Raw genomic sequence first — 72,089 nt, forward strand, 5'->3', positions numbered from 1 at the left:
TCCCTTCAAAATGCACAACAATCAAACCCTACTAGCGCAGCTACTGTTCACGGGTCTGGTACAGCAACTGTTCCGGGTACAGTAAATTCCCCCAGCACTGTTACTGTTCACGGCACTGCTGCCGCCGCTACTGTTCACGGAACAGTATCCCCCTCAGGTATGGGTTATAACCCTAATGTTAATACTAGATTACCCCCATCTTTTTCTCATATTTAATCACCTACAAACACACCCACTAGACTTTCTGCCCACTTTTCTACCACACATTCTCAACCCACACCTATGAGACACACCAGCACCAACATCCCCCCTCCATTCCCATTTTACCCCCCAATCCCATCCATTCTTACACCCTCCCAACCATTCAGCATGCCCTTTACTCATTACCAATCTCCCAAATTCCTTTGGCCACACCGTTATCTGGGTCATATGTGATCGTCTGTCTAAGTTTGTTCATTTTATTGCTCTTTCTACTCATTTCACTGCAAAAGATTTGGCCCTGCGTTTCTCTGTGGATATAACACGTCTCCATGGTATCCCAAAGTCTATCATTTCTGATCGAGACTCACTTTTTCTCAGCAAATTCTGGAAACAGTTTTTTAAAGCACAAGGCACCACATTAAAGTATAGCACAGCTTACCATCCTGAGACGGATGGCCAAACAGAAGTTGTAAATCAGTCATTAGAAACGTACCTAAGGTGCTTCGTTGGTGATTACCCTCGCCACTGGTACAAGTTTTTACACCTTGCAGAGTTTTGGTTCAACACTTCTTTCCACACAGCTATTCAGATGACGCCCTTCAAAGCCCTATATGGTCGCGACCCTCCAAATCTTTCCTCCTATCTGTCAGATCCCAGCTTGGATGAATCGTTGGTCACCTCCTTACACAAAAGAAACAACATTTTGCAGGAGTTAAAGGAACATTTAAAAAAAAGTCGTACTCAGATGGAAAAACAAGCAAACAAGACAAGATCAGATTATGAGTTCAGAGAAGGTGATCTGGTTTTGCTTAAGCTCCAACCTTACCGTCAAAGTACTGTGTTGAAACGATCCTCTCAGAAGTTAGCAAAGCGTTTCTTTGGGCCATTTACGATTATCAAACGAGTCGGTAAAGTCGCTTATTTGCTGGATCTAACATCATCTTCGAGGATTCACCCGGTGGTCCATATCTCTCTCTTGCGTCCTTATTTCTCTCAGAACCTGCAAGTAACAGATCCAAAGTCAGTTCACGCATGTACCCCTCCATTCAATCCGAACGGACCACACAGGACAGAAACACTAACCGTGAAATCAGATGGGATCACCGCAACACCGAACCCTTTTATCCAACCGAGGGTACCTGCAAATTTCAATAATCAAAAAGTAAATCACTCCTTGTCCACGGTTAACAAAGACGAAAATAAGCAGCAGCTATGGGTGACAGATCCCACATTACCCATGGATCCGTGTTTGAAAGCAGCTTCCAACAAGGTTTCGATTTGGTCTTCTGAAACGATTGAAAATATTATGAGATGTGAAAACTTTTGGAAGCAAAATGAAGAACTTTTGAGAGAGAGTGAAGAGACTTGGAGAAAAGAGGAAGAAATGAAGGGTTCGGTTTCCGAACCAGCTTATGTACTTCCTACGCTTGCTGAGGGAGTTAGTAAATCAAGTGCTTCACGTGATTTAAGTTATGTGGATACAGCTGTTTCACCACTGCCCAAGAGTACTTTATCTATCTCTCCCACGTTACACAGAGCTCAAGACTCCTTTAACACGCCTCACAAGGCTCGAGGCGCCAACTGTCCCCATCAGAAGACCTTATCTCCTGCCCACGCATCTCAACCATCCGTTCCAGATTTCATTTTAGATTCTCACCAAGATGACCGTTTGACTCCATCTCCCACGCTTTTTCCTTCTTCAGCACAAGCTGGGCCCACCGACCCATTCCTTGCCAACTCCAACCCAATTGTTTTTGGGCCTCATACCACCTCTTCTATGAACCTTGAGGACAAGGTTCTTTGTGACCCCATGAGTATTGATAAGAAGCGGGCCACTAGGCCCATTAGAGAGAAGAAGCAATCTGTTATACTAAAAGACTATTATTATTAGAGGAGGTGTTTTTTAGTAACTATGTTAAGAGTTTATGTTTATTTTATTATGTTGGTCCATGGCCCATTAGGGTGTTAGAAAACCCTAACTATATATTGTAAGGCTCTTCTTCTTTAATGATAAGAAAATTCAAAAAAGTTATTTTTATGTGTTAATCTTCTTATGCAACTTTAGATCTTGGTAGCTTAGTGTAACCTAACAGCTTCACCGCGCCGGAGACTTTCAGTCCGCCCAGAAACAAAAACAAAAATCATAGTTCCACTCGAAAAATGCCACTGAGTCCAAATCCAACCTTAGTTTTCATTTTTGAGACCTCTATCTCCCTAACCGAAGGCAAACACAAAACCCTAGATTCTAAAACTTTATTAGAACGCAAAACTCAAGCATCAATAGGATCCTTACCACATATAGCATCTACATACACCATTCAAACTTCTAAACAACAAGCAATTCACACAAACTGAAATCGAATTCAAGAATCAAAAAACGTCATACAAATGCAATACATAATCACCACAAACATGTGAAGTTATTCGTCCAGCCTCCCGGTGAAGAGGAGCACATCCAGATGCATATGAACCTACCTCATGTTACTACAATGCCAAGAGGGATTTGAGAACTTACGAATCTTTAATGCAAATTTCAGAAAACTATACCAGCCACTTCCACTTGATGAAGGAGATGAAATATCTTTGAAGCTTTGGTCTACTGAGAAATAAACTCAGTTTTTGCTTGAACTCTTGGAGAAGTATTAGAAAACTCCACTGCGATATTCACCAAACTGCAACATTAGCAACAATTCTGAGTATTGATGCAATATAGAGAGAACCCCTTATGCGATTCGAAAGGCTCAGTTCATCGGGCAGAAGAGGTGATCTTGTATACATTTCTTGTGGATTCCATGGTGATCGACGAGGAACTCAGATCGGATTTAATTCTGACATGAAGGGAGATAGAGTTTGTTGCGGTGTTATTGAAGTTTTTGTGTGGTGGTTATGGAGGTGGTGATGAGGTTGTTAGAGTTGGTTGATGAAGATGAGAGAGGAGAGAATTTTCTTGAATATGTTATCGAGTTTGTTCGAGATGAGATGAAGAATGAATATGAGAGTGAATCGAGAGGAGAGAGAGGAGAAAGATGAGAGAGTTCTTTGAAGTTTTTGAAACTGGAAAAGAAAAAAAATGAAACGTGCCCGAGGAAATATTGGGAGGGTTTTTGGTTTATACATTAGAGGTGTATGGTGGTGTGATCTGTGATGTAGTTGCTGTAGTGTAACATTTCTTCTCACCCTTAATGAACAAGTATTGTATATGAGGTAAGTTTTGGTGAACTTTCTACGTTCAGTTCCGTGCATGGCTATTTTTGGTAATCTGCTGATGGTGAATATTACATACTACACGCGTGCACGCCGCAGGAGAAATACTTCTTTTGTGAGCCAAGAACAAATTGTCCATGGTGCTGACTTTGCATGATTATATCTTTGGCCATGGTTTACCGATTGATTCAATCTCATGATCGTTTTAAAGACAACATGTGATAGAAGCTCTTTGATGTTGGGAGTTCCTTGAGATGAGGTCATATGCACACCGAAATCGACCTCGAAGCTACCAAGTCGTAATTGAACGCGCATGTGGCAGCAGAACTGGATCCGTCGTGCTGATCTAACAACTCTGAGTAGGGGATTTTGTGATCATCTAACTTACCAACATGTGGCTCAAAGGGTTGTTTCTTGGATTCCTAGCAAGGTTCACTCAGTGGCGGATCCAGACATTTTGTATAATGGGGGCAAAAATTAATATAGTAAATTTTTTCTTTAATACATAAATAAGAGTTTAAAATATTGTAATTTAAAAATAAAAATTTTAAATTTGTAATTATGGTGTGATTTGTCACAATTTTTCTATTTATTAAAAATAAAATAAAAACTTAGAATAAAATTTAATAGATAAAAATGTTGATATAAACAATATGAAATAATTATATATTTGTTTAGTATTTGAAAAAGAGATAAAAGTATTATTCAAAAAAGTGAAGATGATAAAAAAAAATCTAAAAAAAGAAATAAAAGTTTAATAATGTTAAGATACTCTTTTAATATGCTCCTTTTGATTAGTTAAATTTTTATATAAAATCCATCAAAGTATTTGATTCCTGTAAATTAAGAGAAACTTTAATAAATTGTAATAAACAGAAAACATGTTGGATGGTATAATCCCATAATTTCTTAAGTAAATTGTGTATGTTAGGTAATGAAAAAAATAACAAGTATAAGATATTACCTTACAAATTATAAAGAAAGTAATAAAATTCTATAATGACATTGAATGAATTTTATAAAGTAAGAAAATTCAAGCAGGCAGCTAGATAAGATATGATTATTAGAACACAACAAATAATGTGATGCAATGAATAAAACATAAAAAATTGTGGGGGCAGGCTTCTCTAAACTTGCATGGACACGAACCTAAATCTATATATTTAGAAACAACCAATGAAAAGAGAGAGAATTTAAATTTATTTAAATTTTAATGGTGAATTCTTATCTACCCAACTCAAAAAGTTGAGTAAAATTACCTTCAATATAAAATGCCTTGGAAACAACAAAAAAATATACTATTTAATAATTAATTAAATAAGATAAAATTAAATGATGCAATGTGATTGGTGGAAGGTACACTACCCAACTTTTTGTGATGGGTAGAGAAGTTGTCCCCAATTTTAATTTCGTTTTTAATTGGCATCATGGGGTGGTTGAGATAAAAGAGGAGAGAGACAATTTAATTTTTAATTTTTAATTAATAAAAAAATGTGATTGGTTGTGTGTAAGTACAGGTGTTATGGCTGTGTCTATGTAAGTATTTTCCATAAAAGATATTGATTGAAACTCATTCAAAAACATATCAATATGACCTTGCTCAACTGCTTTGCCGCACGGGAATTTCTGCCCAGCCTTGGCTTATCATCAGTTTCAATTGCCCAACTTTGAGATCTGGTAACTTATTGACCCAACACCCAAATGTCACACTTTTGGTATCAATTGAAAGAAAAGATATGATAGGACAAGTCTTCAGTTGGTGATCTCTCAAATGGAACCATGATTCAATTTGCAAATTGGCCTTAAAGTCTTGCATCCATCATGACTCAAACTTTCTAGATTTTCTCTAAGTCATGAAACTTCATCAGTATTGAGTCACATAGTTTCCCTCCACATATCTTTTGATACAAAGTTCAAGTGAGGAAACTTCCAACTACACAATTGTAGATTGCCATGAGGTGAACATTTTTGTAGTTAGCTTCGACCTAAAATAATGTTCGTAACTATACCAAAAACGAGCTTAAAGTCAGCTATCTGGCTATGTCATGAACAACCAGCATTTCATTACGCACTCAGCAACATTTCCTGATGAAACATCGACTTCTCGGGCGTATAACTTTTGATCCATGCTTCTATTAAAGACGATTCCTTCTACAAACTTGTACATTGTAATGACATAAACAACTTTGTAATTGGGAAGAATTTGTATTGAAGAATACCTCGTCTCGAAAATTAGCTTGGGAGTCATGTGCTTGGCCCTTCTCAAAACTCTCAAAATTGTTCCAAGTATTGAAACTTTCTCAACCTTGAACCATAACTTTCTTTAATTTATTTCTTTTGATACAAGCATTTTTTTAAAGATAAGTCCTACTTCAAAAATGTAGTGTGCCATGAGTAGCATAATGTTGCTTCTGATCTTGTTTCTAAATGATATCTTAATCCACGTGAAATCAGAGTCTGAAGTCAACTGTACGACCAATCTCACATTCACTAGAAAAAATTCTAAGTCACAAACATTCCCTTTTTTAGAAATTTCTCAAATTAACTAACTTTCAAAATTGGCAATTTTGATAAAACCTTGATTTTATTTATTTTGAATGACTTTTTTTGTGTGACCAATTTTCATCTAAAATTCAACATTTGAGAGTTAATCCTGATTTTGACCAAAAAGTCAACTGTTTGATTTTTCCCATTTCAGATGAATTTCCCCGATTAATCAGTTCGCTATCCAATTTCCAATCAGTCTTCAACCAATAAAATCCCACTGAATATTTCCTCAAGACACCCATATTTTCCACTCAAATGTCATTTCTTGATTAAATATTTGACCAGAAAGTCCACTGAGTTGACTTTGGTCAAAACTTCAGTTGAGGAGGCCAGATAAATCGGAAGAGTGTTTCTTCCAATCAAAGCTTTGAATTGAAGATACTGGAACCCTGATCTCAAGAGAACTTCCATGGAGATGATGCCATACCCTTAGACCTCTAGTCCTTTCCTTCTTAACCAAGAATTTTCTCAATAGCAGCTCCTTTTTTTATCAATTTTCTTGGGCAATGCCAATGATATGAGTGGATGTATTAAATGAATGACCTATATGAAGTATGCACATGAATGTAATATGAAAGCCAATTGCAAATTTTGGGGTGCAACACAACCCCCTAAGAAAAATTAGTATAATACTATGAAAAAATGTTGATTATATTAATGTATAATATTTAAAAGAGAAAGATTGAATATAATAGAGATAAAATTTAGTGAAGTGAGAAAAATCAATATGTTATTTTGGAGTAAGATAATATAAATATTAATATATATTTTTTAAAATTTATAATTATGCGGGCCTATTGGCTACTCACGGCCCATATGCGTTAGCCCTAATGGGTAGCGGGCTTTTTCAAGGTTGGGCTAAAAAGGCCCTAAAAAATATGGGCTCTAATTTTAAGGCCCAAACCCTATGATTTTTCGGGCCTGGCGGGCCAGCCCATATGGGCTAGCCCATTTTGACAGCTATACATGTAAGATACCTTTAGCTTGCTTCTCCTATAAATAGGACCATAAGCAAAGCATTCAAATCACAACACAAAAGAGAAGAACAAGAAGCAAGAGAGAAAGAGAGCCTTGTCAAGAGAGAAAATTGTTCTTCATAGAGAGTTTCTTTGCGAGAGTGTTTCTTGTAAATTGAGAGATACATTGTAGTGAGTTCCACCTAAGGATGAAGTTGTTGTATTCCCATTATCATTATAGTGAAAGTTTAAGAGGCCTAAGGGTCCCGTGGTTTTTCCTTTCTCATATTGAGAAGGTTTTCCACGCTAAAACTTCCTTGTGTCTTTAAGTTTATATTTCACGTTTCTGCTAGTGCCTATTTTTGAATTCACGGAGGAGGAAAATTATGGAGGTTATTTCCCAACAGTGGTATCAGAGCTCTGTGTGAGCTCTGGGTAACTACGGTGTTGCATTCATAAGAAAATTCTTAATATGCTCTGTGGTTGCAACATTGTTTGATCTTCTAAATCAGAAAAGAAATATTCTTGTGGAATTAAATCGTAGTATTGTGAAAGCGTGTCTTGGTAAGTTCTGGTTAAGGAAAGACTTGATATTTAAGCGTGTCAATATTGACCCACCTCTCTTTCTTGAGAATTTCCTAGTTGCACTATTTACAAACAATGATAATTTTTCCAGTGTATGACACTATTTACAAAATTTATGATCCCCGAGTTTAGACTAATTGCTGCAGCAAATTTTGTTTAATAAATTTACTCGGGGAATGCTGTCCCAAACTCCTTTTATATTTTTGGTTGGAAAGTTGAAATTGAAAGTTGATTTATTGGAGTGGCATCAGGTTAAGTTACTGTCACTTGGAATTTCTGTGTTTTTAAGATTTTGAAATATATCTTATATACTCTGTTCTATTTCAAGAATAAAATGGCAATGAGTGTGTTTTCATATGATTATTCTTATTGGTAAAAAATATCTGAATCTGATGTCCTAATTGATCTTCATTCAATCACTACAATGCATGTATGATAAGATATTTGGTTTTATTCTTAATTCCAGGAGAGGTGTTGGTTATTGCTAGATTTTATATGTCATCCTTAGAAATAGAAATTATAAATTATAAATTATGTGTGGTACATGCCCCTTTTCTTATTGCACTTTTCGTCAGAGTGCTTTTGGTCCGTAATCATTTTCTTGCTAAATGAATGTATCATCATTAATATGGATTATGCATCTAGTTTTCTACTTTTCTCTTAAAATAAAACATGTTCAATTTGAAAAACTTGCGTGTTTAAACTTCGCTACTGTGAGCATTCAAACACAAGTAATACGACAAGTATAACTCAGAATAAAGGGACATATACACAATTATTCCTTTTTCATCGTTTAGGGCTCATTGAATTTGATTTGTATTTATTGTAAAAATCTTTTTGAAAAAAGAGCTTGGTTTTGATCAAGAGTTTATTTTGCATTAGTATTGATAAATTGGCTCAAGGATGAATCGATATGAAAAAATAACTTGATGTTGATCGAACGTTTGAATCTTATCTTATAAGATTGATTTTATCGTGCATTCATTTTATCTTGTTTAGCAATCAATAATATATGATCTAAGTGCACTAGATAAAAATCATGGATCAAACGCATACATCCACACAAGCATTCACACACCAAGATGAGCATCAATCAATTTAATCAACAACCTAATCAAAATTATTTCTAATATGATTGATTCTTAAAGAAATTTTTTTGGTCTTTTTGAAATGTCTTTGGTAAAAAACTTAAGCATACATCTAGATAAATTTTTTTTTTGTCTTTTGAAAATATAAGAGAAAAAAAAACCAAGTCATAAAATATTTTTGGTTTTAGTTATCTTATTTTTAATTAGAGAATAAAATGAACTAAAAAAAGACTAAATATTCTTTAATATTAATAAAACTCTAATCTCTTTTATTTTATTAAAATATTTTTGTTTTTTTAATAAGACCAAAGTAAATCAAATGAATAATAAAAAATAGAAAATAAAAAACATGAAATTGGGCCTTAGGGGAGGTGTGTCCCAAAAACAAAAACTAAACACAAGAGAGAGAAAACAAAAGGGAAAACCAGTTTGGGCTCAGGGAGATCCGGGTTAGGCCTGACCCGAATCTGACCCTCATGATAAAAAACAACACTAACCCGATTGCAACACAAAAAAGCCTAAATACTCTATCTCTCACCTTCGCCTCTCACGATCCTTTCTATCTTCTTCATCATTTTTGAACCTTTAATGTCTAAACCAAAAACAAAATTGAACCGTGATAATGAACTGGATTATATAAAATCAAACTCCCCTTACTCCCTACCCATAATCGAACCTAGCCCGACTTCACTATTTTTTTCACTATGATGCACTCGTTAGGGGTGTGCAAAATATCCGGATATAATGCCCAAATCCAAAACCGTATCCAAATCTATTTTAAATATCCAAATATAATGAAATGGTTTTTAACCAGATTATTTTTAAATGGTTGGTTATCCAACCATATTTTATTTTTGGATCCGGTTATAATCCGGTTATTATCCAAAAGCCCAAAATCATCTGGTTCCAGATTTAAACTATCAAATTCAATTGAATTTCAAACTTCAAAAGCGTGTTTTCACTGTTCATCTTCAACCTCAAGAACCATTTTCTTCTCAATTTCTTTACATTTTCAGGTAAACCCTTTTCCCCTAATCAGAACTCATCCTTTTTTCTTAATCAAAGCTTATCTTCTATCATTTTTTTTCACCACAACTTCAATGTTTCGCTCAAATTTGTGACAAACCCTAATCCCAAATTTCACTACAAATTTGCTCTATTGTAAGTAAATTCTTCTATCCACTTCATGGGTTATGTTGTTCTGTGTTGTTAATTGTTGGTGGTTTATTTAAATTCGCTGTACTGTAATATTGAAAAGTAGCATAGATTGAAACTTGGTTAAAAAAGTAGAAAACAATGAAAGTGCAAGTGTGTGTAATAATGAGAAACAATCAAAGGAGTGAGTAACATGAATTTGAGGAGAGGAATCTAATGTGATTTTATTGAACTTGGAACAAAAAGTGAGGTTACGTCATGCATTTTTCCTTGTATCTGATGAAAGTTGTCAATGTCTAACACTCTTCATGCAGTCCTTCTAGAATCACATCCATTTGTTTTTGAAAAGAAACTAGTCCACCTATGAAGATTAGAATATCAACAAGTCCTGTAATTTTGATTAAAACTCTGAGATGAGATTGATTTCTTTTCTTGGTAATGCAAAATTTGCAGCTGACTTGCTATGGCTTTAGTACAATCTGTGGGCACTGTAACCAGGACAGTCGAAGTTGATCCTGACCCTTTCAGGCCGTATAAGCCACAGTTCCCCTTCTAGTATCACAACCTGTTTCATTGAGAAACCCAGGAGGAGTGTTGGATTGACCACAAATATGTAAAGCAGTGTCTTTTTAGACAGTGAGAATATATCCTTACCATCCAACTTAGCGAAAACAGCAATAGATAGTGCACTACCTTAGCCTTGTAGGCCTGTCTTTTTTCTTTCTTGATTAAGATACTAAAGTTGTGACTGTCTTTCCTTATACTTTAGTTCATCCATTAGAGTTTTTCCCTCAAATCAAATCGTATAATAAATAGTAGACTGTTAATGCCAAGATGCTAAAATAGCGGTTTGCAAACCGCTACAGAACCGCGATTGTGCCGCTTTCGCGCAACCATGACACCACAGATAGAGGCAGCTATTCCCGCTATCGCGGATAGCACTTAGCAACCAACAGTGTCGCGATGAGGTCCGATTCCTCTATGCTATGCCGCTACAGCGCTCTATCGTCATCTTAGAAAAAAGTAAAATAGTTTGCATTTTCAACCAACTATAAAATCGCGGCACTGTGCGGTAACAACAGGTAGCAGTAGAAACTAGAAACTATAACCTGGGTAAACATAAACCGGATGAACTCAAGAATGCACGTTAACTAGTTAAGTAAACAAAGCATTCAAGAAAAAAACATAAAAGGAATTATGCTAAACTTGCACAAATGAAAAGAGTTTGACTTAATTTGATCTTTAGTTATAGGAATAGCAGCATATAGCTTACACAAAAGCGCTTATATGAACCAGATGCACCTTTCTAGGCAAATGTTAGTTAGTTTGCTAGCTATTAAAATTTATATGCTAAAAAAATGGAACAACATTTCTAGAAAGTCTTAAATAACACCTGAACCTATAATGAAAGGCCCAACCATCAACCAATTTGATCAGTATCTCCATCTGAACTATTGTGCTACAATAAACTCATTATCAAAGGCATATATATATATATATATATATATATATATATATATATATATATATATATATATATATATATAAAACAAATTAGGTTTATGTTTTATAACCTACAAATATATTACACAAAACATAAGTAAATGACTAATCAAAAGGCTTAGTATAATACTACATTATAGTTGGTTTGCTAGCTATTAAACTTATTATTGTGTGTTGTGTTTTATTTTGCAGTTTATATCAAAATGGATGGTGAATCTGAGCCAAGTCACCCAACAAATTTATTTGCTACTCCTTCACCAGTTGTCCAGAACACTACTACTATGTTACCACCCGAAACTAGAAATTGTAAAAATCGATCTGATGATTGGAATCACTTCAATCTAGATCCTAACTCGGAAAAAATAGCTATATGCAACTATTATGATAAAAAGCTCAAGTATAATGGAACGAGTTCGATGGAAGCACATTCTAAGGCTTGCAAGAGTAACCCAAATAATGATTTTAACAAGAGACAAAGAACACTCACACCCTCAATGAATGATGATGGCCATCCTACTTCTTCCCCTTCAGCTCCTAGGTTTGATCAAGAGAGATTGTGTAACACCCTTCTAAACCCCGCGGAAAATTAACAATAATCAGAGTAAAACATGAAAAAGGGTATTACAACTCCAATAAAATAAACAATTATTCATGTCATTCCATAAAAGGAACGATAAACCAAAATTATCCAGATAACATGTTAACACAACAGAATATTCTTAACGTCTGAATAATTAAACATCCAGAGTCAGAGACTCATAATTCAACCATAAAACAAATAGCCAAAAACAAGAGTTTATCAGGTAACTCTAAATAACGTCCCTAGTGTTACACGACCAGAGCATGACACAGACCAAACTAACTCAAACGGATTTACTCTGCGAGCTAATCCTCACCAAGCACAAAAGCTAGTCCTCAATCTGAAAAATAACAACAGTAAGGGTGAGTCTCATTCACATTTAACCAATGTTATAGGCTATAAATAATAAAATATCAATCACATATTATTCACCCAATTACAATATTGATCAAATCCACCACAACATAATTAATCACAACAATTACACAATCATCACATATTATAACATTGGACAATCTTCCATTCATGTTATAATAATACAAGTAGCCTAATGCAATGCAACTATATGCATGTGGTACCAAACATGGGATAACCCATCTCACCGGTCCACCACCATAAGGATTCGGCTACTTCCCTCACTAATTCCGCACAATGGGAATTAGCTACCGCTGTCCCACCACCATAAGGGATACAACTCACGACATATGATTATGAAATGCATGCATCACATAAAACATGCTAATCATCAACACCAATCAACTAAGTATCATAATCCTTAACCAACGCAACAATTAATAGCCACACACATAGTTATGCCATTTCTCAACCATAACAAACATATATTTTACATCAACAATATATGTATATCAATCACCAGTTACAACCACTGCATCATAACAGATAAAACATTTACCAATGTACCTGTACGCATAAACCATCACAACCAAATAAAATCGAGTGTTTTAAAATAAATCGAGTCACGACTAAAAACACCATTTTATCGTATAAATCATTTAATTAGCTTCGCCGTGCTCGAAACGGCACTAAAAACGGTCATACGGTTTGAAAGTTACACATCTTTAAAATTTTTCCAAGAAAACAACTATCACTACAGCACGCGGCGCCACACACAGTCCGCAGTGCGTAACGAATAGAAAGTACGCCTTCGCAGAGCAAACAAGGTTCGCGGCACATACTGAGTACATAAATTTTCCCTGTGCCTTCTGCCAAGCAGTTCGCGGCGCGAACCCCTGGACGCGGCGCGAACTCGCGATTTCCAGGAATCCGAATCGCCAGCCTACGATTTTGTCCTTATTTCACCGAATCATTACCAAACCGATTCCATTTTTACCAGATTTCACGTACAGTAAAACAACGCATATTATAACACACATCTAGCACACAATAAGCATCTATTAACATCATATCAGTATCTAACATCCAGAATTCACCAAATCGTGTAACTTTCATCAAATTATCCCAACCCCAACCTAACATCCTAAAACCTAAACATAACCCAATTGATACAAACAACATGCTCAATCTATCCTACTATATATAATCCCATAATAGAAGTTAAACGGAAGAGTCTCCCCTTACCTGAAGGTTGATTCTTCGTTCTTCCTCGCGTCGCACTTCCTTGCTTCTCTGCTCTTTCACGTTCAGACTTCACTTCTCCTTTGGTTCTATTTTCACAAATCCTTCTCTTTTTCTATTTTATGAAAATAAGTTTATTATTAGCAATGGGCTTCACAATTGACACCCCCTTCTACTAAAAGCGACACTGTCCCATTAGCCTCATTATTCCATTTTTCTCAATTAACTCAACTAATTCTAATATATAATCCAAAAATCAATTAAATTAAATAAAGAATTTTATGGGGTGTTACAGATTGCGGTATTTGCTCGTGAAATTGTTTATAGCTTGGGAGTTACCTTTATCAAAAGTGGAGCATCCATATTTCCATGAATTTGTAAGTGGCTTGAACTCAAAATTCAATCTTATATCACGTACTACACTTGCACGTGATACTTTGTTTCTATGGGATGTAGAAAAGGAAAAATTGAAAAACTTTCTAGCCCTTCATTGTCAAAGAGTTTGTCTCACTTCCGATACATGGACGTCTATTCAAAATCTCACATATATGTGTATCACTGCTCACTTCATTGACAATAAATGGACCTTGCAAAATAGGGTTCTAAGTTTTGTCCAAGTCACAGGCCACTCGACATATATTATAGAAAACACTATTGATGCGTGTTTGACTAATTGGGGACTTAATCAAATCTTAACTGTCACACTTGATAATGCAGCCTCAAATGATCTTGTAATTAAACATTTGACAAATAAGCTATTATCATGTAATCGTTTAGTATTGAATGGAGAGTACATACATATGATATGTTATGCTCATATACTAAACCTCATTGTTATGGAAGGGTTCAAAGATATTGACAAGTCAATTTTGAGGATCCGAGGTTCAGTCAAATAGCCAAGTCTTCTGCTCAAAGGTTTGCAAAATTCAAAGAATGTGTAAAACGCTCAAACACCGAGTACAAAGGTCTTGCGTGCCTTGATGTAGAAAAAAGGTGGAATTCAACTTATCTAATGTTAGACTCGGCTTTGAAACATCAAAAAGCTTTTGATGTACTTGAAATTCATGATCCCATGTACACTCAAGAGCTAGTTCAAAAGGGAAATGGTGTACCCACAAGCTTAGACTGGATTGAAGCACAATCGTTTCTTCCATTTTTGAAAATCTTTTATGATTGTACACTTCGGATATCAGGTTCCTCCTATGTGGCTTCTAATATGGATATGTTAAAGGTATTTGCTATAGGGGCAAAGATAAATAACATGTGTATTTGTGAAGATTCATTCATAAAGGGCATGGCTTTCAAGATGAAAAAAAGACAAGTATTGGGGAAAGCCTGAGAAGATAAATATGTTGTTGGTGATTTCTTCTGTCTTAGATCCTAGGTACAAATTAAAATTTATCACTTGGTTGATCAATCAAAATTTTGATTCATTAGAGGCAAAAAGTTAAGAGATTGGTTGGATACCCGCTTAAATGAACTATTCATGGAGTATAGTCATGTGAGGCATGGGTCCCAAAGTCACATTTGAATCGATTTGAATTAGGTGGTAAGGAAGACCTTTATAGTTACAATCGTTTTTTTATAGTGCACTGATTCTTCTTCTGCAGATCATAATGATTTGGAAAAGTATCTGGAAGAGTCTATAGAGAGTCAGTTTACCATTGACTTTGATATTTTAAAATGGTGGAGGGAAAATTCTAATCGCTTTCCAATCCTTGCAAAGATGGCAAAAGACTTGTTTGCCATACCTATCTCCACTGCAGCATCTGAGTCTACGTTTAGTCTTGGAGGACGAGTGATGGATGAATATCGCAGTTGCCTCACACCTCAAACAATGGAAGCCCTTGTTTGTAGTTACAGTTGCCTTAAAGCAGCACGTAAATCCTCAATCATTGATTCACTTTTAGTTGAGAATTACAAGGATTTTGAGAAATTAGAGGAAGTTAAAATAATCATACATGTTTTAAAATAAATAACCATTTATTAGATTATAACTTGATCAATTATAAGTTACAATTCTTGTTTCTTTTTTTTCTTTCAGAAATTGATTCTACAAAAGGAGGTAGTACTTTTCTGGATCCCGTTGTTTTCAATGAAGATTGATAACAGTACGAAATTCAATATGATTTAATGCTGAATGTTGTGGCAATTTGTTAGATATGGTTTTTGAGATAGTGGCATTTACTTGGTTCATTCCTTTGTTTGAGAAATCAAAATGAGGAATTTAATTAGCAACAAAGTATTTATGCTTTTGCATTATGTTTCTAGTGAATCAAGCAACTCAAGCATGTTAGTGTCTTAAAATATACTCACAATTTAGTTTTTATAACAACACTATTGATTTGGTAAAGTTGTACTTTAGTTTAGTTGTTAGGAATGTAATAATGTGCTTGGAGCAACCATAGATTATGATGTTGTTTTCTTTTGTTTTGAATTAGATTATGATGGACTGTGTTTTCTCTCTGACTTGGGAAATTTTTGGTAGAGAAAGGCTTGTGGCTGACGAGAGGCTGCAAAGATGCATCCACCTTCTCAAATTCATTTGTGTCAGGATACTTGGAATCATTACAAACTTCTCTTTTAGAATGCATCAACTTGGATGACTGCTTCTTTCAAAATTCCAAACATGGTTGAAGAGCTATTATTTTTATTGTTAGAGGAAAAATTCATTAACGTGATTCTGTAGATGATTGATTTAATTAGCTATGCATTGTTCATATTCATTTGCTATTAAGTTATCACCAGAGAGAGAAAGGTCATTGTTAATAGATTGCAGAAGTGCCTCAAATTTTGATATAGTGACCACTTTCACATTTCATAATATGTGTTGTAGAGAAAAGAAATTTTGATCTCTACATTGAGATTTCTTTTGTTAACATAATTGAAGTACAACAAGAGATTCTTAGCCAAAATATCGCCAAAGTATGTCATAATTGAAGATATCATGATTAATAGAACCGATTTTAAAATATGATTTTTTTTGTCGTAAAAATTAGGCCTTAAAAATCAATTTTAAAAAATAAGCGATTTATATCAAGTTTTTTAAAAAATCCAGATTTTAAAACAAAAAAAAAGATTTTTATCCAAATTATAAATAACTGGTTTAAAACTAGTTTTTTTTTAAAAAGAATTGGTTTAAAACTAGTTTTTTAAAATAACCGGTTTAAAACTGGATTTTTTTAAAAAACCGGTTGCGTAACCATAACCAAATTAATAACCGATTTCATAACCAGTTTTGATTGAATTGTGGTTATGGTTATAAATCCAAACCATTTAAATGGTTTAAAAATGGATATGGTTTGGTTTCTAAAAATAACCAACCATGCACACCCTTAGCACTCGTCAAAACTCTGTGATACCTTGTCCACCAAATAGTAAACCATGAAGCCTCCACACTTCAAACCGCAGAAAAACCATGAAGCCATGAAGGTGGGAGTCCACTTGCCCCTGGGATCACCTTGTGGTAGGATGATTCGTTTTATTACCAAATCACCAGTCTGGTATGCTTGTTGCTTGACTCTTTTGTTGAATGCCTTGATCATACGATTCTGATACAACTGCCCATGACAAATAGCCGCAAGCCTCTTCTCTTCAATTAGGTTTATCTGTTCTAGTCGAGTATGGATCCATTCATCTTCATCTAACTCTGCATCCTTCATGATTCTCAGAGACAGAATCTGAACTTCAATCGGTAATACTGCTTCCATGCCGTAGACTAGTGACAATGGTGTTTCCCCGGTTGAGGTACGTGCTGAGGTGCGGTAACCATGAAGGGAAAATGGTAACATCTCATGCCAATCTTTGTAAGTCACTGTCATCTTTTGTACAATCTTCTTTATGTTCTTGTTGGCGGCCTCTACCGCGCCATTCATCTTTGGTCTATAAGGAGAAGAATTGTGGTGCTTGATTTTGAACTGCGTGCAGAGTTCGGTAATCATCTTGTTGTTCAGGTTGGTACCATTGTCTGTGATAATCCTTTCGGGGATGCCATACCGACAAATAAGGTTATGCTTAATGAATCGGGCCACCACATTCTTAGTAACGGAAGCAAAAGAAGCAGCTTCTACTCATTTGGTGAAGTAATCAATAGCCACAAGGATGAAGCGGTGTCCATTGGAAGCGGTAGGTTTGATTTCCCCGATCATATCAATGCCCCACATTGCGAAAGGCCAAGGGGCAGTCAGAACATTCAGTGGAACTGGAGGTACGTGTACTTTGTCAGCATATATCTGGCACTTGTGACAAGTTCTGGAATGCTGATGGCAGTCAGTTTCCATAGTGGACCAATAGTAACCTACTTTCAGGATCTTTTTAGCCATAGTGTGTCCACTAGAGTGAGTTCCAAAGATACCGTCATGCATGTCTTCCATAATTTCTTCTGCTTCCTTCTTGTTCACACAACGAAGCAGAGTTGAATCATGATTGCGTTTGTAAAGGGTACCATTGCTCAGGAGGAATTTGGAAGCAAATCTTCTTAAGAACTTCTTGTCATTGATAGATGCCCCTTCAGGGTATTCCTGAGCTTCGAGGTATCTTTTTACTTCATGAAACCATGGTTTTTCTTCGACCTCGTCAGTAGCTATCTCGTAACAGTATGCCGGTTCATCATGCCTTTCAATGATAACTATAGGAGACTCGTTTTCCCATCTGACCTTGAACATGAATGACATAGTAGCTAATGCGTCTGCCAATTGATTCTCCTCTCGGGGAATGTATTCAAAAGTAATCTCTTCGAAGTAAGGAATCAAAGATAGCACTAAATCCTTGTAAGGCATGAGATTAGGATGCTTCGTGTCCCATTCTCCTTTGATCTGGCTAATTACTAGGGCTGAATGCCCATATACTTCCAAGAACTTGATTCTTAAGTCAATAGCAGCTCTGAGACCTAAGATACATGCTTCATACTCATCCATATTGTTGGTACAGTCGAAGCACAGTCTTGCTGTAAATGGAGTGTGTCCACCTGCTGGAGAGATAATTACAGCGCCGATACCATTACCAAGTGCATTCGAAGCTTCGTCAAAAACCATGGTCCATCGGGATCCTGGTTCAGGTCCTTCATCCGGACCAGGTTGTTCACAATCGGTAACAAGCATAACATCCTCATCTGGAAATTCAAAACTCATAGATTGATAGTCGTCTACAGCGTGCTGGGCCAAGTGGTCTGCCAACACACTTCCCTTGATTGCTTTCTGTGTCGTATACTGGATGTCATACTCTGTTAATACCATCTGCCATCTTGCTATTCGTCCGGAGAGAGCGGGTTTCTCAAACACATACTTGATAGGATCCATTCTAGAGATCAATAAAGTGGTATGGTTCAACATATACTGTCTCAGTCGGCGAGCAGCCCATGCCAAAGCACAACAAGTTTTCTCAAGCAGTGAGTATCTTGTTTCATAGTTGGTAAACTTTTTGCTAAGGTAGTATATTGCATGCTCTTTTCGACCAGACTCGTCATGTTGCCCCAGTACACACCCCATTGAATTATCCAACACTGTTAAGTACATAATTAGAGCTCTTCCTTCAACTGGTGGTATCATAATCGGAGGTTCTTGAAGGTACTTCTTGGTCTTGTCAAAAGCTTCTTGACATTGGTCATTCCATTTAAGTGCTTGATCTTTCCTCACTAACCTGAAGATTGGCTCACAAGTAGCGGTCAGATGAGAGATAAACCTGGAAATGTAATTTAGACGTCCCAAGAACCCTCTAACTTCTTTCTCATTTCATGGAGAAGGCATTTCTTGTATGGCTTTTACTTTTACAGGATCGACTTCAATACCTTTTCTGCTAACAACAAATTCTAGTAGCTTGCCGGACCTCACCCCAAAAGTACACTTGTTTGGGTTCAGTCTCAACTTGTATTTCTTCAACCTATCAAACAACTTCTGTAGGTGGACCAAATGTTCTTCTACAGTGTTGGATTTTGCAATCATATCATCAACATAGACCTCTATTTCTTTGTGAATCATATCATGGAACAGAGCTACCATTGCACGTTGATACGTTGCCCCTGTATTCTTCAACCCAAACGGCATGACTTTGTAACAAAAGGTGCCCCAAGTAGTAATGAAAGTTGTCTTTTCCATATCTTCGGGTGCCATCTTGATCTGGTTATAACCTGAGAAACCATCCATGAAAGAAAACACTTTGCATTGCGCAGTACTATCAACTAGGATATCAATATGTGGTAGAGGAAAATCATCTTTGGGACTCGCTCGATTCGAATCTCTGTAGTCTACGCACATTCTGACCTTTCCGACTTTCTTAGGTACCGGGACGATATTAGCAATACATGGTGGGTAGCTTACAACCTTCAGGAAACCGGCATTGAACTGTTTCTCAACCTCTTCCTTGATTTTCTGAGCCATGTCAGGCCTGCTTCTTCGTAACTTCTGTTTAACCGGTGGGCTGTTTTCTTTGATAGGCAGACGGTGAACCACAATATCAGTATCGAGCTCAGGCATATCTTCGTAAGACCAAGCAAATATCTCAACATTGTCTCGTAGCATCTGGATCAATCTCTGTTTGAAACCCTCTTCTAGCTCGGCCCCTATCTTGATTTATTTCTTTTCTTCGTCGGTACCTATATTCACAACCTCAATTGGCTCTTCATGCGGCTGTATAGTCTTTTCTTCTTGCTCTAGCAATCTAGCATGCTCTCTGGGTACTTCGCAATCTTCCTCACCTTCATCCTCAGCTTGGTAGATCGGATTTTCAAAGTCATATTTAGCAATAGCAGAGTCGTTATCAATGGGATCCAGAGTGGATATGGATCTGCAGTGCATTATGTGGGTGTGTGTAAGAACACATAGCTATAGAAGAGTAAAGAAAAATAAAAGCGAACACATAATTTGAATACGAAACGTCCAATGCTTTTATTGAATGAAAATATGCTTATGAAATGACAAGCCCTAACAACGGACCGTTGTGCCCCGGGCAAGACACACGACTTTAAAGTTTATTGTTTATTGAAGTACAGAAAGTAAAACTGGAAAACATAAATAAAAAACAAAACTAGAAATGGCAATTACTCCTGACTATAGGAGATAGAGACAATGTCTTCAGTCTTCCAGTTTGTCAGGTGTGGGAAAGATCCACTTGTCCAGGTTGTAATCATCTTCATCTTCCCCTATGGCATTGACTCCTTTGCTGATGAAACGATACTTCAAACCTTCTGGACGAGAGTGTTGTTCTCCATTCTGATCTTTAGCAGTGCAACCTAAACCCCATTTGTTGGATTTGTAAGGAATATCAGGGAGTTTCCCCCAGATAGTACAACCACCTTCTTCAACCACAACCCTAGCATCTTTCAGAGAAGCCATTGTAGGAGGAATTCTAGTAGCTTTAGGAACAGTGTGGGCAGGCTTAGTCTTAGGAACCACTTGAGGGACCAACTCGAACGCCTGACGGGGAGATTCAAAAGCTTCTCCAGTAAACTCACCATACCTGGTCTCATCTATGAAACTCACCATGTATTCCTCCTCACCATACACAGTGACGATCTTGCCTTTCGCCGGGTATTTCAGTTTTTGGTGCAGAGTTGAGGTCACAATATTTGCCCCATGTATCCAAGGGCGTCCAAGCAGATAGGAATAAGCAGGATGGATGTCCATCACATAGAACACAGTGTTGAAAGTCTGGGAACCTACTCTGATTGGGAGCTCCACTTCACCATATACCGTATTCATTGAACCATCGAAAGCTTTCACTATCACATCATTGGATTTCAGCACGATTCTTTCTGGGTTGAGTTTGTCCAATGCCATTTTGGGTAGAACATTCAGAGACGAACCATTGTCAACTAGTACATGGGCCATAGTGGTGCCCCCACATTCAATGGAGATGTGCAGAGCCTTGTTATGATTCTTTCCACTGGGACTTAGATCAGCATCAGAAAACCCAAGGTAATTGTCTATCGTCATACTTGCAATACAATTCTCAAGTTGAGTGACAGAAATCTCTTGTGGCACGTGGGAAGCCTCTAGAAACTTCATCATAGCTTTAGCGTGAGTCTTGGAACAACTTAGGAGTGACAACATAGAGATCTTGGAAGGAGTATGCCCCATCTGTTCAACAATGTTATAATCACTCTTGCGGATGATCTTCAAGAACTCATTTGCTTCTTTAGGAGATGGATTTTCAGTAACAGTCTTAACTAGTGTCTGGATGGGTTCATGCATCGGTCCTTTACCTCTGGTATCAGCATTTTGATTAGGAATAGGGGTACCAGTAGGTGCAGCAGTAATTGGAGAGATCTCTGGAGAAAACACTCTTCCGCTTCTTGTTACTTTACTAGTTCCGGCAATATTACCCACAACAGGATTAGTGTCTTCGACAGCCTTATCAGCTACAAGTTCTTGCTTAACTCCCTGAATATAGACCTCGGCACCATAGTTCCAAGGGATAGCCTTATCAGAAGAATATGGAAGTGGATCAGGCTTAATGATGATCACAGGAGCCACGCGGGGTTCAGCAGAAATCTTAAATGGAGCCTTAGCTGGGATTTTCAGTGGAGCTTTGGAAATCACTGATACGTCTTCAATCTTCAACCCACGAGAGAAACCTTCGCACAAATTCTCTATAGAAGGAATATTTTCAAACATGATAGTGTGATGATCCATCCAACCTTGGATTCCTCTTTTTAGATTCTCACAACCGTTGGGTTGGGATGCACAATAATAACAACCTGGGTCGCACCCCGGAAATAAACCGGCTTGCAGCAGCTTTCTCTTGATGTCTGGGAGAGGAGTTGACAGATCTCTCCCATCATAGACATGGACCGTGTCCATGATAGCATTAATAGTCTTATCGTGTTTTAGCATAGGAGCAGTGATGACATTAAGAGTCTCTGAAGCGTCGAACTCGATTTCACCAGCTTCTATCATGTCTTGGACTTTGTTTCTTAGGGCCCAACAATTGTCTGCATGGTGCCCAGGAGCATTGGAATGATAGGAACATGTAGCTTTAGGATCATAAGTTGGATTTGCAGTATTGACAATCTTTGGAGGATCCTTCGTGGTGATCAAGTTAGCCTTCAATAGATGCTGCAGGGCTTGAGACAAAGGCATATTGATCGGGGTAAACAGTCTTCTAGGTCTATCTGTTCTACGCTGATACCCCTGTCTGGGAGATTGCTGCGGTGTTGGTGTAGAGATTAGAACGGCCCCAACAGACTGGTTCTAATCATTCTTATTATGGCCCCTCTGACTGTGAACAACATTAGATTCATTCCTTCTATGGTATGGCTTCTTTGCAATACCAGAAGTGGCGCCTACTTGAATCTTCCCACTTCGAATTCCAATCTCGACACGTTCTCCAGTCAATATAAGTTCAGTGAAACCAGATGAGGAACTACCCAGCAAGTGACTTTAGAAAGGCCCAGTTAGTGTACCCATGAACATGTCCACCAATTCCCTATCAGTCAAGGAAGGTTGAACTCTTCCAGCTAGATCTCTCCACTTTTGAGCATATTCCTTAAAACTTTCCTTAGGTCCTATAGACATGCTTTGCAATTGCATGCGAGTTGGTGCAAGGTCAGCATTATATTGATATTGCTTGTAGAAAGCAGCGGCCATGTCTTCCCATGTGCGAATGCTGGCACTCTCCAGCTGATAGTACCATTCCAGTTGAGTCCCAGCCAGACTCTCTTGGAAGAAATGAATCCACAATCTCTTGTCTTCAGTATGAGGTTGGATCTTCCTCACATACGATCTCAGATGCATCTTGGGGCATGAGACTCCATCATATTTAGCAAAGGTTGGAGTCTTGAACTTTGGAGGAATAACGACTCCGGGGATGAGCCCCAGCTCCTCGAAATCCAGCCCAGGTACCTTCTGAATTTCCATATTTCTCAACCATTCCTCTAGTAGCCTGTACTTCTCATCAGGATAGTCTTCTTCATGGAAATAGTCTTCGTCATTATCATCTTGATTAGCAGAGCCTACGTTACTTCCAGCGTTGGTCTTGACACTAGCATCATCTCCTTCTTCATCGTCTTTGGGGATTTCAGCTTCTTCAGCCTTTTTGGGAGGGCCTTTGAATCTTCTTCCCAAGTTGAGCACACCTACCGGTTTCATGGTCTTCTTCTTGTTCTTAGTTAGAAGAGTTTTCAGTTCATCTTGCCCCTTGGACAAATTCAGGATCAAAACTTGGAACTCGGCATTCTGAGCCTGGAGATTCTTGACAGATTGTTCGAGATCCATTTCCTTACTGAAATAAACAGCGGAAAGATGAGAGACCTGTTTATAGAAACCTGTGATGTAATGTTTATGAATGATATGCGGATGCAAATGCAATGTTTTCAAGGAACTAAAAGGATTTTAACACATATTGAAACAAAAGAAAAAAACGTCATTATGAATTCATAAGGTCATAATCCATTGGTTACATCAAAGTGAAGATGCGGAAAAAAAAAGAAATAAATAATAAAAACATAAAAGTCTAAATTCCGGGACTTTTGTCTTCCTGACGACGCTTCCTTTTCAGAGTCCTGACTTCTTCCTTGTGTGCCTTGATCATTTCTTCTCTTTCTTGGACAAGCCTGGAGATCTCCTCTTCCCATGAGTTGATCTGATCTGGAGAAACAAAATCTTCAATCTTCCATTTGCGAGAAAAATAGTCAAGTAAAGTCTCCCGCTCTTTAGCATTTGCTATCAATACTTCTTTTTCAGCTTCAGCTTCTCGCAAACGTCTCTCAAAGTCATCCCTTTCTCTCTTCAATTGGTTGACAGTTGCTACAAGGTCTTCGTTTGGAGAAGGGACATATGGCTCAAACGCAACCGGAACAGCAGGAGGAGATATTCTTGGTACTATAGGCGTATCAGATGGGTATGGCATCCCAAATTTAACAACTCGGTCATAGATCCATTGGAAGTATGGGTCCAATGGAATGTAGTTTCTCCTCCCTATGTCTTTTGCACCAACTTTCTTTACTTTCGACCAGGCTTTAATGAAGAGATCTCTTTTCTTAGCTTCATCAGAATCATAGCTGAAATATTCTGCACTAATATATAAGGAACATGGCTTGTCTTTTAAAGCGAAACCAAACTGATGTCGAGCTAAAATGGGATTATATGTTATTCCTCCGCGAACACCAAGAAGAGGTATGTTGGGGAATTCTCCACAACAATCAAACAACAAAGTTCTCTCAAACTCCTTTTGGTACCAGATGACGTCGTCAAAAGAAAGCTTCATAATTCTCTGAGCCCAAGTTAAACCTTCTTCATTCCTTCTTACGGAGCGGGGTAAGTGCGAAATAAACCACTTATGCAATAGAGGAGCACATCCAAGAACACAACCTTTCCTTTTTGACGCTCGAAAATGAATGGAATGTAATAAGTCACCAAGTAGGGTAGGAACGGGATTCTTACTGAGGAATATCTTGATAGCAGCCATATCAATAATTTTATCATAATGGTGGAATAATACTTGCCCATAAATTAGCAAAGATAAAACACTCTCTAAAGCATCCATGCTTGAAGCTTTAGCAAAAATCTCCGCCTTTTCGTAGAGGATGTCAAGAGGTAATCCAGAGTATTCTTTCTTACTAATCCAAACCTTCTCAATCTCAGCTTTTGGTAGGTGTAGGGCAGCAACAATGTCTTCCCATTTAGGGTCTTCTTCTTTACCAGTATAAGGGATCCGATCAAGTACAGGAAGTCCCAGCAAGTATGAGAACTCCTCCAAGGATGGTACCAACTGAAAATCTCTATAAGTGAAGCAATGTAGCAGAGGATCATAGAACTGAATCATAGTATTGAGAAGAGTTTCATCCACATTAGTTGGCACCAAGCTTACAAGCATGTTGAGAGACTCACTGAACCTGAGAGAACCAGAAATGTTGTCACAGAAAACCTTCAATGGTGTAGGCACTTTCTTGAAATTAAGGAAGAATGGTTTACGAACTTTGATTTCCATTTTCAAAAAACCTACAAAACAGCATATGGTTAAGATCCTTCAATTCCTTGAAATGGGTTAGTCATGATATGCATGAATGATGCATGTATGCATGATGCACAAACACAAATAAGTCCACACAAATCACACAATTTCTTTAGGCTTGGCTTGCATGGAGTTTTGACCAGGTGAGATACCCTTCCCCAAAGGTACTTCTAAGGATAAGGATGATATCAGCAACGGGTTCTACCGAGTTACCCAGAATTGTCAGCCCTCCTAAAGCACCCTCGAACATGATACATACATACCATGCAATGATACTTTGAGAAAGAACCTATCTGAGCTGTAGTATCGGGTAGCGACTATGCTCTCAACATACATCAAGAGTAGTCGCCCCACTACGTTCCTAAAAGTCAAGATGGGTTAAAGGTAACTAAAGGTCCTTAAGCTCCGACTCACCCACGGATATCCGCACGAACCTCCCTCATACAAGAGAAGCATGCAAACACCCATAGAGGCCTAACTTAAGCGTGGACTCTCATATTAACCAATCCTCCACATACATGAAGGAGGTCTCCATGACTATGCCACTTCCTATCTTAGGTGTACTTGAATCCGAGTGTAGGATTTGTCCTTCATTTAATTCCCAAAACAACCCTGAAAAATAAAGAAAGCAAAGCAAACAATAGAAAACATTTAAGTGATCCTAAACTTTTAAGGTAACCCCTCTTTTATTCGAAAAATCCCCAGCAGAGTCGTCAGTTCTGTAATACGGTGAACTGACTTTAAAGAAAATGTCCCGGTAAGCAAGAGTCGCCACCAACTTTTATTTTATCCAATTTAAAGAAAGGCTAAAAGAACAGAAAAAGACCTTTTAAATAGATTTTGAGTTCGGGGGGTAATTTATACAAAGGGAAGGTTTAAGGCACCCTTTGTATCCATGGTTTTCCATGGGCTCTTAATTGCTTAGCTCATTTGTAAATAAGCGTAGCCTTTTTGAAGGTTTTTGATAAAAGGGTAAAATAGATTTAAACCAGAGCAAGCAATTAGGAGGTAATTACCCTTAAAATATTAAAAAAAAGGTTCTTTTAGCCTTTCAGGGCTATCCATACCATAAGAGGGTAGGAAGTCCTTTTATTGGAGGTTGAAGGGTCATCGAAGTTATCGTTCGCCATAAGACTGACCCTGCCATAAAGGGGGCAGGTAGTCTAAGGGAAGGATAAAATAATCATTTTAGGCAACCAATGAGGACACCTCAGCAATCGAAAGGGACTATCATATCATGTCGTAGGCAACTTCGAGGGACGAGATCATATAACCGGAGGCAACATCGAAGGGACTTATGATCTATAGTAATAATAATGAAATGAGAGCAACATTTGCTGAGGCATCCTCGTATCCGAGGGACTTGACTATTTTGTAATAAACAAGGCAACAAGGCAACAAATAACAAGGCAACAGGCAACAAGAGGGGTTACCCTTAAAGGTGTGTGGGTGCACAATCACGTGGTTGATTCAGATATATTATCTTATAATTAGTGATTCTAATTTTAATTCAAGGTTTTCACGCCCTATTATTACTAACCACGCAATTAAACAAATAATACAAAATCTAACTATTACAAGGCCTCGGGCGGGGGATTACATGGCCAAAAACCCATTGATAAGAAAAATAAAGGCAAGAAAGAACAATAATTAAATAATAGTAAGTTTCGGGTTACCACAAGGTTTGAGGTTTAATCGATCTGGTTAACCCTGAAAATTAGGCACGGAGAAGAGAAATGGTTAGTGCATTAAAGATCGACAACCCTGATTTACCGGGATAAATCAGGGTTAGAAACCATAAGATTAAATAATTTAAAAATCAATAATTTAACTAACACCAAAAATTAAAGAAAAGTCGAAAGTTCGATTTAATATATCAATTAAATAATTATTGGATTAAATCCTAATTATTTAATTGATTAAAAGTATTTACGAAAATAGAATTGAATTTTTTAAAATAAAACAATTATTAATAGAATTATAAAAAATCGAACTTTCGATAAAAAAAATAAAAAAAATAAACAATATAAAAAATATAACTTTGGTAAATAAATAAAAAGATGTTTAAAAATAAATATTTAATAAACAAAAAGAAAATAAATAAATAAAAAATACTATGTAATTAAAAATAAAAAATTAGAAAAAAACTTAGCTGGGATTCTGTGTGGCATGGCTGAGGGCGCATGATATGGTCTGCATGTCCAGATGCATTGGATCAGGTGTTGGGATGATCTGATGGCTGCTGATGATGAAGGAACATGGTAAGGCACACGTCTTAATCCACCGGATCCTCCAGGATTTGAACAAAATGCGCGCGCAAAGCTGGCCAATAGGGAGGCGACGAGTCATCGTCTTCTTCGTCCCTCCGCCGTCTTAGGTCTGCAACGACCTTTAGTGACAGACACCTCCATAGCTAGAGACCTGCAGTTTACGAATGCAAGCAAACAACGACAAAAATTCTTCGCGAGGCCACCCTTGAGTTCGTCTGGGCCTCACGAATTCATCTACGGCCTTAATTTTGCATGAAAGTCCCTGTACAGAGAAACCCTAAAACAAAAACCTAACATTCTATAATGGCACAATCTGATACAGGCGCGCAAACAAGCAATTAACCACCCAGGAACATTCAACACACCACAATAAACGATATTATGCATTCAAATTATGTTTAGGTTCCTACATACCGTGGCTTAATGGAGGCAAATCTGGGATTGTTGTTGTCGTGTAATGGTCCACACACCTTCAGTGAACACCAAGGAACATGTTGGAACCTTTGAATCTCCCTAAATCTCTCTCAAACTTCAAAACCGAATTGGAAATTTCTGGAGTTTTTATAAGCTTGGATGTGGTTCTTGAGGCAGAGAAATTGTCCCCTAATGGTCTGGCTTTGTTGTGTATTTATAAGTGAATGATTTAGGTCAACAATAACACATCAAATCTCCTTGAATCAATCATTGGCATATTGATTGAAAATTGATTTTTAAAGTTTCTAATTATGGCCAAATCTCAATCTTTTCCTCCCAATCTCCCCTTGCACGAAATATGCATCAAATAATGTGTATTTTGATTATTGATTATGATTAAAACTCTCTCTCTCAAATCAAATCTTTGAGTATTTCTTCAATTATATGATTTATATTGTATTTTTAATGAATTAAATTCAATAAAAAATCAAATATTAATCACAAATTCGTGGCATTCAGATTTGAGCTTCTAGATAGCTTGGGTAGCAAGATTGGACGATAAAAAGTTGGGCCTCTTTGCAAAGAAATCCATTTTGAGGCCTTTTACTTCACATTTTTTCCTTCAACATTAGCCAACTTTGACAAGGTATATCTCCTTCAATTTTTAAGGTATGGAGGAGTTCTAGGACTTTTTGGAAACCTCAAGATGTCTTCTACAATCCACTTTGGAAGATTTTTTCCATTTGGAGATTTTATATTGATGATATGGGCTTTGACAAAAACTGCTTTTGGTTGACTTTCAAAAAGGACCTATAATCTTTTGGTCCATACCTCTCAATTGAAGCATTTTTAGACTTGGCATGTAAGAGACAAAGTTGTAGGGAATTCTATTTCATTCAAAATGAGCTTTGGATGGGAAATTTCTGATGTTCCATGTGAAAGTTATGGCTGGTCAAAGTTCAGTTTACTTTAGGCCAAAAAACCATAATTTAGAAACTTTAGGTTTTGTTGATTTCTGAACTTTCCTTGATGAATCATGATCAATCTTTGATCAAATGATGAATGATACTTCAAAATAAGAATGTTGACAAAAAATTAGGAGTTTTGACTGTACTTTGACCACAGTTGACTTTTAGGTCAAACTAGTCGACTGTTGACTTTCTGAGCAATTGACTGGGCAATCCTTAGAAATCCTTAGAATTGAAGCTTGTACTTTGCCATAGAGATAGTTTGAAGCATCATAGGCCATATGAAATCCATTGGAGATTTTGATTCATTGATTTTCTTCAGAGAAATAAAAACCTTAGTTCATTGAGCCATTGTTTAGGAGGATGTGTCTTTGAGCCTTGAACTTTGGTATGAGCTTGAATAGGAGAAATGAGATGGGAAAATTTTGGAGTATGAAAGATAGTATTTGATGTACCTTTGTAAAAATTGGCAACAAAACTTTGAGATACTATAATCTTTGCAATCTAACTTTGTATATTTGTAGCACTTCGATATATATATATATATATATATATATATATATATATATATATATATATATATATATATATATATATATATATATATATATATATATATATATATATATATATATATATATATATATATATATATATATGTAGAATTTGTAAACCTTCTGGATATCTTGCAGCATTTGTGATGCTTGATATATTAAAGCCACAAAATTATTGTAGATAAATGCAATGAAAATGTTTAAGTACACATAAAGTCTCAAACTATTTCAAATGTTGTTCAAAAAGAAACATGGCATACAATGCCTTATGATATTCTTATGATATTTGGTGAAGAAATTGGAGAGAAAAGTTATTAAACTAGGTCTTAAAAATAGGTCACAAAAATAGGAAAGAAACTAAGCTTCCCTGAATCGTTTTTCATAATAAGTTTGTTAAATATGCAATTAGTAACATGCCATAAACCTTTAAACATGTAGTAAATAAAATATGAATGGATTGTGAAATAACATAAACCAAGTTGGTCTTACTTGAACCAAACCCTACTATGCAAATACATCAAAATCCAAGACTTACTAAATGCAATGATTGAATGGATGATGCCTAGAAATACAAAGTGGTAAACCCATGGTTGACCTAACCTTGACAAATGCATATGAAAACTAATAGAATGCATGTATATTGACGAAAGCTGTTAATAAAATGTCCTAATGCCATGACCCAAATGAATTCAACCAAATGCACGTGAATGCTAAATAGATGAAATATAAATTTCTAGACCTAATGATTTGAATAAAGGGGGTGGGGGGTGGGAATTGGGGTATGACACCCAAGTTCTATTTTTTGCATTTCTTTATCCTCCTTTGATATGATATTATGCCTTTTCCATGGTTTCTTCCATTGAAGCAGTCAGTTTTTGAGCCAAGGACTCATTGAAGTGTCCTTCCTTGAGTTTGTTATGGAAAGCTATAACGAACATCTCCTGAATTAGATTGGCTAGCTTGGTGGTTTCCTTGTTAAACCAGGCTAAATATTCCTGTAAGGGATCAATATGACCTTGTTGAACGCTGAACATGCTCATTGTGGAAACCTTCTGGTGTTTGTTAGCTTAGAACTGGTGGATCATATTTCTTGCTAGATCTTAGTAGCTCGATATCGAGAACCCCGGGAAACGCATATACCATTGGAGGGCCACCTGTTTCAACATTCCAGCCATCAATTTTCATTTTAGTGAGTTACTTACCCTAATGATAGCCATTTAAGTATTGATGGAGATTATGTGTTTGTGCTGGTCGCTCTTACCATAAAACGATACTAGGGATGATGGCTTGAAATTTCCGGGGACTGGAGCGTCACAAATTTTAGTAGTGAGGGGTCAAGGATCCACATGATCTACTTGTTCGATTACATCCAATCTTGTTTAATGGAAATACACCGACGGTGTAAAGCAGTTTTACATTGTCAGTGAAATCCAAACCGTTAAATTTTATAAAAATTTGACTTTTTCTTTAAATTAAATATAAAGTATTTATTTTTAAGGGTTGTGATGCACTACCTTTAAACTCTAAAAATATAATAAATCCAGTGTAGATGATGTAGAATCTTAGATAGATCTCTTTATGATAAAAAAAAACTCATCATTACATACAATAAATCTCCAACGGTCAGAAGTCAGAAAAACGTCAACTCCGTTACTCTCATAACGGTCACATTTACCATCTTCACTACACAACCCTTCACTCTCTTTCTGTCTCACCTCTCTCTGATCATCAATGGAACCCGCAAAAATCGATTGGAAGAATCTAGAATGGAACTTCGCTGTAGACGAACTCTACGAACACCTCAACGCACCCAAATACGTCGATTTCTTGTCCCTCAATCATAGCATCAACAACAACGATGATGAAGCTTGGTTTTGCAAACCTGGTTCGTTTCTTTTTCTCTTTCTTTCCAGTTGATTCTCAATTGGGTTTATTAAAGTTTCGATTTTTATTAATGGGTCTTACATTACTCATTTCTTGTTTTTGGTTTTTTTTGTTGTTGTTGTTGTTGTTGTTGTAGATTGCAATCACCCTAAAACACCTGAGGATTTTCTCAGATCACCAAGCCCTTTCAAGGTTTCAATTCTTGTCTTCGAAGTTTCTATTTTTGTTAGCTTGAGATAAGGGTTTCAATTTTTGCTGGTTTTCTTTTAAGATTACTTTCCCCCAAATTTTTCTGTAATTTTCTATGCACCTGTTCATTATTGTGAGCAACTTTGTAGATAATGGTCGCGATCTCGTAAAGGGTTTCGTGATTTCGGTTGGTAGAGGTGTTATGAGACACAAATTGCAGTCGCCACAGTGTGAATTAACCACATTATGTTTTTTTATCATAAAAATGATAATTAATGATATTGGTATTGACATCTTCGGCCACTGTTTTGTTGCATCCGTTTTCCCAGACCGAGTTTTAAAACATTTGTTCTGAGCTTCTACATGGTGTTTTCTAGTTAACTGTCTTAAAAATAAGCCTTTTTTTCGATACCATTTTGTTGCAGCCGTTTTTACCATTTTGTCTTAGAAATAAGCTCTTTTTTCGATATTATTTTGTTGCAGCCGTTTTTGCCATAACAGACCGATTTTTAGGTTCTGAGCTTCTATATGGTGTTCTTCTAGTTAACTGTATTAGAAATAAGCTCTTTTTCCGATACCGTTTTGTCGAAGCCGATTTTGCGGTAATAGGCCGTTTTTTACAACCTTGGTTCTGAGCTTTTATATGGTGTTGTTCTAGTTAACTGTCTTAGAAATAAGCTCTTTTTTTTTTTTTTTTTGAACTTCTGCTATCTTCTTTCACAATGGTTAGAATTAGAAATCCATTTTGTAAGAGTTTCTTTCTTATTAAAGATTATTGGGTTGTCTCTTTTTGTAGGTTACTTTCTAAGCTTGTGTTCATTGTTCTAAGCTCTAATATGATTTTATTATACTCAACTGTTAGGTTAATTCCTTCTTTGTTTTTTCTTATATGAAGGCTAGTAGAAGTCCATTTTATTTCTCAGAAAATTTTCCAAGTAGTGACAAAAGTAAAAGGTAATTGTATCTAAACCCTTTCCCTTTTCAATTGCGATTTGAGATTATGCTGAAAGATTGAGTCACTGATATTAGAGTTTGTGTATTTCTTTAGAGATATGAAACTCAAGAGAAGGGTGCCACCTATTTCATCATCTTCTCCTCAAGATGATAAATTCAGATTCAACATAGATAGCGAAAACCAAAACCCGAATTTGGTTACTCCTCAATTCAAGTCGACGAAGGCTTTGATCAAGTCAAGTGATGAGAAGAAGAAACCAGTTGATGAAACATTGCAGGAAAACAATGCGGCGGTGCCTTCATTGAAATCAACTCTTTCCGCGAAGAATTTGTTTTCGAGACGGCCTATTTTGAATCAAATTACAGAATTCTGCAATGAATTGAGGAGATTGGCGATAAGAGCTAGGGAGAGAGAAAATACTGAAAATACTGAAAATTTGAACCCTATAGAGATTAAAGAAGAGGTTGTTGTGCATCACGAGAAGACTCCGCCGGTTAAAGCTTTGGCAGAAAGGAAACCACTGCTTGAAATGGGTAAGGCTGAAAGATTGGAGGGGACGTGTGTTAAAGGAAAGTTAAACCGAAAGAAGTAAGTGTTCTCTCTCCTATAATGTCCGACACCGATACATGTAGTTACATTCAATTAATTACTAATGACGTCTTAGTGTCAAGTTGTGTCAATTGCCTTAGTGTCAAGTTGTGTCAATTGCCCCGTGTCCGTGTCCGTATCAGTGTTTGGGTTCAATAGGTGTCCACCGTAAGCTATCTGGTCCGAATTAGCTAACTTTTTACTCTTGTATTATGCAGAAGACCCGATGAGGCAGAAAACATGCCTATAACTCTTGACATGGAGAATGTAAGACACAATAGGGATAATATCTTACAACAGATTCGAACAAATCCTCCTTCTCCTCAGTGCTTCTCTGCAGGACTCACTAGACCTAACCCTTCAAAGGGTTCCAGATCCCGGCTGATGGTATGTTCAAACTCTACGATTAAACCATTCTTATTGACCGATGATGACTTACTATTCTTACTATTATTATCATGCCGCAAACTTGATGATGAAGCTTATCATGCAGGAGAGAGGAATACTTGAAGAAGTTGAGCAAAACAAGGATACCGCAAAGGACTCGTTAGCACAAAACAACAGCAAAAGTATTACAGTAAATGATGGAAGAGAAACCAAAGCCTTGGACATGTTTTGGTTCTTCAAGCCTTGCACAGCAATGTCAAGCTGAATTTCACTTGAAATTAATCTGGCTCAAAAGTGATTATAAATTTCATTCATTCTTTCATTTGTTGTACTATATAAAAATTTGAAACTATTGATTCAATACACTTGTACTGAACCTGAAATCTGTCAATAAATTGTTACATACATATTTGCATGTGACTTATTTGAGGAGTTGTTTTTGTTGAAAAAAAGCCAAATTGCAATTTGCAGGCAAACACTTGCTCCATCGAAACATCTTTGTTATTGAAGACTATCTTTACTTGCTTTCCATATATTCCAAATGCAAGTAAACCACACCATTCTTTATTTTTTGGAATGCGATCTTCCACTCCCAAATAAGGCTTCAAATTGCTTAAGGTGGGACATACGTTCTCTTTGAAATATTGTGGATACGCCGAGCCAACTGCAAAACATATACCAGCAAAAATAGGGCACTAATAAAAAGGCGAGATACACCTATACTGCACCCACCAACACATAGATGTGAATCTAGGCCAATGACACCTCTCCTCAATAAATTGTTTTTAGCAGCCTATTATGAACCATTCCCCATACTATGTTTACCTTGTAACTCTCTTTAACCCAATAATCTTCTTAAGCATAGTCTATGAATCTACATACAAGTTATGGACACTGGCGGAGCCAGGAATTTTAGGTAGTCTGGGCAAAAACTTTACACCATTGATTATTTATCTGTTTTAATTTTCACACCTTATTTTTACTAATTTTGTCCTAATTTTGCCCCTGAGTTTGTCTAAAAATCGACTATCAACCTTTTTCATTGTTTATAAGATTAAATATGTTTTTAGTCTCTATAAATATGACAATCTTCAATTTTAATTCATACAAAATTTTTCTTCAAATAATGGTTCTCGCAACGGAAGTTTACGTGTCACGCCACGTGTCACGTCACGTCAATTGAAGTCAATACTAAAGAAAAAAGAGACAGATTTGAGTAAAAACCAAACCAGAAACTTTGTTAATATTATATGCAAATAAGAATATTCTAATTTTCTATTCAAGCTAGTCATATTTTCCTGCATGTAACAAAAATGAAGGAATAGAAACTTTAGTCAGAGAAAAAAGCTGAATAAACAAAAATTTGAGTAAAAACTTTTTTTCATGATTACTTGTAATACATTAATGCTACGTTTGTTTTATATGCAGAGTTAGCAAGTAACTGATGATGATGAGGTTTAACTATTACTTGTGTTGTGTTGTTAATGTCATTTATGGGGGGAAGAAAGAAAGGAAAAACAAAGAAGAAATTAAGATGGTAATCTTTATGGAGAAGAATGAAGAAAAAAAGAATGGTAGCAACAACAAAGATGTTGTAAACCATCGAAAGACTTCCATGGCATGACAGTTTCAGAGGTGCAGGTTGAGTGAATATTTAAGGTAATGAATTCATGTGAGGATGTCTAAGATGTTGCAAACCTAAGTTATTGTAAGACTAATCAACAAAGTTTTAGTACTAGGTGTTCGTGAGGTTGAAGGCATGTACAATCATCCTCAAAAGTAGAGATCATGTAGTTCTGAATATTTCCCTTGAAAAATTGCTTGTGAAAAATTGTCATTTTTAAGTTATTTAAAGGGGGTTTAAAACCCCTGCAATCTGTATTCCTTTCTTTAGTTTTGACTTTAACTAACCTGGCGTAACACGTGGCGTGCCAGATAAGCCTCCGTTAGTGGAATCTAACGAGAGAGACCAAAAATAGAGACGGAAAATATTGTGAGGACCATTGTTTGACGAAAATTTTTGTAGGGACTAAAATTGAAAGTTGTCATATTTATAGGGACTAAAAACATATTTAACCCTTGTTTATATTGAAAAACCATCGATTTCACCTTATCTACATGTCAATGCTCTATATCACACCCAATTCTATTGTGTATAATTTTCCACCCCCATTTACCAAAAGGTCCTCGTTAAAAACTCTCAAACTTCATATAACCAAGTCTCCCTCATCGATAGGATTACAAATCCTATCCCATTTCACTTATTTTGTTTTCCTCTCATCCTCTCTCACACTCCAAAAGAAAATTTTAAACATAGATTTAAGTTTTGAGACAATATCTGACAGAGCTTTGAAAAAAGAAAGGAAATAAATTGGAATAGGTGAAAGTACTGAATTTAGCATTACTGCACGACCACTGATGAAAAGATGTTTATGTTTTAATTTGAATAGTCTAGATCTAACTGTATCATTCACTATTTGCCAAGACTTTTTTGATCTCGGATTTGCTACTATCGTGATTTCAAGGTAGCTGAATGAATTTTTTCCTACCTTGTAAATTAGAATATCAACAACTTCATTAAGCTAGCCTGACATCAACTGAAAAAACATCGAATTTGTCTTTAAAATCTTGGCGTTCCCCCACTTTTGACCTATGATTAGCGTGTTACCCACATATTGCAGATGCGAGCACCAGGAAGAAGGGCGAAAACAAATCCGTAATCCAAGAAATCTTACCTCGACCAAGCATTGAAATACTAGCCACGGTTGCAGAGGTGAATGCCATTGGGGATGCCACCTGCTGGATGACACCGGTATACCACTACTTGGCAAGAGAAATCTTACCCGACGACCCAAAGGAAGCCACAGTCTTCAGGAGAAGAGCTTGCTCCTATGTTTTGGTCGAAGGCCGGTTATATCGTCGGGGATTCTCCATCCTTCTCCTCAAATGTGTCGACGAAAGCAAAGTCCCCCACATCCTGCAGGAGATACACGAGGGAATAAATGCCCAACATCTAGGAGGAAGTTCACTTGCTCGAAAGGCACTGCGAGCAGAATACTACTAGCTTACGATGCAACAAGAAGCTAAGGAACACGTGAAGAAATGCGACAAATGCCAACGATTCGGGGACATGCACATAACACCCGCAACGAGCTTAAATCCTTATCATCGCCTTGGCCGTTCTCCTGGTGGGGCATGGACCTCCTCGAACCATTCATCACAGGCTCCAACAAGAACAAGTACCTAATCGTGGCCGTCAACTACTTTACCAAATGGATCATAGCGGAACCACTGGCCAAAATAACGGTGCATAACGTTCTCCGTTTCTATAAAAGAAACATACTCGCCCGGTTCGGAGTACCCCTGGCCATCATAACCGACAATGGGACCCAGCTCACCGACAAAAACTTCCAGGAATTCATCACAAGGCTAGGAACAAATAAGCACTTCGCTTCTGTCGAGCACCCCCAAACAAATGGACAAGCGGAGGCCGCCAACAAAGTCATTCTGAGAGGCCTTAAAAGAAGACTTGACGTGATCAAAAATAGGTGGGTCAAAGAGCTACACAACGTCCTCTGGGCCTACAGGACTACGCCCCATTCCAACACCGGGGAAACCCCCTTTCGGTTGACGTACGGGATCGAGGCTGTAATACCAATTGAAGTGTACGAGCCCACTAGACGAACCGAAGAGCCTCTAGACGAGGAGATGAACGACGAAGCCGTTAGGGAAGAACTCGACCTAGTCGAAGAATTCCGATCAGGCGCTACTCTTTGCGAGGCATCACTCAAACAGAGGATCGCCTTGAGATACAACATGAAGGTCATCAAATGAGAATTTGAAGTGGGCAGTCTAGTACTCAAGAGAAACCACAAAGGCTCTCGCGAGGGAAAGCTGACCGCTAACTAGGAAGGCCCCTATCGCGTCCGAGAAAAGACGAAAAACGGGGCATACTATTTGGAAAACTTACAGGGAGAAGAACTTGCTCGACCATGGAACGCTGAAAAGCTTAAACAATATTACAACTATGAGTCGAACACAGCCCCAACTGGAGCACTCGAAATCACAGGTCCGACCTAGGTACAAGCTTAGCACCTCATGTTGAAACAAAAATGACAGGGGCCCTCTCTATTAAACGAGCGGATCCTTGGTCCTTCGGGGGGCACGTACACCGAGCATCACCATTGTAACAGTACCCTGATGGTAGAATGCCTTGCTTGCGAAGGGACCGTTCACGCCGTGAGACCCGGGCCCCAAAACAACGAGGCCTGAGATTCACCCCAGTCGGGCACTTGACCCCGACAGTCACCCAAGTTCCCCACACTTGGCGACCGCATTACCAAACAGAGCAAAATCTCTACCCAAGAGTTGCGACTTAAAACATACTAAAAACCAATAACAGAAGCACAATCTTTACTTATTCATTCATCAAACAGATACAAAAAGCGTAAACACAAGAAAACTACATTAGACTTCTTGGTTGAGGCGCAGGAACTCCTCCGAATTGATATACTGGAGATAATCTTCGTCCCACTCAAATCGGAATCGGGCTCTTTAGCAACACCTTCCTTCTTAGAAGACTTCGACCAGGTCGTCATTGCATGACTCCCGTCCGACCGAGGGGAGGCTTCGGGAGGACCTCCCCTTTTCTTCTGATTTTAAGGAGGAGGAGCAGCCAATTTGGAAGCTTTTTAATGTAACACCCCGATATCCCCGATATCCGCTGCACGTATCAACCGTGTCGGCCAACCGAGCATGTTACCGGCTTAATCAATAATCCCCCCTAGGTCCGCTTATCGGCTGCCCAGGAAATATTGTTTTTGCCTTCTGCAGGAATCGAACCATGTATCTAGGGGTTAAGTACATATTCATAGCAATTCCTGCTACCACTTGAGCTAGTAGCTCAATTGGTAGCAGGAATTGCTATGAATATGTACTTAACCCCTAGGTACATGGTTCGATTCCTGCGGAAGGCAAAAACAATATTTCCTGGGCAGCCGATAAGCGGACCTAGGGGGGATTATTGATTAAGCCGTGCAGCGGATATCGGGGTGTTACATTAATATGGTCAAGTGGTAGCAGGAATTGCTATGAATATGTACTTAACCCCTAGGTACATGGTTCGATTCCTGCGGAAGGCAAAAACAATATTTCCTGGGCAGCCGATAAGCGGACCTAGAGGGGATTATTGATTAAGCCAGTAACATGCTCGGTTGGCCGACACGGTTGATAGCTCAAGTGGTAGCAGGAATTGCTATGAATATGTACTTAACCCCTAGGTACATGGTTCGATTCCTGCGGAAGGCAAAAACAATATTTCCTGGGCAGCCGATAAGCGGACCTAGAGGGGATTATTGATTAAGCAAGTAACATGCTCGGTTGGCCGACACGGTTGATGCGTGCAGCGGATATCGGGGTGTTACACCGTTCCTAACTGGGCGTCCCTGAGTATCCAGCATCAGAACACGATTAAACACCGAGTTTCGAGCGGATGTTGACTGCGGTCGGAGAAGGAAATAACGCGTCTTGAAGTTCTTAAGGGAGTCAAAAAAGGGCTTGAAGATCTCCTTGAAGGATAGAAAAACACTTAGAAAAGGGGGGGGGGGTTTGAATAAGTGTGACTTTAAAAACTTGTAAGATAAAAACAATGAACACAAATATTTTTATCCTGGTTCGTTGTTAACGAAACTACTTCAGTCAACCCCCTTAGAGTGATTTACCTCAATTGAGGATTTAATCCACTAATCCAACTGATTACAATGGTTATCCACTTAGAAAACTTCTAAGTCTTCTAGAGTATACAGATCACAACTTGATAACTCTAGGAAATCACCACTTAGAAAACTTCTAAGTCTTCTAGAGTCTACTGATAACAACTTGATTACTCTAGGAACCTTTTACAAACAATGTAAAATAATGTTTACAAGAGTAAGATTGCTTCTTATAAAGCTTTAATCACAACAATGATATTTCTCTTAAGTTCTAAGCTTAACACTCACTAAATATTACAAGAGTTTGTGAGGTTAAAGATGAAGTTCGTGAGCTTTGATTTTGACAGCGTTTTGGTATATTGCGCAAGTGTTCTCTTTGCTGCTTCTGATCAGAACTTCTATATATAGGCGTTGAGAGAAGATGACTGTTGGGTTGCATTTAATGCTTTTCGTGAATAGTACAACGCTGCATTTAATGTTTCACACTTTTGTCAACTACCTCGAGCCATGCTTTTGCTGCTTTTACTGACTTTGCCTTTTGTAGCTTCTAACGTTCCTTTTGCCATTCAGAGATTAGACTTAATAGCCTATCATCTTGTACTTGCTTCTGAACTCAGATTTGTAGATAACAACGTTTGAATTTCAGAGTCAACAGCTTGGTGCAGAGCATCTTCTTGTCTTCCGACTTTGAAGAGCTTGGGCGTGATACCGTTCAGAACTTCAGTGCTTCTGCTTCTGACTTCATGTTCTTCTGATGCTTCATAGTTCATGTTCTGATTCTGCTTGACCATCTTCTGATGTCTTGCCAGAGCATGTTCTGATGTAGCCATCCAGAACCTTTTGAGTTAGTGCTTATGAGCGTTGATTTGTGCATACTCTTTATGTATTTCCTGAAATGGAAAATGCAAAGGATCAGAGTACGACATTGTCTTATACACAATTCATATATAATGTTATCATCAAAACATAGAATATTGATCAGAACAAATCTTGTTCTAACACTTCTTTGATTGCTTCAGGGAAATCCATCCCCACTGGCCATGCTCCATCTTACGTTGCACGGTAAAACAGTAAAAGAGCAACGAGACAGTAGCTCCAATTTTGAGATGCTGGCACGTAAGCTCGAACGCCTAGAGAAAAGTGATTAAATTTGGATGAAGTTGACTCGGCGTGAGCTCAAGATGATTAAAAACGGAAATCAGGAAATCAGTAAAGGGCACCCGGAATCCCATCTCCCTGAAAAATATTTCTTACATAGGAATTAGATTGGGCGGATAGACATCGCACACCTGCTCGTCTTCGCCAGGAACCGACACGATCCAATCATTTGCATCCAAATTCCCCTCCGGATCGACGTGCCCACAACAATGGTATGCACGTCTGAACTAGGGATGACAACAGGTCGGATCGGGTGCGGGTTTCACACTACCCAAACCCACACCCAAAATATCGAGTGGCACCCGAACCCGAACCCAAAGACTGTTCGGGTGCTAAATTAACACCCACGTCCACACCCGTTGGGTTCGGGTTTTTTCATCCAAACCCGAACCCGCATGAAAATATATAAAATACAATTTTTCTACACCTTTCCATTATATATATATATATATAGAGAGAGAGAGAGAGAGAGGAGAGATCAAATTACACCCGAAGAGTTACACCACGAGTTACACTCGTTCAATAACTACATCTCGAATTAATATTTTTTAAATTTAACCGTTGGATTGAAACATAATATCATATAGATCATACCTATAAAGTTTGAGCTTAATCTATAATGATTTACTATGTCATTGAATTACATCAAAATTAACGTTATATGAAAGCTCGTTTTAACGTTAATCTTTGGATATCTTGATGATATAGTAAATCATTTCAGATTAAGCTCAAACTTTATAGGTATCATCTATATGATATTATGTTTTAATCGAACGGTTGAATTTAAAAAATATTAATTTGAAATGTGGTTATTGAATGAGTGTAACTCGTGGTGTAACTCTTCGGGTGTAATTTGATCCCTCCTCATATATATATATATATATATATATATATATATATATATATATATATATATATATATATATATATATATATATATATATATATATATATATATATGAGAAGGGATCATTTGACACCAAATCTTATCCGTTTATTATTATTAATCTAAAGATTAAGATACATTCACTTATAACAAACCCATGAGTTTCTTAAGGAATTATATCTTAAGCTTTGAATTGTTAAGAATAAAGGGGTAGGATTTGGTGTCAAAATTAATACTTTGACACCGGCGTCAAATGATCTCCTCCCTATATATATATATATAAATATAAACGGGTGTGATTTCAGGTTTTGGGTGCGGGTTTCACACTACCTAAACCCGCACCCAAAATATCGGGTGGCACCCGAACCCGAACCCAGTCAACTCGGGGTTTCACCCGTTGATTTGGGTTTGGGTGTGGGTGGGGCCCGTGGGTTTGAGTCTGCTTGTCATCCCTAGTCTGAACTATCTGTGGTGAAGTAACTCTCCGACTTCAAAATCTCGGCCATTGCTCAGTCATCCACGGTGGGTTTCTTCTGGACAGGAGGAGTAGCAGAGGTCGACGCCGAGCCAGAAGAGGGCACCAGAGTATCCCCTGATTCGGCCATAATCACCTGTAAATCAGAGGAGATAAGTGAATTCGACAATCAAATCAAATCCACCCTTCCATCGCTAATCAAGTTAAAGGGGGTGAAACTGATCCGAGGACAGGAAATCCACGGGCAGGCCCCTACTCGAAAAGCAAGTCACCATGAACAAATATGGGAAAATGGCTAAAAATCCAGATTGCGATTGAAGCCCACTAAACAGTAGGAAAATCTAGGAAATTTAATAAACTTAGATCTAAATCTAATAGCAATCTCAAAGCATGAAGCCAAAAGAGCCCTTAAACGAAAATGCAAGGGTCGACTTCCAACAACGGTGGGGAATAAGGGTTCACCACCGTGAACTACCAACACCGCCGGAAGAAGAATCCATAACTGCTACATAGATTAACCTAACCACATGCATCCCTAGACCTACACTTAAGAAATACAATAAAACGTAAGGGACAAGGAATAGATTTTACCTGGAGTAATTTGAAGGGAAGCTGATGCGAAAGCCTGGAACACGGACGACGGAGGAGATAGTGGAGGAAAGCCGCGAGAGATCAAGAGAGAGTGAGAGAGCATAAAAGTTCAAAACTGAAGAAGGTTAAAAGAATTTATAAGCATTTGAGAGCCTCACGTGACGCGCACGCTCAAAGGGACAGGGCCATCATTAAACCCTAAAACCCTAGCCCCTTGGCTAGTCATCATCACGCATTAAATTCCACGCAAGACTTGAGGCTGTCACTCGCACGTTACCTTTCCACCTAAACAACTGTTCCTCTCCTCGTCTAACGCTCCGTCCACTCACATGTCTCTTCTCCACCTAAACAACTTTTCCACTCCCCGTTAAACGCTTTAACCACTCGAGCACCGCCTCCCTGTCCGGCAGGAGGCCACATCACTCATCAGATCTTCCCACGTGCCCGTCGAAGGTTACCTTAAGCCGTTACTTCCATGCCCGAAAGAAACGACTTGGGGGGCTCTTGTTCTGGAATAGCCCAATTATCTCAATTGGTCCAGTCCACTCCTTGGCCCAATACGCATTGACCCAATACACTCTGCTGGCAAAGACACACCTCTTTTATCGGGCACGACTAACAACCAACCGAGCACACAGAGACCCCGTCCTCGGCAACGGCTAGTTCCCCCGAGCACGGATGGTCGGATCCTAGTCTATCCGTCTCCTATATTCTGGGCCGCAAATAACGCCCAAACCCACGAAAATAGGGGATCCATTCCTAAGAGACCATTATAAATAGCCCTCTACCTCTAGAGGGCAAGGTAATTCATTTCTCTCACCCAAAATCTTATACTTTCGGTGGTACCTCCTTTTTCCTCCACTTACTTTGGCATCAGAGTGTCTTGTAGGTACAACCCCCGTGTTTTCTCTCAACCATTACCGAAGATCAAGCTTACCATTGCTGTCCACCTGTTCAACCGGAAAGAACAATATGTTTCACCTAAAAATAAATATTGTATCCATCTAAATGTGAATAAAAACATTTCTTTTATAATTTAGGAAATTTACCCAATAAATTGGTTTAGGGAGTAACTTCTCTTAGGATTTATACATTTGAATTGTCCCTACATGTATTTCAATTAGTCTAAACATACGTTATTACCAATTATGAACTTTTCATGTCCTCATGAACTTTTCATATCCTCCTAGAGGAATTATTATTAAACTTAAAATAAAAATATTGAATAACTATAGCCAAGTGTCATATGAAGTAATAACAACTAATGAACCATGCTTAGTAGTTAAATTAAACCAATACACTCAATCAATGCATAAATATGTTGTCCAATAACATTACTCATCTTTTAGTAATTTTTCCTTTCTTATCATGAAAGGCTATAAAATCATGTAAATTTAATAAAAGAAATAATGAATTCTTATAATTTGTTAAGTTTTCTTATATAATATCTACACCAAGTATATGTTAAAGGGACAATTACAACACATTGTTGAACCTAAAAGATAATTAAAAAGGGTTTTTTTTACACCTCCATAAATATTAAATATTATTTAATTGATGGAAGAAGAAGATGAGCTTTATAAACTATAAAATCACAAAACCATTTATTACATGTAAAAGAGAGGAAACATGACTAGAATTGTTAAGTTTCTATGCATTATGGTTATCTTGTTTCCCATATTTCTTGATGCATCAGACTTTGAGCGTAAGCTAGCTTTTATCTTCTATCTTTTTCAAATTTTATTCATTACTTTGTAGTTTGTACATATGATTTGATCTCACTTTAGTTATATTATGTTTTCTCTTTTGTTATTTCAGCCAATATTAGATGCTCTAAAAATGATGATTGTCCCAAAGTTGTATGCTTATATCCTTTGAGACCAATATGTCAATTCACCAAGTGTAGATGTGTTAAATCGGCCCGTGGAATATCTCCTTTGGCCACATGATAATGTGTTACCTTGCCAAATTCAAAAGAAAGAATATTCTATGAGTAGTCATTTAATAATTTGAATTTCATTTTCTTTTTGTCAAGAACCATGATATAGATTTGTATTTGAATATGATGGTAATGGAATAAAATAAAGGAATGAAAAATAATATTTAAATTTTATTTTTTATTTTTTTTATTTTGAAGATATTGTTGTCATTTTTAATTTAGATGCATTATATTTTCTTTTCAAATGTGTTTTGGATTGGTGAAAGATTCGATAAGAGATAAGAGAAAGGTTCTATCATCAATGAAAGATAATTCAATCATGTTTTAAAGTCTCACACTTGGTTTTTTTTAAAAGATTTGTTTCTAGAATATAAAGTGAAAGTAAATTAAATTGAATGTAATATGATGAAAAATGATAAGGATGAGCTTGACCTTGGATCTCTTTTGTATCCTAAATTGATCTTATTATAAATAATTCCTATTATGTTTGCTTATTGATTCTATAGACTATTTATCCCTAATTCTTTAATGGTTAAACCTCTAGCCTTAACTTAATTACCTATGACTATTAATGAATTACAAATAAAACAAAGCATTTAATTATCAAGAACAATACAGTTTAAGGTGTTATTCATAAACCTAGGTGATAATTAGCAAGAATGTTCCTATTAAGTAATACTCGTTGAAATTCCTTTTTAACAGGTAATTGTATTTCAGTTTACAATTTATCAAATAATAAAGAACATTATAAATAGATAAGAAAAATCAAACAAAAGTAAAATACTTAATTTAGGTTACCAGGTTCATCAATGATAATTAGGGGTGTAATCGGATCGGTTTGGACTGGTTTTTGGTCAAAAAAAGGCCTGAACCGATAATATCTTCATCGGTTTGGTTTGGTTCGGTTTTTAACATTTTTCCAAAATGAAACCGAACCAAACAAACTGGTTTGGTTTGGTTTGGTTTGGTTTGGTTGATTGGTTTTCAATGTTTTTTCAAACATTATATTCATTAATGTATTCTCCACTATCATGTTTTTCAATGTATTTTATGCTATTATTTTTTAAAATAATAAATTTCATGTCATTTATTTCATGCTTTATTTTTCAAACAACTTACAAGTTGCTCTTAATTTATATGAAACAGTGACATGGTTTCATTGCATAATGATATAAAAATTCACTATAAAATATAAAGTTGACACTTGGCATCAAAATGTTGGAAATAGATTTGAAAGCTTAACAAATAGAACACGAAAAAAATATCAATTAACATGTTTTACCCCTCAAATACACATCAAAACTATTTTGTAACTAGACTAAAAGGAGTTTTGTTGAAGAAGAAGAAACCAAAAAGGTAAAAACAAATATGAAAATTAACAAAGAAAAATTGCACACGAAGAAGGAGACCATAATATATCATAATGACAATAGTGAGAGCAACATTTGAGGGGAGGTTAGAGAATTAGTTTAGTGAAAGCAAGTTTTCGTGACTTGTGATTTCTTTTTTATATGTTTTGGAGTTTGGTTCTAGATGTGTATTTTGCTAAAAGGAAGAAAGTGAAAACAAAGATGGAGAATGGTTGGAACGACACAAAATTTGAACTTAATGATGTGTGGAATAAAATATTTAGAGCGTAATTAGTTCAATTGGTTCGGTTCATCGGTTTGGCGGTTCCTAAAAACAAAAACCGATAACCGAACCAAACCACATTGGTTTTCATTGGTTCAGTTCGGTTTTAGAACCAAACCATAAACAATTGGTTTTATTTCGGTTTGGTTTGGTTTGGATTGTCGGTTTAATTGGTTTTTTCTGATCCGCTTACACCCCTAATGATAATTACTCATCCATAGTACTAAAGAGTTTAAGTATTCATAATCCTAACAAAATACATTAAAAAAATTATTAATGATACAATTGAATCAGTGACGAGGAAGCTTCAACCTAGAAATTCGTTGAAATATCTTTCCCATGGCTCTTAATGTGCTTGTTGCGCTTAAAAGAGCCTTTTTATCGTCAAATTCCAAGATATTTTGAGAAAATAAGGTTTTCCTAATAAATAATTTTAAATGGGAGTACAAATTCTCATTTGGACATCTGGACGCCTTTTGCTAGAAGCTTCTTTTTGCCTGCATATGCCTTGGTAGGCATTTGAATGCTCTCAAGACATGTAAATGCATTTGTACTAGATGGGGAATTTGAACGCTTTTAACATAGATTGTGCTTCATAGCTGAATGTTAGGAGAATGTTTGGATGTTTGTCCTTCAACCCCCATACACATATGCCAGCTTGCATATACGTATAACAAGAGATATATTTAAACTTTGACTTGTTTGTAAAAAATTTAGCTCTGGATGATAGCTTTCAATTTCTATCAGTCCCACCTTAATTGGAGTTATGACACTCTATATATGGTCAAAATAATGCACATACATCATGATGTAAAATATGTTGAAAATAGAATTTCTAATCTTCTAAAACTTAAATCTATTCCTTTTTGTCATTTTAAAGTTCTTGAGACCTACTAAATAGGTTTCCAAAACAGCACAATACTAGGAAAAATGTCATTAAATCCTTAAAAACTTGTACTTGCCAAAAAGTACAATGATGAAAACCTATTATTATGTAGGGCTAGCTCACATAAGATAGTGAAGAGCTTTGTATCTATTTTTCTCATTCAAGATTGGAGATACTTTCCCCATTCCGGGAATGAAATATATATAGAAGGCTCATAGGCCTAAGTTGAATGACCAAAAGGGTGGATACCCTATCTTTTTTGCCAACAACGTGGGAACGTGGTAAGACCGGGTTCTTCCCTAGATAGTGGAGGAATGGTATACCTCTTTGAATCATTCATATAGTCGGCTTGTGATGGGACAAATCATCATCCATATATGGTGAATGAATGGGTCACATAAGGCGGATCAAGCCCAAATGGGTGGCCTATCGCCACATTATTGGATGACTTCCTCCCCATATCAACCGACCTCTTGGCCCATTTGGGCGGCTTATTACAACGTATTGGAAGATTTCCCAAATTCAAGGTACTTGGCTTATATTGTATACGTATGTACCTTCCTTCCTAAGCTTTAGTAAAATTATAACAATACACAGTCCCTTAAGCACGAGGCCTAGAAAATGATGAAGTGATTTTAATCGATACTTTTAGGATTTCATATTTGTGTATAAACCAGGAAAGCTACCCAGTCAAAACTTGAAACGAGTCCCTCAAGAAAAGCTTGGAGCGAGTCTCTCAGGTAGAGCTTGGGAGAGTTCCTCAAGAAGAACTTGGGCCTAGTCTATTAAATGTCGCTCTCAATAGTACATACAACATTAAATACTCCTAATGATGTAATTTCCTTATGAAGATATAACGACTGGGGTAGTTTTGTTTCATTTTCAATAACACTTTCATATTCTTATATGTGAGAACAAGATGTTTGTCTTCTTGAGACTTATAATTCTTTCTTCTGCTCACCCATAAGTATACACCCTTTTTTCTTCTCTTCATACTTTTTCTTATCAACCAGGGTGATTATTAGGGAATTAGATAAGAGTGTAAGGTGATAAAGCCATCAAACGGTAGAGAGTGGGCTGAGATGTATTTTTGTTGTATGAAGAATATTGAGCAATCAGATGGATTAATCAATTATAGGCTTTTAGAAATGAGGTGTTTTGGAGTTATGAAAGTACTTATAGTTATGATAGCCATAATATGAGTGATAATGATAGTGAATCCAATTCCCTTCTGTTTTCTCAGGCACCACAAAGCTACTAACGTCGTCTACCTCTTCCAAGAAATCAGGGGTGGAAAAGTATTAATCAATTTACACAAAGTAAGGTAAGATGGATGACTTTTATGAATGTATGAATTTTTACAAAACATGGGATGAGGAAGACGTAATCTTGAAGTGTTACTCCTAGAAAGAGAGAGTGTGCACGACACTCCTTGAGGAGTAAGAGGGGGTTCTTATAATGTAAACCCTAATGATCCAGGACAAAGGGGTACTGATACCCCTTATTGAATTCGAGTTTTATATACATAACATAATCAAAATCACACCTAATCAGTCATATTTCGATGGATGGGCATTCATTAGGACATTTGAAGCACTATGTAGGAACTTGAAGGTCTCCCTTACGATGGGTCTATTTTTCTCCTTTGATGGTAATCTAACTACCATAAAGGGAGGATGGGTCACCATACGTAACCTACATCATAGGGTTCTTCTCACCACCCACTCAAACCAACATAAGAACTAGAAGGACATGTTCGTGAGAGTGAGGAGGAAGGATGATCGCTCCATGGTGATGTACGACGAGGATACTAAGGAATGTCCTCTTTCTACTGGATGGAGGACCCGAGTATGATAAATAGATTTAATAATTATTTCCTATTATTACCGAGAAGGAAGTCCTAGACTTCCTGGACGAGTTTTGGATAATGAGTCGCAGGGAGATGACAGAATTTGATAAGACGTAAGATGGAGACTACTTAGTTAAGTTTAGGAATTATTTAAGCTTTCTTTAATACTCATTTTTTTTTTACTAATTCTCCTTTTTTTAGTTTTCTTTCATTAACCATTGAACCCAAGAAATCCCTACACGCCTAAAAAAAGGCCGCTCATGGTAAGATATTATCAAACGATCATAAAAGTCATACTTCCGGGCTGTCAGGGAAAGGAATAAAGGGAAAGTAATTCATGGCTAACCAGATAGGGACTCCTTCTCCAAGTTTCCTTTCCAAACATGTGCCATGTCCACATACTAACATGAAGACATATCAACTTTTTATCGATTTGGAGGGGATGCCCAAGAAAGGGGGGCCTTCCATTGCTTCCAAGGTAAATTCTCTTTAGGATGATGGCTTCAATGCTATAGCCTACATGGACACATGCTTGAAATTTCTTGTTGACTTCCCCAACGAGCAACTTATGGTGAACACATGGAAGGAGTACTTAGATGATGAACACTTTGGAAATCCATACGCGGAGGGGATTCCTACTGGAGCGGGCAGTGTTAAATTCATATATTAATCTAACTAGAAAGTCGCCAAGTTGAAAGTCCAACTAGGAACTAAAAAATAATAGGTTACTAAGGCCAAGAACTCTCTAAAGTCTGTTAGTGAGGAACATGACAAGTTAAAGGAGTCTAATAAGGCTAAGGGAAATGAAGTTAAAAAGCTAGAAGAGAGGTTGACCCAAGGGATGATAAATTGTCCCCTTTAAATGATTCTGTCCAGGCAAGAGATTGCCAAAAGAAACAGGAAAAATCTCAGATGGTGTTTTTATATACCTACCTGGACCTCAATGCATTGGACCAACATATAGATGAGGAGAATGGGGTCCCTAAAGAGGTCACCCTAGAGCTAGAGGATAAGGCAAGCACTCAGACTCATGTCAAGGATAGATTTTCATTTACTACCATTCCATGATCTAAGAATTTGAGGCCTTCACCACTATCGTTAACCTTTAAATATTTCATCATTGAAAGCTCATTGGAGGTCTCTCAACTTTTTGGACTTCATCCAAAGTAATAGTACTTTACTTACCATAATGAAGGGCATTCATAAAGTTCTTATAATATATATGTAATGAGCTTAGCAAGATTTGCACCATGTCCTCATCATAAATATTTACCTTAGTAGTCTTTCAATCATTATTGGTCTTGTGAAATTATGTAAATTGCTCCATTATGGATCTGTGCTCTACCTCTCAGAATGAATATAATTGTTGTTTCAGACACAACATGTGAGCCAAAGATTTGGTCAAATACAATAATTCAAGTTTTTTCCACATCAAATCCGTAATCTTATCCCTAGAAATTTCCGTTAGAACTTTATCACTGAGTCACAAGATAATGACACTTATGGATTTATCAACAATCTTGTTAGATACACGGGCATGAATGCCTCTCCCTTCAATGCTTCAACAAAATTTTTTGAGTTAATATTATCTGTATATGCAATTTCTACAACACAATCATTGTCTTGTAAAACTTCTTGATCTCCCATTTAGAACCCATGGTTCTAACTTGTAATTTTAACCCATTTTTCCCACAACGGGTTCCATTTGTTGTAAAATTGAAAGGTTCAACCGCACTAAGATCTACTCGTTGTAAAATATGATAATACATGAACCACTCCAAGAACATAAGCAAATCCACAACAACCACACCAAAAAATTCTTGTTGAAAATTGATGTGTAGGATAGATAACAAAAGCAACCAAGTAAAATATCCTCAAGCAAAAAACTTAACCTATCAAACAATATATGCAAATCCACAACAAACAAGAGGAATATAAAGAAAAGTACACAAAAATGTTTATCCAGTTCGACTAAACCGATTTACCTTAGAGCAGAGAGAAGCTCTCCAATTCAGTATATTTCCAACAATTACTACAAGAGATTACAAATAAGTTACATTAAAATAGTCTGAGATTCCCAAGAATAAACCTTATCTTCTATCCAAGTAATTCATAATCTCTCAAAATCTCTCTCTATATGAATCACACAAATCCATGGTGTTTAGAAGGATTTCTTAATCCTCTTATACACCTCCAAATATTTCCTAAATTCCAAAACTTCCAAAGAACTTCTACCTTTTCCTTTTTAGCTAGGATTATAGCCGCTTCATTTATCTTTTTCTCTTGTCTTGAAAAGTTATAGGTAACAACATTTATAATATTGTGAAACCCCAATGGAAAAAATATCCAAAATAGACTAAAAACATAACTTATTAACAAAATCATTTGCGAACCAAATCAACCCGACCCGAGACTTGTCCAAACAACCACTATTGTCCGAACACCGACAACCTACCCAAATGCTCGACACCGACTCCTTAAATGTTTTATTATACATATATATATATATATATATATATATATATATATTGTATTCTTTAATGAGAAAATAATATATCAATAAAGAGGTTAAAACCACCAAATAACAAAAAGAATGATCAATGTCAGCAAAAGGAGTGCTAAATATATCACCCTAAGAAAAAAATAAAACAAAACAAAAGATACAATAGGAAAAATCAACAATAAAATTTAAAAAAATATAGCAACACTAGAGAAGCTAAAGACCCAAATGAACTCACATAATAGACACCTGAGCAGCTAAAGATCTTATCTAAGGATTCAAGTTAGATCTAAGATAGTCAAGACCACCGTTAATAGATCATAGGACATGAAAAGAGAACCCAAAACCATAAATTCTATCAACCTCATAATCAAGACAAATACTCGATCCACTATTGACTTAGGCAGAAGATAGAATTCTTAAGCCAGATAGAGAAAATGCATGACTCAATGCGTGCTATACTCTTAATCCATTTATAGACACAAAAATCTTCTCCTCCAATTCTTTAATATTTTTTAAGACACATTAAAGATAAGATCTTTGTGAACCCTCCAAATAGGCCTTACAACAACATTTCTAAAATATAGAAAAATCTCTCCTATACTTAATCATACCACCTAAAGAGAGAAAAAACTCAAACAAAAGCCTATGATCATTGTGAATAGTATCTTGGAAACCTAGTCATTGAAAGATCTTATACCAAATAGGCAAACTAAGTCAAAAGTGACAAAGAGATAGGAAATCGACTCAACAAAACCCTCGCACAAGGGACATAAGATTTTGGTAGAATTAACAGCACTACTACGAAAAACACATATAACAACAATTGCAAAAGACCTATGATAACGGTTGAACAACCATTGTTAGGTAGGGTGCGGTTGAAAGTGGGTTATTTATAATCACGGCCTATTGTCCGTAGTCGTTAAATGGATAGCACGCTACATACTACCACGATTGTATTAAACAATCGTTGTTGTATGTCTTTTAATAAAATAAAAAATGCAGCAGTAGAACAACGGCAAGAAGAACAACAAAAATAAGAAGTATAATTGATAAGTGCCAAAATGTACTTATTTTGTGTATGTAAATAGTGGCACTTATCGATACTTTTGTTAATACTGTTTGAATAATTCCCCGTTTTGTGTATAAATACGTATACTTTGTGAATAGTTGTTTTTTCATATACTTTTATATCATTCGATAGTTTTTCCTTTGTTTTTATAGGTATTCATGCTTATTGGAGCCTTGAGGAATAAAGTGTCAAAGACACGGCTTCGATTTCGCAATTTTGGTGAAAGCCCGCTTAGCCACCGTCAAGCGGACTTCCAAAGACTCAAAATAAGGATGACCAAAATTACCATTTTGGTTTCCATTCATTCATTTTTGGATAGATCATTGAATAAGCTTTCCAACGCTTCGAACCGGGCGCAATTCGGAGTTACGGTTCTCAACTTATGGCGAAAACAAGATTTCACTTTTGCTGTCAGTCCGCTGAGCGGAGGGGGTCCGCTGAGCGGAGCTCCAGCGGAGCAAATCAGAGTCTCGATGCAATTTTGAGTCCTCTGAGCGGAGGGGGTCCGCTAAGCGGACCTGCTAAGACAGCAGCTCGTTAAAAGGGGCCAAAATCACATTTTTAGGTCATGGGTTGGGTATTTTTGAGTCCCAACACCATCAACTTCATTCTTAGATCAAAATTAGCTTAGAAAACAACTTCCGAGGTTGGATAAGGATGACCGGGGGTGGATTGAGCGTCGAACGGAGCTGACAAACCGGGAGATTTTCGGTTCATTTCTCTTCTTCTTTGTGTATTTCTCTTTGGTTGGGATTTGTTTGTATATTTACTTGAAGCTTATGTATATTTATCGATTATAATGTTATGTTTAACTTGCTTTACAAATATGAGTTGATGTTGTTCTGGATTTTTGCTCTATGTTGGGGATTCGGGATGCTTTAGAGATAAACTTCTTGAATCCTTATCTAGGATGATTATGTGTTAGTTTCTGAACTCTAGAGATAGATTTAGAGCTAGCATTCACTGTGGGTATCTGTACTTAATGCTTTCGTGTTTGAGCAGCGCGCGAGAGATCGCCGACGCGAGAATACGGATGTTCTCGTGACTTCGCGTTAGAGATAACCTTAGTTGTGAGATGATCTCGTTTGTGCTCCAGAGATGGACGCTTATGTGAGAGATACGTGATAACATAGATGAGTATCGTAGGTTGAGTATGAGAGGTTGGTAAGTGTATGTTTGTGAAGAGTGGGTATATTTACATTCCTGATAAGTTATTTCTCTTCTAAGAATGTGTTTATTCTTTTCATGTCTATATCTTTGTTTACTTTTTGCTTATTCAATCCAATGTTCAAAGCCGTAGAAACTGTTGAAGGGCATCTCTCCATCACTGAGGACGATAAATCCGGATCAATATTTCCAAATCTTTTTTTTGTTGCTTGCCCTATACTGCATTTAACAAAATGGCGCCGTTGCCGGGGATGGTTGTGATTGCGTCACAATAGTTTTCGTGGTTTTGAGCTTTGTATATATCATATATATTGTGTAGTTTCACTTGTATATATATATATACTTACTTGTACATGTTTACTTGTTTATGTTCACCATATAGTTTTACTTGTATATGTTACATACAAGTATTCTTTTGTTGGTGAATGTTGGTGAAACATGTTGATCTCGGATTAGCTCTTTACTTACAAATCTTCACTTTTCAACTCGTGCATCAAACATTCACCAACTTTCTCTTTGTGTATGTTAATAGTTATATGTGTTTCATGTTTGTATATATGCGTTTGTTCATGTACATATTTGTATACTTGTGTTTTCCTTTATGTTCGTTTAATCATTGTATATATTTGTACTCGTAACGTTTGTTGAGTGGTTGGTTAGGACACTTTCTTTAGGCTTGTGCGGTGAGATGTCACCATGGCATGACAGCAGGAAGCTACTTTTCAAACACCAAAACAATAAAGGCGTCGAGCTAACGACGTAAAACAAGCGCTTGTTGGGAGGCACCCCAACGGTTGTAAATATTGTTTATATTTAGGATTAAGAAGTATTTAGGTGAAGTGGAGGAAAATTGGAACAACTGTTTCTGTTCTGGTTTTTCTGTCATCCGCTAAGCGAGCCTAGCTCCACTAAGCGATGACAGTAAAATTTTGTTTTTCTGCTCTGTACCAGCGGGGTTCCCATTCCACTTGGTTCACTCATTTTTCCCACTTTCACCAAGGCTATTTAGTAATAGATACTAGTTTTATTTTTCTAATTCTTTTATTGGTTGTTTGTTCTCGAATTTTGCCGGTAATTCAAAGATTTTTGAGGTGATTTTCCAAAGCTTGAGTGTTTCAACTTGCGGATGTATGGTAGGATATTGTTTTTGAAGTCGTATCATTCAAGGTATTCATTTATCGCTTTCTATAGCATAACATGTTTAGGAAACTTTTCATTTGTACAATTACCATATCATTCATTCCTTTGCATTACTTGCTTGTTGATTGAATCACTTTAGTTCCCAAACCATAAATGTGAGGAAGCTTTCCATTATTCACATATGCTGGAGGCCACAATCTTTGTTTTAACTGGATTTTATTATGCTTAATCTTTTGTTTATGTTGATTTTATGAAAGCATGAAAAGGTTCAAGGCATTTTGTTTCATTTTGAGCACAACCACCAAAACCAAATAGTTAAATTCACCTTGTGAGTGTGTGATCATTTGTTAACCCTTTTGAGCTTTTTGTCAATGTCCATGTTGTTTTTGCTAAATGCTTATCTTTGAGTATTTAGTTGTCATTTTTTCATGGATGATTGATTCTTTGTTTTCTTGAACCCTCAACCATGATTTTTGGTATGAATTTTTACCTTGCCTTAGAAAGTAGGGAGTATTCATATGATGGTGTGGTTGAATTCAAGTTAGGGAGAGAAATGGTTGTTACTTATATGGTTGTTGCTATGAGGTTGAAAAGAAAGAAAAAAAAGAAAAAAAAAGAGAGAAAAAGTTTTGAAAAAGAAAAGAGAAGTGAATAATTGTGCTAATAAGTATTGTGATTGGTTTGAGAAACTTGTGGTTAAGGAAGAAGTTTAATCGAGATTTTGTTGTTTGAATCTTTGGTGGATTGATCACTCCCTTAGATTTAGACAAGTTTTTGTTTCGATTAGCCTTAGGACATATCCCTTGTTTGTTAACCAAGCCACATTACAACCTTGAAAAGTCCTTGTGATTCTTGCATTTGTATCTTCAATGTGATTTTTGGATGAATGCATAATTTAATCTTTTGTTTGCAAGATTGTTGGATGAGTGTTAAAAGTCCTTCACCTTTGTGTGTTCTTCATCCATTGATGAAATTTTTGCTAGGTGTGATTCATGAGATAGCATGTATTGTTTTAGAATGTTTTGCATAATTTTTGTACTTAGGATTCGTTTCGTTTACATGTTATCGTTGTAGTATAGTGGTAAGTATTTACTTTGTTTATACCTTTTTGTGTTGAGCCATACATTTGTTTTTGGTTTTCAAAACTTGTTGATTCACAATTCTTTGGTTTATTACTTTTGTTTCTTTGATTTATTTGACATTGTTTGAGGACAAACAAAGTTTCAGGTTGGGGAGAGTTTGATAAGTGCCAAAATGTACTTATTTTATGTATGTAAATAGTGGCACTTATCGATACTTTTGTTAATACCGTTTGAATAATTCCCCGTTTTATGTATAAATACGTATACTTTGTGAATAGTTGTATTTTCATATACTTTTATATCATTTGATACTTTGTGTATTTCTCTTTGGTTGGGTTTTGTTTGTATATTTACTTGAATCTTATGTATATTTATCGATTATAATGTTATGTTTAACTTGCTTTACAAATATGAGTTGATGTTGTTCTGGATTTTTGCTCTATGCTGGGGATTCGGGATGCTTTAGAGATAAACTTCTTGAATCCTTATCTAGGATGATTATGTGTTAGTTTCTGAACTCTAGAGATAGATTTAGAGCTAGCATTCACCGTGGGTATCTGTACTTAATGCTTTCGTGTTTGAGCGGCGCGCGAGAGATCGCTGATGCGAGAATACGGATGTTCTCGTGACTTCGCGTTAGAGATAACCTTAGTTGTGAGATGATCTCGTTTGTGCTCCAGAGATGGACGCTTATGTGAGAGATACGTCATAACATAGATGAGTATCGTAGGTTGAGTATAAGAGGTTGGTAAGTGTATGTTTATGAAGAGTGGGTATATTTACATTCCTGATAAGTTATTTCTCTTCTAAGAATGTGTTTATTCTTTTCATGTCTATATCTTTGTTTACTTTTTGCTTATTCAATCCAAAGTTCAAAGCCGTAGAAACTGTTGAAGGGCATCTCTCCATCTCTGAGGATGATAAATCCGGATCAATATTTCCAAATCTTTTTTTTTTGTTGCTTGCCCTATACTGCATTCAACAATAACAACAACAACAACAATAACAACAACAACAATAACAACAACAAAAACAAGAACAACAAAAACAATAACAACAACAACAGTAACAACAATAATAATAAGAACAATAACAAAAAAAAGAAGAAGAACAACAACAAATAACATTGCTAACTTGAATCCATAATTTCCTTGTTTCATTTAAGTTAGAAAATAGATGATGGAGTTCTGAAACTTGTTAATGAAAGATATGATATTTTCAAGTTTTATTTATGGGAGAAATGATATTTTCCAGCTTGGTTTAATTGAGAAATAATGTTTCGTAAATGAAAGATGGCGTTTGGAGGTAGAATATGAAGTTCGTCTAAGTTGGAAGGTCGTCTAAGTTTTAGGTTTCACGCAAATCACTAATGGTAGTGTCTTGAGCGTTGATAATCACTAAATGGACGATCAAGATTCGTTTAAGGACGATGAAGAAACTCAATAAACACATTACATGCAATAGCAGTTGTATTAAACAACAGTTGTTGTATGTATTTTAATACAATATTAAAAATACAATAGTAGAACATCAACACTAGCGAGATTCGAACTCATGACCATGCGCTGCTTTTGACCATGGTTGAAAGTTCTAACTGTGGTGAAAAGTGGGCTTAAAAATGAAAATAAAAGGAAAGTGTCTAATTGAATAAATTCTATCATAGTAAATTCTTTGACCATGGTCAAATAAAATTCGATGGCATTACGAAAGATACTTTTTTTAGTACTGTAATCACTTCCTATTTGAATAATTTCTCCATTGAATAAAGTTTAGGATTTAGGGTATATGATTTAGGGTATAGGCTTAAGGGTTTGTCATACCCCAATTTTTGACCGTAAGATCACACATCATTTGCATATCAATCATCAATCAAGAAGTTTCGACTTAGAACTCTACTTGTGATGTTGTGCTCACTTCATCTGTAAGAGGAATCATCAAACGCCAATTTTTTTCTTGTATATGTTGTTTTACTAACCAAAATACCAAAAATATTGCCTTGTGCTTTTGTATGTTTGTGTTTTGTAGGTACCAAGTCAAAGTATCCACCAAAAAGGGCATTTTTCAACAATTTCACTGTGCAAATCGATTAGCATAAGGTGTAAATCGATTTACACAACTGTTTCTGCACAAGATTTGCTTCTACCATCAGTGCAAATCGATTTGCATATGACAGCAATCGATTTGCATAACTGTTTTTGCCCCAGATTTTGCCTTTTTCAGCAATGTAAATAGATTTGCATAAAGTGTAAATCGATTGCACCAGTGCGAATTTGGAAAAATGAAGGCAAATTTCAGCTTTTGGAAGTGTTGACATCATTTGCAAGCATGGGAAGCATGACTTAGCTCTTTTAGTTGATTGCCTACATCATTTGATCATAAATCCTCATGTGATTGCATCAAGACCATTGGATCTCTTTTTTGGCTCCAAAACCGTTTCCCAAGCCTAATTCTATTTTCCAATCCTAACTCCAAACCACAAAAATTCCCAAGCCTAAGTGCTATAAATTGAGGCATTCCCCTCTTCATTTTTCAAGCTTTGATAGCCAAGAAAACTCTTGCTCTTTCTCTCCTCACCTCTTCCAAACCCCTCACTCAAAGCTCTCTTCTTCTTCCATAAAAATTAGTGAGTCACATCGTGAACCTCACTAATTTAGAGCTAAACCTCCATCTAAACATCACTCTCTTCATCAATTGTGAGAGATCAAGGCTTGTGGTTGTGTGTTCTTGAAGAAGATTCAAAGTTTGTGAAAGATTTGGTAAAATTCTAGATCCTTTTCATAATCCAAGATGTGATCCATTGTTGTTTATGTTTGATGCACCTTTGGTGCTACATTGCTGAGTTTTGCTTGCTTACTTGATATATTTTCGTGCACAAATTGATCTAAGATCACAAGGTGTTTGGTTTTATGTTTAAACAAGTTTTCTTCTCTTGATTTGCTGTTTTTTTGAAAAACTGTGTTGTGCAAATCGATTTACATCTAGTGCAAATCGATTTACATAACTGAAAAACTGCGCAGATTTGAAAACAGAGTTATGCAAATCGATTTACACTCTATGCAAATTGATTTACACTTTATGCAAATTGATTTACATCTGAGCAGAATGTGTTTTTTTTGCCTTTTTTAACTTATTTTTGGTTCTAACTCATCTTCAACTCCATTCTTTTGATATTTTCTTTGAATCACAAGTTAGAGGCCTAATTTCTCTCTAATTTCAATGGACTTAGGGCGTTGATAGGATGAGAATCCAAATCCGCAAAATTAAGTGATTGAAATTATGGATGAAAGGAGCTTTTGAATGTGGTTCCATCTTTTACTTCTTTTTATTTTGACCGATGAAAGTCTTAATGCCTTGAGAATTCCTATGGATTCTTGGTAAAGACTAGATCGCTCCTTATTTTTCTTTTCGTGCAGTATTGCTTTCGGAGAGTGATCTACATATCGCTTCTCTCGCATGCATTAGCACATAAAGTTTTGACCGGCCTCGTTGTAGGGTGATTTCTACATAAATCACTTGGCGATCTTCTTAACATAGCGCAATATTTCGTGTCCCGAATAAAAAAGATCAAATATGGAAGAGAATTGTATGCGGTTGATTTAAGACTTATGGGGATTTATCGTGTAGTTGCTATGATTTTATCAAGCTTCTGATAAATATCCATTGAATTTAAATCCTAGAATATCCTTCACTCATCATCGATCTTTCTTACTAACTTTGATAACATACTTGACAAGTTTCAAGATGGTTATCTTTAACATCTAACAATTGACTTTAATTTCCGCAATTTATTATATTGCTCTTTATATTTTGCTTTATGCTTTACTTTATCATTTCATCATATTTACATTCCGCCATTTTCTCTTTGTCCATTTGGACGTATTGTTTATGTTTCCGCTATTTTCTTTTTGTCCACTTGGACCATAATTTACTTTTATGCTAAAACACTAATAATCAACAAAAATCTAAAAAACACATAAGGCTCTCTTTCAGACTATTGGTTACTATCCTGAGCATTTTGGAGATTCGGACTTATGGACTCAGTGCCTCTGGACCCTTATTCTGTTATTACTCCATGATTATTCTGTCTGTCTGGAATTGGATTGTTGTCTGTTAGTGTATGCAGGTATTTCCTTAAAAGTCCTTTATGGTTAATTCCAAGGCATTGAGATAAGGATTTTACCCGAAAACAGCCGTTACTTTGCCCGATTTTCGTCAGAATTTTAATGTGCTTAAATGCAAAGTGGTGCTAAAGACAATAAGTTCATCTGGATCCCAAGTGATAATGTGTTGGTTTAGTGTTGATATTCCAAAGGATGAGAAATCTGAAGGATAGAAAAACACTTAGAAAGGGGGGGTTTGAATAAGTGTGACTTTAAAACTTGAACGATAAAAATAAAATGCACAGTTATTTTTATCCTGGTTCGTTGTTAACTAAACTACTCCAGTCCACCCCCGCAGAGATGATTTACCTCAACTGAGGATTTAATCCACTAATCGCACGGATTACAATGGTTTTCCACTTAGTCAGCAACTAAGTCTTCCAGAGTCTTCTGATCACACACTGATCACTCCAGGAACAACTGCTTAGATACCCTCTAAGACTTTCTAGAGTATACTGATCCACACGATCACTCTAGTTACAACCTGCTTAGATAACCTCTAAGACTTCCTAGAGTATTCTGATCCACACGATCACTCTAGTTACTTACAACTTAATGTAATCAATTCTAAGAGTTTACAAATGCTTCTTAAAAGCTATAATCACAAACTGTGATATTTCTCTTATCGTTTAAGCTTAATCTCACTAAAATATTACAACAGCAATGTAGTGAGCTTTGATGAAGATGAAGTTTCTGAGCTTTTATTTGAACAGAGTTTCAGCAAGTTAATATGAGTTTTTGAATCGTGGTTATTAACTTTGCTTCTCATCAGAACTTCATATTTATAGGCGTTGAGAAGATGACCGTTGAGTGCATTTAATGCTTTGCGTGTTCCGTACAGCATCGCATTTAATGTTATACGCTTTTGTCAACTACCTCGAGCCTTGTTCACGCTGTGTCTACTGACGTTGCCTTTAATAGCTTTAACGTTCCTTTTGTCAGTCAGCGTAGCCTGCCACTTGTACTTCCTTCTGATCTGATGTTTGTGAATACAACGTTTGAATATCATCAGAGTCAAACAGCTTGGTGCATAGCATCTTCTGATCTTCTGACCTTGAAGTGCTTCTGTTGCGTGATACCATCTTCTGAGCTTCAGTGCTTCTGATCTCATGTTCTTCTGATGCTTCCATAGACCCATGTTCTGATTCTGCTTCGACCATCTTCTGATGTCTTGCCAGACCATGTTCTGATGTTGCATGCTGAACCCTTTGAGACACATCTTCTGAGCGCTGAATTATGCATACTCTTTATATATTTCCTGAAAAGGAAATTGCATTGGATTAGAGTATCATATTATCTTAAGCAAAATTCATATTATTGTTATCATCAAAACTAAGATAATTGATCAGAACAAATCTTGTTCTAACAATCTCCCCCTTTTTGATGATGACAAAAACATATATAAATGATATGAATTTGCGATCAGAAAGAGCAGACGGCAAAAGACAAATTACACAGCTATAGCATAAGCATATGAATATGTCTCCCCCTGAGATTAACAATCTCCCCCTGAGATAAATAATCTCCCCCTGAAATAAATACTCGAAGAACTTTAATAAAAGACTTCCCTGATTATTTCGGTAGAGACGATCACATAAGCTTCTGCCTTCAGAGAATTCATAGCTTCTGACTTCTGCTTCCATTGGACAGCTTCAGAACTAGAATTTCTTTAGATCCTTAGAACACTCACAGCTTCTGATTCCTGCTTCCATCTAGGACAGCTTCAGAACTTGAATTTCTTTGATCTTCAGAACATTCACAGCTTCTGATTTCTGCTTCCATTCAGGACAACTTCAGAACTTGAATTTCTTCGATCCTCAGAACATTCACAGCTTCTGATTTCTGCTTCCATTCAGGACAGCTTCAGAACTTGAGTTTTCTGGATCTTTTAGAACATTCACATCTTCTGATTTCTGCTTCCCTCGGATAACTTCAGAACTTTGAATGTCTACCAACATCACTTCATGCTAGATTTGTATCAGAACATTGTTGAATGTACCAGAGCATCATCAGAGCATCTCTACATCCTGAAATGTTACAGAACAAAAACTAAACGACAAAAGTCAGCATGAATGAGTCAGAACATAAAATGTATATTAAAATACATGATATGTATCAGAGCCATATATATATCAGAGCTATATAGGCTAAAATAATGTATCAGAGCAAATAGAATTTTGTCAAAGCAAATAGACAAATATTGGATCAAATTCTATTATCAGTGCTTCTGATTCATTCTTCTTTCTTGCTTCTGATATCTGAAGCTTGATAGCACTCAGCTTGCTTCAATTTCCAAGAGCTTATTCTTTTTACAGAATAACACTTCTTATGGTTTTGCTCCTTGTGTTTGCTTCTGAAGATTCTCTTCTTTATATCTGCACAACACTTAAAAACCATATAGAACTTGCAGTTCTCGTTAGTTAATGTGTGGGAGCTTTACCCAGCAACTGATAGATTAATCAAATCATTTATCATTTATCTTCTCCCCCTTTTTGTCATAACATCAAAAAGAATATTTTAAAGATTCAGATGTATAAAACGACAAATAAAATTACTGGAATGTAAAAGAACAAAGAAACTTTTTCATTGATAATCAACAGAAGGATTACAAAAGGTTCCTATGTTTAACAAGATGAGAAACATTCCTAGCAAATACATAAAAAGTCATCCAAAGAGGAAATGACTACAAAAATTAAAAACAAAACCCTAGCAAGACACATTCTGTGTCAACCCATCAAGAAGCCCGGTGGTCTTCTTGTCTCCCAGAGACCAAGGAGGAAGTGAGGGACAGTTCATAGAAGAGAACTGCTGCTGCAAATGGGGCTTTCCCTCAACATAGAAGTTAAGAATATCATCCTTAACCTCTTCCCATAACTCAAGAAAGTCTTCTGTCTTTGGATGAAAGTTGATAACAACATCAAAGAAGAGGTCTGACTTGAGAGGTATTAGAAGAGCCATCCCGAGATGTGCAGAGATCTGCCGCCTTTGGGTCATAGATCCAGACAAAGGGTTCAAGATGAACGCTAGATCTGAACTAGGTTTTTTAAAAAAAATGTTTGAGAAAAGAAAGAAAAACAGGAGAGAGAGAGAAAACTTGAAGAGGAATGCAAGGAGATAGGAAAACAAAAAACGTTTGAAGAGTATTTAAAAGAAAATAAAATTAAGCAACTGATGAATAGCATTTAATGTTGCGTGAAAAGAGGAGAGATAATAAAGACAAATGAGGTGACTAGCACAGTTACCTATGGTCGGCGTCCCTTCAACTGCACGCGCGCTTATCCACGAACAGTAATGATAGGTTTACTATCCCAAGATAAAACGATACAGCTGTTTTTGCTTTAAAAGAGGTTCTGAATCAACTTAGACAATGAAACGTTAGTAATAACCGAATCATATTTTCTAAAAGATTTCAATCAGAACTTCAAAAAAAAAATCACATTCATTTCAGAAGATACTCATACATAAGAACTTCTCATCTTCTCATTCTGGGCATAGATCCATACTGATGTTCTTCAGAATGAATTTAAACCTATCTTCAGCCAGGGGTTTTGTAAAGATATCAGCCCATTGATGGTCTGTATCCACAAAGTTTAAAGAAATAACACCCTTCTGAACATAGTCCCTTATGAAATGATGTTTAATCTCAATATGTTTAGCTTTTGAATGAAGAATAGGATTCTTAGATAAACATATAGCAGAAGTATTATCACAGAATATAGGAATGTTACTCTCATATATCTGATAGTCTTCTAACTGACTCTTCATCCAGAGCATCTGTGTACTGCAACCAGCAGCAGCGACATATTCTGCTTCTGTTGTTGAAAGAGCAATAGTTGCTTGCTTCTTGCTGTACCAGGAGATCAAATGACTTCCAAGAAATTGGCAATTTCCTGAAGTACTTTTTCTTTCAATTCTGTCTCCAGCATAGTCAGCATCGCAGAATCCTACTAAGTTGTATTCTTTAGATTTTCTGTAAACTAAGCCAACATTAGTAGTACCTTTCAGATACCTTAGAATTCTCTTAACAGCAGTTAAATGAGATTCTCTAGGATCTGATTGGAATCTAGCACACAAACAAACACTGAACAGAATGTCGGGTCTAGAAGCAGTCAAATATAGAAGAGATCCAATCATACCTCTGTATAACTTCTGATCTACCTTCTTACTTACCTCATCCTTACCTAAGATGCATGTTGGATGCATAGGCGTTTTGGCTTCTTTGCAGGCTAGAAGATTAAACTTCTTCAGAAGTTCCTTCACATACTTGGTTTGGTGAACATACGTTCCTTCTGATGTTTGATTTATTTGTATTCCAAGAAAGTACTTGAGTTCTCCCATCATGCTCATTTCAAACTCAGCCTGCATAGACTCAGCAAACTCCTTTCCAAGTGTAGCATTAGATGTTCCAAAAATAATATCATCTACATATATTTGACAAATTAAAATATCCCTTTTAAAGGTTTTACAAAAAAGAGTAGTGTCCACTTTTCCTCTAGTGAAACCATTGTCCAGAAGAAAAGAACTTAACCGTTCATACCAAGCTCTGGGAGCTTGTTTTAATCCATACAACGATTTCTTTAGTTTAAAAACATGATTAGGAGACATAGAGTCTTCAAAACCAGGAGGTTGATGGACATAAACTTCTTCATCTATATAACCGTTTAAGAAGGCACTCTTAACATCCATCTGATAGAGAGTGATGTTATGTTGAGTGGCAAATGAAATTAATAGACGAATAGATTCTAACCTGGCCACTGGTGCAAAGGTTTCTGTATAGTCAATCCCTTCTTGCTGACTATAACCCTGAGCCACCAGTCTGGCTTTGTTCCTTATCACTTCACCTTTCTCACTGAGCTTGTTTCTGAAGACCCATTTTGTACCGATTATATTGAATCCATCTGGTCTAGGAACAAGATCCCAAACATCATTCCTTGTAAACTGATTCAGTTCTTCTTGCATAGCAATTATCCAGTCTGGATCTTCTAGAGCATGATCAACAGAAGTTGGCTCGATCAAAGATACAAGACCTAATTGGCAGTCTGCATTGTTCTTAAGGAATGCTCTTGTTCTGATTGGATCATCCTTCTTTCCAAGAATGACATCTTCTGAATGACCAGAAGTGAGTCTGGATGATCTTCTGACAGGTGGTTCTTCAGAAATGCTTAGATTGTCCAGAGAAGCTGATACTTGATCTTCAGATTCTTTGCTTCTGAGAAGCTCTGCTTCTGATGCGTTGCTTCTTGGCTCAACAACTTCTGATATGTCAATATCATAATCTGCAAAATTATCAAACTGCTTTGGTTTTTCAGAACCAAGCTTATCATCAAACCTGATATTGATTGATTCTTCCACAATCAATGTTTCAGTATTGTATACTCTGTAGCCTTTTGAGCGTTCAGAATATCCAAGAAGGAAACATTTTTGAGCTTTGGAATCAAACTTACCAAGATGATCTTTAGTGTTCAGAATAAAACATACACATCCAAAAGGATGGAAATATGAAATGTTGGGCTTTTTATTCTTCCACAATTCCTAGGGAGTCTTATTTAGAATAGGTCTGATAGAGATTCTATTCTGAATATAGCATGCAGTGTTTATTGCTTCTGCCCAGAAATGCTTAGCCATATTGGTTTCATTGATCATGGTTCTGGCCATTTCTTGCAGAGTCCTATTCTTTCGTTCTACAACTCCATTTTGATGTGGAGTTCTAGGACAAGAGAAATCATGGGCAATACCATTCTCTTTGAAGAATTCTTCAAAGGATCTGTTCTCAAATTCACCACCATGATCACTTCTGACCTTTATGATTTTACACTCTTTTTCAGATTGAATCTGAATGCAGAAATCAAAGAACACTGAATGAGTCTCATCCTTGTGTTTCAAGAATTTTACCCACGTCCAGCGACTATAATCATCTACGATGACTAATCCATATTTCTTTCCTCTGACAGATGCTGTTTTGACTGGGCCAAACAGATCAATGTGTAGGAGTTCTAATGGCCTTGAGGTAGAAACAACATTCTTGGACTTGAATGCAGGTTTGGAGAACTTGCCCTTCTGACATGCTTCACAAAGGGCATCTGATTTGAATTTCAGATTAGGGAGTCCTCTGACAAGATCCAGTTTGTTAATCTGAGAAATCTTTCTCAAACTAGCATGACCTAATCTTCTGTGCCAGACCCACTGCTCTTCAGAAACAGACATAAGACAAGTCACCTTCTGACTCATAAGATCTTGCAGATCCGTCTTATAAATGTTATTCTTCCTCTTGCCTGTAAATAGGATTGAGCCATCCTTCTGATTTACAGCCTTGCAGTACTTTTGATTAAAGATTATATCATAACCATTGTCACTCAATTGACTGATAGATAAGAGGTTATGTGTTAATCCTTCTACAAGAAGTACATTAGAAATGGAAGGAGAATTACCAGACTTTATAGTTCCAGAGCCAATTATCTTGCCCTTCTGATCTCCTCCAAACTTGACTTCTCCTCCAGACTTAAGCACCAGGTCTTGGAACATAGACCTTCTTCCTGTCATGTGTCGTGAGCATCCAGAGTCCAGGTACCATGACATGTTGTGCTTTGTCCTTTTTGCAGCCAAGGATATCTGCAATAGGAATAATCTTATCCTTAGGTACCCACATTTTCTTGGGTCCTTTCTTGTTAGATTTTCTCAAGTTCTGATTGAACTTGGGTTTGACATTATAAGCAATAGGAGGAACAGCATGATAATTTTTAATGTGAGTTTCATGATATTTCCTAGGTTGTATCACATGCTTTTTGGTGTGTGTTATGTGAAAACTTTGAGCATGTGAAGTGTGCCTAATATCATGGGAGTGACCATACTTGAACTGATCATACAATGGCTTGTATGTGAGTTTCATTTCATCAACAGGTTCAAGTTTGTATGGGGTTTCACCCTCATAACCAATGCCAACTCTTTTGTTTCCAGACACGGCATATATCATAGAAGCTAGCTGACTTCTGCCAATACTTCTAGATAAGAACTTCCTGAAACTTAAATCATATTCTTTCAGAATATGGTTTAGACTAGGAGTGGATTTTTCTGAATCAGAAGGAGATCCAACATTATTGGATAATTTTAAAAGTTTTTCTTTTAATTCAGAATTCTCCAACTCAAGCTTCTTTGTTTCAAATTCAAATAGCTTTTTCAGCTTTTTGTATTTGATACAAATCTGAGACTTGGATTCCAGAAGTTCAGTTAACCCGGAAACTAACTCATCTCTAGTAAGTTCAGAAAATACCTCTTCAGAATCTGATTCTGATGTAGATTCTGATCCGTCATCTTCTGTCGCCATCAGCGCACAGTTAGCCTGCTCATCTTCAGAGTCTGAATCATCTTCTGACTCATCCCAGGTTGCCATAAGACCTTTCTTCTTATGAAACTTCTTCTTGGGATTTTCCTTCTGAAGATTTGGACATTCATTCTTGTAGTGTCCAGGCTCATTGCATTCATAGCACATGACCTTCTTTTTGTCAAATCTTCTGTCATCAGAAGATTCTCCATGTTCAAATTTCTTTGAACTTCTGAAGCCTCTGAACTTCCTTTGCTTGTTCTTCCAGAGTTGGTTTACCCTTCTGGAGATCATGGATAGTTCATCTTCTTCTTCAGATTCTGATTCTTCAGGATCTTCTTCTCTAGCCTGAAAAGCGTTAGTGCATTTCTTGATATTAGATTTTAATGCAATAGACTTACCTTTCTTTTGAGGCTCATTTGCGTCCAGCTCTATTTCATGACTTCTCAAGGCACTAATCAGCTCTTCCAGAGAAACTTCATTCAGATTCTTTGCAATCTTGAATGCGGTCACCATAGGACCCCATCTTCTGGGTAAGCTTCTGATGATCTTCTTTACATGATCAGCCTTGGTGTATCCTTTGTCAAGAACTCTCAATCCAGCAGTAAGAGTTTGAAATCTTGAAAACATCTTTTCAATGTCTTCATCATCCTCCATCTTGAAGGCTTCATACTTCTGGATTAAAGCAAGAGCTTTAGTCTCCTTGACTTGAGCATTTCCTTCATGAGTCATTTTCAAGGACTCATATATATCATAGGCCGTTTCCCTGTTTGATATTTTCTCATACTCAGCATGAGAAATAGCATTCAGCAAAACAGTTCTGCATTTATGATGATTCCTGAAAAGCTTCTTTTGATCATCACTCATTTCTTGCCTTGTCAGCTTTACGCCATTGGCATTTACTGGATGTTTGTAACCATCCATCAGAAGATCCCATAGATCACCTTCTAGACCAAGAAAGTAACTTTCCAGTTTATCTTTCCAGTATTCAAAGTTTTCACCATCAAATACCGGCGGTCTAGTATAACCATTGTTACCGTTGTGTTGCTCAGCAGAGCCAGATGTAGATGTAGATTTTTCAGTTCCATCAGCCATCTTTTACTGAAGCGTTTTTCTCTTCCTGAATCTTTTCTAAACACGGTTAAGTGCTTGCACCTTAGAACCGGCGCTCTGATGCCAATTGAAGGATAGAAAAACACTTCGAAAGGGGGGGTTTGAATAAGTGTGACTTTAAAACTTGAACGATAAAAATAAAATGCACAGTTATTTTTATCCTGGTTCGTTGTTAACTAAACTACTCCAGTCCACCCCCGCAGAGATGATTTACCTCAACTGAGGATTTAATCCACTAATCGCACGGATTACAATGGTTTTCCACTTAGTCAGCAACTAAGTCTTCCAGAGTCTTCTGATCACACACTGATCACTCCAGGAACAACTGCTTAGATACCCTCTAAGACTTTCTAGAGTATACTGATCCACACGATCACTCTAGTTACAACCTGCTTAGATAACCTCTAAGACTTCCTAGAGTATTCTGATCCACACGATCACTCTAGTTACTTACAACTTAATGTAATCAATTCTAAGAGTTTACAAATGCTTCTTAAAAGCTATAATCACAAACTGTGATATTTCTCTTATCGTTTAAGCTTAATCTCACTAAAATATTACAACAGCAATGTAGTGAGCTTTGATGAAGATGAAGTTTCTGAGCTTTTATTTGAACAGAGTTTCAGCAAGTTAATATGAGTTTTTGAATCGTGGTTATTAACTTTGCTTCTCATCAGAACTTCATATTTATAGGCGTTGAGAAGATGACCGTTGAGTGCATTTAATGCTTTGCGTGTTCCGTACAGCATCGCATTTAATGTTATACGCTTTTGTCAACTACCTCGAGCCTTGTTCACGCTGTGTCTACTGACGTTGCCTTTAATAGCTTTAACGTTCCTTTTGTCAGTCAGCGTAGCCTGCCACTTGTACTTCCTTCTGATCTGATGTTTGTGAATACAACGTTTGAATATCATCAGAGTCAAACAGCTTGGTGCATAGCATCTTCTGATCTTCTGACCTTGAAGTGCTTCTGTTGCGTGATACCATCTTCTGAGCTTCAGTGCTTCTGATCTCATGTTCTTCTGATGCTTCCATAGACCCATGTTCTGATTCTGCTTCGACCATCTTCTGATGTCTTGCCAGACCATGTTCTGATGTTGCATGCTGAACCCTTTGAGACACATCTTCTGAGCGCTGAATTATGCATACTCTTTATATATTTCCTGAAAAGGAAATTGCATTGGATTAGAGTATCATATTATCTTAAGCAAAATTCATATTATTGTTATCATCAAAACTAAGATAATTGATCAGAACAAATCTTGTTCTAACAAAATCTACCTTGACTCATAATGTCAAGTGTTGACTTCTTATTTCGGTGAGACCGTTCTTTTCCTTAGCTTTTATTTTATGCACTAGGTTAGCCTCTTCATCTCCTCCCCTTCTTAGATTTTCAAAATCTTCTCCCTTTTTACAAAACCTTCTTATGTTTGCAACCTTTTCAAAAACTCTCTTTAAAAATACCTTTTTCCCTTAGTGGCCTTTTTGTTCAAAAATTTTAGACACGACTAATGGTCGAAACGAGTGGCGATACTTTACGATTTTGAAATTGATTGATAAAATGAGATATTTTCCGCGTGAGAGAGCTAGTGGCATACTCGTCGATTTTATCCGAGTTGGAGCCCTTCTTTCATTAGCGATGAAAAGAACTCATTTGTTCTCATGCTCAAGATCAATGGCTGAGTATTTCTCTCCGACGATGATAAATTGTCTATTCGTTTTTAAAACGTTTTCCCTTTTAAGCGGAACTACATTAGCTCTAACTTCTCCATTGCACCGAGGAGGTATGTAGGCACAAAGCTTAATGCTTTTTTGAGCTTATTTTAAAAAATAAAACAAACCCTTTTTAGCACACACACACGGATTTTCAAAAAGGTTCCTGTGGGATACCACATATATGAGGGGTGCTTAAAACCTTCCCCTTGTATAAGCAACACCCGTACCTAAGATATCTTCTTTTTGTTTTAAAAACCAACTTTGGGTTTTTTCATTCTTTTCCCTTTTCCTTTGGAAACAATAAAGCGCGGTGGCGATTTAAACGAAATATTGAGTCGAGTCTATCTCATGGCTTCGATCTCAGATTTTCCCCGCTACAGAAAAAATGGCGACTTCACTGGGGATCCAGTTTTAAGTGTGTTAAGCCTATTTTTGTTTATCTGTGTGTTTTATTTGTATATATTATTGTGTGTTTTGTTTGTTTTTTTTCTTTTTTTTTTCTTTTTGGTGCTCGATGGTTCCTCTGTGATGAGATAAAGTTCTAACCCGGACTTTTGTGAGTAACTTGAGATAGGAGGTGGTAAGACCAACAGTTGCATGTTAGAGGCAATCCTTAACATGAGCATCATATGGTGGAACCCTAATCAGTGGAGGCCTCATGGAAGGTAGTAGATGTTGTTACAAACTATCGTAAGAACGCAATTACTTTCAATAGTGAGTGTCCGTAGAAGCTGAATGGACTAGAACCCTTTTAACCCATCTAAGCCTTTTTAGGATGTAGCGCAGAAAAAAGTTTGAGTACCAATTTGAGCTTGTTGTCATGCGATGCTACGCTCATACGAGGTCTTTTTAGGCATATTATTGGCGCCCATGAGCAATTGCGCGTGCCGGTAGTATTCGATAGAAGATTGAAAACTCTGGGAACCTTTGTAGAACCCGTTCGGCAGGTACAAAATTCCCTAGTACATACCTTTGTGGGTGGTTCTAAACTTTGACTCCATGCTCGTGACGTCAAACCTTTGAACCCTGTTTGTGCGACCATGTGTCATCTTGATTGTGATTGATGCATAAACCATGCATCCATGCATTCATTTGATTTCCAAGGAACTCATAGGTCTTTCTTTGTAAACATCATAAGTTTCATCAAACTCAATGGATCTTGGGTGTTGATGGGGTGAAAACTCTAATCCACCAAAATGGATGATTGATCTTGATGAAAACTTGATCAAAGCTTTGATCCAATATAGGATTTACCACCTTCATGTTTTGATGTTTACAAATTAATAACTTGAATTCCTTGAAAACCAAATGAATAAAAAACAAAAAAACAGCAATTGCATCATTTGCATACATACATCCAGGTTGTCCAGAAAACTTATCCTTGTCTGTCTCCATCTTCAGAGTTGTTGTCTACTGTCAAGCTGATTCCTCCACACAAGTACGGAACTAGAGCCAACGTCAGATTGAGAATGGAATACCAAGAGCAACACAATGCAGAGGTCAGAGTGGAAATTGACGAATTGAAGTCAGGCATGACAATGCTAACTGAAATGCTTCAAGTTTTGATTGCTAGAGGAGAACCGCCTCATAAAACTGTCATTGTTGAAGTCTCAAGTGCTGATGTTGACCCTCAACCTACTCAACAACCACCTTCTACATGGCCTGAGTTTGGTTTGCCACCTGGTTACACTCCTCCCTATGAGAAGACTCCCGGTATTGGTCAGTCTTCACAACTTGTGATTGGTCAGTCTCCAAATCAAGTTTTTCATGCTCCTGTCTTCACTGAATCTCAGCCAATCATGCACACTATTGCTCAGCCTACTTATGTGAATCCTCTATTTGAATATCAAGCTGCCCGTTCCCAGAATGGAAGTCAAGGAGATGCTGGAGATATTGAAGATGTCAAAGAGCAGTATCAAATTTTAGAAAAGAGACTTAGAGCCATGGAAGGCAATGACTACTTTGGGGTTGCTGCTGAAAACATGTGTTTGGTTTCTGATGTTGTCATGCCTGCAAAGTTCAAGACTCCTGAGTTTGAGAAATATAAAGGGAACCCTTACCCAAGAAGCCATTTGACCATGTACTACCGCAAGATGGCCGCTTATACCAAGAACGAAAAACTTC

The 72,089-nt window shown here is 36.8% G+C and overlaps 2 protein-coding genes across 2 annotated transcripts; one reads left to right on the forward strand and one right to left on the reverse strand.

The window, feature by feature from the left end:
* Positions 1-23,861: 23,861 nt before the first annotated feature.
* LOC131625602 (uncharacterized) lies at positions 23,862-25,337 on the reverse strand. Its single transcript, XM_058896449.1, has 3 exons — positions 25,243-25,337; positions 24,586-25,128; positions 23,862-24,423 (listed from the first exon to the last, which is right to left on the reverse strand). Exons 1-3 carry the CDS (start codon positions 25,335-25,337, stop codon positions 23,862-23,864), a joined length of 1,200 nt encoding a protein of 399 aa, XP_058752432.1.
* A 5,825-nt stretch (positions 25,338-31,162) lies between these two features.
* LOC131625585 (uncharacterized) lies at positions 31,163-33,996 on the forward strand. Its single transcript, XM_058896433.1, has 6 exons — positions 31,163-31,452; positions 31,588-31,643; positions 32,536-32,594; positions 32,689-33,183; positions 33,402-33,570; positions 33,677-33,996. Exons 1-6 carry the CDS (start codon positions 31,299-31,301, stop codon positions 33,833-33,835), a joined length of 1,092 nt encoding a protein of 363 aa, XP_058752416.1. The 5' UTR covers positions 31,163-31,298; the 3' UTR covers positions 33,836-33,996.
* Positions 33,997-72,089: the final 38,093 nt, after the last annotated feature.

Source organism: Vicia villosa, unplaced genomic scaffold (assembly GCF_029867415.1).
Source record: "Vicia villosa cultivar HV-30 ecotype Madison, WI unplaced genomic scaffold, Vvil1.0 ctg.000227F_1_1, whole genome shotgun sequence".
Lineage (NCBI taxonomy): Eukaryota > Viridiplantae > Streptophyta > Magnoliopsida > Fabales > Fabaceae > Vicia > Vicia villosa.

Excerpts from the sequence above, each read along its gene's own strand:
- LOC131625585 (XM_058896433.1), top strand. The coding sequence starts at position 31,299 with ATGGAACCCGCAAAAATCGATTGGAAGAATCTAGAATGGAACTTCGCT. Across the intron at positions 31,644-32,535 it reads GATCACCAAGCCCTTTCAAG|GCTAGTAGAAGTCCATTTTA; the intron begins GTTTCAATTCTT and ends TCTTATATGAAG. Across the intron at positions 33,184-33,401 it reads GGAAAGTTAAACCGAAAGAA|AAGACCCGATGAGGCAGAAA; the intron begins GTAAGTGTTCTC and ends TGTATTATGCAG.
- LOC131625602 (XM_058896449.1), bottom strand. The coding sequence starts at position 25,337 with ATGGAAATCAAAGTTCGTAAACCATTCTTCCTTAATTTCAAGAAAGTG. Across the intron at positions 25,129-25,242 it reads AACATTTCTGGTTCTCTCAG|AGATTTTCAGTTGGTACCAT; the intron begins GTTCAGTGAGTC and ends CTTCACTTATAG. Across the intron at positions 24,424-24,585 it reads TCTTTTGACGACGTCATCTG|TGCAGAATATTTCAGCTATG; the intron begins GTACCAAAAGGA and ends CTTATATATTAG.